The sequence below is a fragment of the Chrysemys picta genome, chromosome 13 (assembly GCF_011386835.1).
Source record: "Chrysemys picta bellii isolate R12L10 chromosome 13, ASM1138683v2, whole genome shotgun sequence".
Taxonomy (NCBI): Eukaryota; Metazoa; Chordata; order Testudines; family Emydidae; genus Chrysemys; species Chrysemys picta.
Genome location: NC_088803.1, coordinates 49,966,291 through 50,028,073, shown reverse-complemented (window position 1 = coordinate 50,028,073; position 61,783 = coordinate 49,966,291). Strand labels below are relative to the sequence as shown.

The following is a 61,783-nucleotide window of genomic DNA, read 5'->3' as shown; positions in this document are numbered from 1 at the left end:
CTCAGATGCAGTGTCTGGTTCTAAGTGTCATTTCTACTTGGGACTTGACAGAGGTCAGAGGGAGTGAGTCCAATATTCCATGTCTGTTTCAGCAAACAACAAGCTTATGCAGCCCTCGTTACATATAGCAAGGGACAAATGTGCTGATACCGACTGTCCAGTTTAAATGCCTAAAGACGCAGGGCCATGGTGGATTTTTCTCTTGATGCACATGGTTAAGGCGGGTGGGAGGGTGCAGAGCGTAATGTGAACAGCAGAGTTTTCAGAGGTGTTTTACGCATAGTCCAGTGGGCAATGAGGAACTTGCTGTCTCTTCTCCCTACAAGTTGGAACCTCTACCTCCCCCCCCCCCTTGCTTCCTGCTCTTATGCTAGAAGTAAGAAAAGCACCACTTGGTGAAACTCCCTAAGCAGAAAATCCTCTCTCCAGTGCCCGGTGCTCATGCAGATGATGCAGATCTGATGGGCAGCCATCAGTGGAGCCTCTTTGGCCAGGTAGGGCACGTTTGCTGTGCTGCTTTCTTGTAGGTGGGGAGTGGCTGGCGTATATTCATGATTACAGACCCACCAGTCCATTCTTCCCCACAACTCCTATGCAGCAGCCTGGAATGATTCTTCATGGAGCCCAGGTCCATGGTAGATGTGGAGAGGACACAAGCTGAGTGGCACTTCTGACTCTCTGAGCCTTTGGGGTGGGGCCAGATGCCCCTAAAATCTGATCGAGTTTTGGGGCAGATAGTTTGGGTATCGTCAGAATCCCGGGGAGCACACAGGGAACACTGGCACCGAGCCACGGGATTTGCACACATTGGTTTGCTACCCTGTGCCCCCTCTTCGTGTTGATTACTGGACTCCTACAGCTGCCCTCTGTGGTGGCTGTGAACCAGGAATTACCTCTCTGTCTGTACCAGTGTGGTTTACTAATGCGGCACCTTGAGACACTTTGTTCCTCACAAAAAGCAAATTTACCAGCCAAATGAACTTGCGTGTGAATTTTTGCACTCAACATCAATGGACTTACAACTTTCATAAAGGTGTGTGTGTGTGTGTGAGAGAGAGAGAGAGAGAGAGTGTGTGTGTGTGTGTTCATTCGGTGCTCACGAGCATTTATCCTGAGGAGAGCCGATAGCGCTGTACTCCAACCCCATCCCAGGTCACTCGGGAACCCGGTGGCCCCACTTTGAGCAGCCCTGTGGACTCTGGAACAACAGTCCATAGATTCCCAGGCCAGAATGCACTATTGTGATCAATGTATAAGACAGGCCAGAGACCTGCCCCAAAGCAATTCCCAGAGCAGATTTTAGAAAAACGTCCAAGCCAGCACTTGGCAGCTTTCAGTGTGTGTGTGTGTGTGTGTGCGCGCGCGTGTGTGTAAGGGTGATTGCCAAGTGTCTTTGCACCCGAACCCCCTAAATTGCACATGGCTCCAAGCACCCACTCTCAAGGGCTGGTCCCTCAGCTGCTGTAAATCCTCATAGCTCCACTGCCTGAGGGGCTAACCCTATGCTTTTGCCACTCATGTTTGCTACGACAGTGAGTGGAGGGGGGATTGACTGCATCAGGGAATGGAGGATTGGCTACCTAAGCGGTGTGAAGTTTAAGGAATGTAACTTTATAATATATCCAGGTGAGTAGACAGCTCTCGTGACCACAGGATCTAAATGGCTCCTGTGAGTTAAAAGATGCAAAACCATGACAGATGCAATTCCTAGAGCCCAACTCAAATGAAAAGAAAAATTGAGATCCAGATAAAAGAGAGGTTTTCAGGTAAATTTATAACGGTCTGAATTTTGCTACTGAAGTGGCCTTAAATTGACCACTTAAGTGATCTGGTTTTGCCACTTAATTGAAAATTGCAACTTCGGCTGTCCGGATTCACCACTTATGCACTGTGGTCCTCTTAAGTAGAACTCTTAAGTAGCTGAGACCACTTAAATGGCATAATTATTCAATAAACCTCTGTTCAAACCATTACAACATATCTCTTCCTCTCTCTCTTTTTTAAACCACTTCTTTCAAACAAACAATTTGCATCCTGAAAACAAACTAGAGTCAGCAATGGTATTCCAGACAATTATAACTAGTTTTCAATTCAATTTTTATTTTTTTTATCATTTCTATGGAGAATATCGATGTTTATTTTTAAACATTTTTTCCTGATTTTTATCAATTTAAATTTTCACAGTTGTGGGAAATTATGGCGGAGCAGACAAGAATTATTTAATTGACAGTAGACGTTGAGATTCAAAAAGTTAGTTTTATAATCGTTCAAACACAAGGTGAACATCACACGTCAAAGTATACAAAGTAAATCTCTTTAAATCAAGCTCTTAAGTTCTCAAGCAGCGTTTTTCTTACTTTGCCTAGCAGTGAATTTTGATTATCGGTGGAAATATTTGTTGGTTGGTTTGTGTGTGTACAGAGAAATTGACATCTACTAACATTGACCAGTCCAATCCTCCCACCCTAACTATGGCAGCCGAGGAAAAATAAGTGGCACAAGGGGCAGAGTTCAGGGAGAGCAGATCACCTGGTGAGAGAGATGCAAATCTCACTTACATGGAAACTCCATGCAAACTCCAGATCATTTCGGCTGGGACTTTTCATATTACGAAGCAAACCTGAGGCCACATAAACGGTAAACTCCAGACAAGAAATGCAATAAACCTCTCCCTTTTTATTCAACAGTCTGTTTTATACAGATTGCATCGACTAAAGAGCTCCAGTTTAAAAAAAAAAAACAAGGCAGTTGCAATGGAGGGGGAGTTAGTGATCCAGACAGGTAGAGCCGGATGTCAGAACCTGCCCAGGGCTGTACCTGGCAAGCAAAAAAATATTTGAGGCAAAAATCCAGACCACTCCAGCTGAAAACCTCCCCCTCTTACATTCTCTCACTTGCTGTCTCTGTAACTCGTGTTTGTTTGTTTTTACTAAAGTGCACATTTGAGGAAATAATTTATATGAAAGATCCTGCAGAAAATAGAGGGAGATTATTATTTAACTGAGATGTACCACTTGTACGTCTGAGTCCCTGCTACCTACCAGAGATTTGTTTGCCAGTAACTGGTAACTACCAGACATTTCTGCCAGCCCAAGCAAAAAAAAAAAGAAAAGAAAAATAAAAAGCCGCGATCGGCGGCGGCAGTTCAGCGGCAGGTCCTTCGCTCCTGGAGCAAGTGAGGGACCTGCCGCCCCCAAATTGCCGCAGGTGCCGCCCCTCTCCTTCGCCGCCCCAAGCACCTGCTTGTTAAGCTGGTGCCTGGAGCCGGCCCTGCTACCAGAACATGTTTTCGGTTAAGTTCTCGTTCAAAAGACTCCCTGAATTCTTAAAGTGTAAACAGAGTTGACTAATGAAGCAAACTCCAGCTGTGATTCTCAGGCCAGCTGTGTGTGCAGGTCTGAGCCTATGGCTCCAGCCCGCAACGAGTTACACCTGATCTTCTAGTTTCACTTTCAGAAGTAGGAAGTTCTCAGGTAAAGGCAGCACAGGTGCCCGTTCCAGCACTGAGCTAGCATCACACGCCCCTGAGCGTTGATGTGCAGGGCTCGGGACTGAAGACATGGGACTGAAAGTCCCCGCTCTGCTGTGGAGAAATTCTATGGCATAGCAGCCCCACGCTTGGACACAGCTTTGTTTGGAACAGGGATGGAACAACATGTCAGGAAGCGCTTGACCTTCCTGACCTCCGTCTGGAACAAACTCTGGCCAAACACCGTCTCTGCTGACAGGCCCTCGCAGGGGTATTTTGATCCTGATCCTGTCGCCCTGCGGCCAGACCTAGAGCCGGATCCTGTCCTCCCCAGTGCCTCTCTCTTTAGTGCGCTGTATGATTTCAGAGCCAGGAGTGCAGAGGAGCTGAGCGTCAGCCGAGGAGACAAACTCTGCGTCCTCAAAGAAGAGGGGGAATATGTCTTAGCCAGGAAGCTTAAGGGGGAACCAGCGCTGGGCTACATCCCTGCTAATTACGTGGCAAGGATCAACGAGGAAACCTCCCACCAGCCGTAAGTATCTGAATCCCAGCTCTTCACTGTGGCTTGTGTGGGGATAATCTTTTGTAAGTGGAGCACAAAGCGGGGGGAACTACTGCAAGCTGGATCTCACGGCACCAGTGCTATATATTGGTCTAAGGCCCTGCAGAACTGGGCACCGGGAGCTCTCCTCCCAGCTAGGGACAACGGCTGGATCTGCTGCCTCTACATTGAGGCTGTCCCCGGTCAGCTCGAATTGCAGCGTTGTCTTGTCTCTCTTTTCTTTGTAATTTGCATTTGGTATTGTCGGCAGTCAGGGCCTAAGGCACACCATTGTTATTGGGCTGGGGGGTGGAACCGGCGCATCGCACAGTTCTGGGCCAGGGCAGAGAGACGTCTGAGCTGTTTGTAGAGCAGCTACCACAACAGGGTCCTGCTCCAGGCCGGGGGCTCCGAGGTGCTCTGGTAATACAAGTAATAACGTTCCCTGGCAGGTGGCAGCCAAAGGCCTGCTCCACTCACAGGTTCTGTACTAGTGTTGCTCTGTCGGTTAGGGTGTGATTTTTTTTTTTTTTTAACTGAAATAGTGATGCTGGTAAACCCCCCTGCCTGGACACATCGATACCAGTCTGAAGGGGTCTTGTCCCAGGTAGAGCTATTCCCCTTCCTGTTTGAGAATACACTGTACCAGGATACATCACCTTTCTAGTGGTATAGCTGCCCTTTAGACCACGGGGCTTAGACCGGTTTGATAAAGCAATGCCACGGGTGTGTGTGTACACAAGGCTTTTAATCCCTCTTTGTGCTGCATCTGTCCCCAAAACCGCCGCTTGTCCTCTTCTCCCAGACGGGGGGGAACAGGCCAGGGGGGCTGAGGCTGAGCGGACAGCTGTGGCAAGGTTGGCAGAGGGAGGCAGCTGCCATGCTGAACTCCCGAGCCTCACCAGACAAAACCCCTGTTTCGGCACAGCCAGGGGCCAGTCGAGTTCTCCAGCTCAGGGGCTGGCACAAGGGGGCACTGTAGGAGTTCTGCACAAGGGGAGGATGTTGTGGAGTTCCAGCAGCACCCCGCTACCCCCACAACAACTCCCCATCGATACCTTTGCAGCAGCTGATTTTAAATTTAGAACATTCACCTCTTCCTGCCCAGTGGGCGCATGAGTTTACTATTATATAAGGCAGCGTTTCTTTCCCCACTCACAATAATCCAGTTCCAACATGCTTTGTGAAGTACACCTGAGACACTTCCGTTCTCCCAGTCTCAGGCCCGTGAGTCAGTCAGTATCATTAGCATATTACACACACGCTGGAAGCAAGCATTGTGAAAACTCCTAGTGAACTCCCAGTAAAAATTTCTCCTCCGGTCTTTCAAGTCTATTCAGGTGGTATCTGAGCTCTTACTTATCTTCCTGAATATGGAATCAAAGGGGTGGAGGATGGAATGTGGATGACAGCATCCAGTACCACACCACAGACAGTTTTCAAAGTGAAATCACTTTGCATTTTAAAATAAATAGGTTTCTGTTCCATTTCTCCATCTCATTAAGATCAAATAGACAGGACGCCGACAAAACAAATGGTTGTGTGGTACAGCCAGAATCTACGTTTTTCAGCACCGATAAAATAGTTTGACTTAATCAAGCTCCAGATAGGGCTGAGCAAGCAGTTTGGGGGCTGAACTGAAAAATACAAGGAAAAATTGATTTTTGGGGAGGGTTTTTATCAAAATGAAAAAATAATTGCAGGTTGGAAGGATCAACATTTTCTAAACAAACCACTGTGCCATTTTTGATTTTTTTCCCAAAAATCTTTTTTTTTTCCAGCCCACACTGTCCACCAGATTCAATCTGAATTCACAGGTAGGGTTGGTCACCCCAAAACTGCATTTTTTCAGTGAATTTAGTAATTGCCAAAAAATAAAAATTCCTCCAACTCTCCATACAACCCATGCAAGCCCTAGTATCAATGGCAGGGTGGGCATTGTACCAGTAGTCATCAGTATATACCGATGCCTGTCATATGCCAGGGGCACGACCCTTGTGTAGTCCTGACCCTCATCCACTGATTGGGGCTGGGTCAGTCTCTTCCCAGCACACCTGTGTTTCACACCTGTATTACAGGTGACATGGGGGGTAAAGGAACCCACCTTTTCTTACTGGTGGTATCAAACCTCACTTTCGATCCGGAGTGACAATGTTTGGTGGTAGTGCTTGTGTAGAGCATAAACCCACAGTGCAGTTTAGTTGTTATGACTGGCAACGCACCAGGACAGCAGAAGGCAAGTCCAGGCAAAGCTTCATTGACAAATTCATTCATGGGCCCCATGAATGAGAGTAGCTGATTTAGAATAATTCCAGGAGTGGAGTGAAAGTCACTAGTACTCCTATGTGGAAGAAATTGATCCTGAACCTGTGGAGTGTACTTGGCTTCATTGATGCTATACATTCCTCACTTTCATGCCTCACCAATTTATAGTTTCTTTAATAATCTGCAGCCACCAATAATCAGTGTGGCAGAAAGAAATTAGTGGGGCCTACGCAGCAGGCTCCCGATTTCTGAAAAACGGCTTCTGAGTTTGTTACCGAATAGTATCGTGAGTGCAGTTTTGCAGGAGCAAAGAATCTGATCTCACTAAGTCGTCCAACTTGCTGGCACCCACACAGCACCTGGCAGAGTGAGAATTTCAGAAGCAGTAACTTAGCTGACTGAAATCCAGGGGCGCCTCCGTGGCAGAAGCCTTGCGCCTCCGCTGAATGTTTTTTGAGACTCCCACCTATGTATCCAAGTATTCTCAAATACACCTGCAATTGTTTGCACCCCACCACCTGCCCCTGGTTACCTGGGGGTGCAAGATTGATGGCTGAGTTGAGGCCCATATATAGGGCCCTACCAAATTCACGGTCCATTTAGTCCATTTCACGGTCATAGGATTTTAAAAATAGTAAATTTCATGATCTCAGCTATTTAAATTTCAGGCACTGCTCCCCTTACTTCTGGCCTGCTGCTGGCGGTGGTGCTGCCTTCAGAGTTGGGCAGCTGGAGAGCGGCGGCTGCTGGCCGGGGGCCCAGCTCTGAAGGCAGAGCCACCACCAGCAGCAGCAGAGAAGTAAGGATGGCCTGGTATGGTATCGCCACCCTTACCTCTGCACTGCCACTGGCAGGACGCTGCCTTCAGAGCTGGGCACCTGGCCACTAGCTGCCGCTCTCCAGCCACCAGCCACTGCTTTCTGGCCTCCCAGCTCTGAAGGCAGTGCAGAAGTAAGGGAGGCAATACCACGACCCCTCTAAAATAACCTTGGGATCCCCCCTGCAACTCCCTTTTGGGTCAGGACCCCCAATTTGAGAAATGCTGGTCTCCCCCGTGAAATCTGTAAGCACCCAAAAGACTATATTTCCTGGTGGGAGACCAGATTTCATGGTCTGTGACGTGTTTTTCATGGCCATGAATTTGGTAGGGCCCTACCCATATACCAATCAAGGCCAAGGATTCTTTTCAGATTCAGTCATTTTATTTTCAGGAACTGCAGCGATGCATTGCTATTCACAGGACAGTAGCTTCTTGCCGCCCTCACCTGTGGTCAGGTCCCCCTTGTGCGAGGGGATGCCCCTGCACGCAGGCATGACGCGGTCCCTCTCTGCGGCTTGCAAGCTAACTAAAGGCGAAAGATAAATTGTGGGAGGGAAAACTGAAGGGAAGTGACTAGCTAAAGCAGTAGAACCAGGAATTGGCCCTGGGCTGGTGCCCTAGCCGTTAGCCCACATTGCCTGCTATTTTGGAAAATAAAAGTTAGAGGCTTATCCAGAGGGGTGTGACTTTGGAATGGAAACACCAACCTGGTTGTAAGGGCGACTGTAGATAAATCGGGTTCTGCCCCAGCCAGTAGGTAGCCAGGATTCCCCCAGCTGGCTAGAATGCTGAGGGCAAGACTGCGGCCCGAGGGAGATAAGAAGCCTTTCACCCAGGTGTAACACAACGGCTGGAAGGCCAGGGTCTGTGGACGAGCCTCCTGCTCACAGCAGTGCGTGCACTTTACACCCTCCTACGCAGCCCGGCAGTGGGTTGTCTTCACCTGCGGCCTGCCTGTGATGCTGTGATTCTGCTCCCATCGCAGGCAGGGGTCTTGATGGCACCGCCTGGCCCCAGGCCTGGCAACCTACATTCATTTTTCGTTGACGGGGGTGAATGGGCGCTTGCAGCTTGCCCAGAACCTTCACGCTAGGTGAAGAGACGGGAGGGGGTACGGTGCTAACAGCCTGGGAGGAAGCAGCTAGCCGGGGTTTATTGCAAGTGAGCCTGTTGCGGGGGAGACCAAGAGCCTGTCAGATCCACACCCCATCAGCGCTTGTGGCTGAGGCAAATACTCCCTTTCCTTCTCCCTTCTGTGCAGTTACACCAACCCCAGGACAGGCTCAACCTGTCTTCCCCCCTGCCCCTCCCAACAAGAACAAACAAGCGAGGTACAAACAAGAACAGAACATGCCAGCTGTGCCTTGGGCCGAGTATACGAAGCTGCTGGATGGGTCAAGTCACTGGTAAATGCAAGCTCAGGGGCACCATTCACCCGGCCCCCTGTGGGAGCCTCTCCCCGTGCATGCGTGGGAGTGTGCGGGGATACTAACAGACCCTTTCGCTGCTCATCCCTTTGTAATAAACACCAGTGCGGCTTTCTGCAGCAATGGCCTCGAGTACCCTGGCATCTGCCTTTACTCATGTATCGGCTGGGAAGCAATGACCTCGGACCCTTTCCCAGATGATTTTTAACAATAGATTTGCACAAATTATAGGACTAGAGGAGTTGGAGGGGGAGGACGGAGCCGGGATCCACTTGCATCCATCAGAATTCCTCACCGGCAGGATTTTAGGAGCAGTGCAGTTTAGGTTAGTAAGCTTCTTGGGGCAGGGACCGTCTCTTTCTGGGTTTGTACAGCGCCTAGCACAATGGAGTCCTGCTTCACAACTAGGGTCCCTAGGCACTATGATCATACAAATAAAGAATGTCATAATTAGAAGAGTGGTGAGAAGAGACATATAATAGGGTTCCTGGCCCCCTGCACCCTTACACACACACACACACACTGGCCACGTATACATTTGAGCGTACAAATTTTAGTACCCAGGCCTGTTAAGATGGGATAGTCCTGATCGGGCTCTGGGCAGGGACTGTGCAAAATGTCCCTGGTGTGGTGTTTAGTGAACCCTCCACACTTAAGGAGCTTGCAAGAGTTCTGCTTCATTCTGTGTCCAATTGCAATTGGCTGGTACCTGTAACAAAGAGCTTCCCGGAGCCATGTGTCTGTGTCTGGGAAGCTCAGCCCTTAAAGGTCCTGTCTCCAATAGCACACTTTGCACAGCTCTGCCCAGAGCACCTGTCCTGCCTTGCTCCTCCAATCTTAGACCTCCTTTGGTCAGAGACTGACGATCGTATGGCATTTTGCCAAGCACAGGGTAGTTTTGTGACAGGACAAAGAGAAGAAAGACCGCCAGCACATTTTTACTTGTGACCTAATCCATATTTGAACCCGGATTTTCTAGAAGTGAAGGGCAAATAAGTGCCTTGTTTTAAGTGCTACCATCCCCTTCTAATTCTTCCTCGTTCCTTAACTGCTGAATTAAGATCAACATGTGTCTTTGGTGGAGAAGACATGCAATTGGTTCTAAAGACCTGCTCTTATCTGGGGCAAAGCGCCGGGCTTCCCTGTACTCTCCTCTGGAGTCCAAAGAATGAAGGAAATAGTTCAATGTTAACAAGCTGTGATACCAGATAACAAAAGGCCCAGGTGAAACTGAGCTAATCAGTCAACAACAGCTTCTGAGCCCAAAGGTTAGCACTGACATCAGTCAGCCGGTGCGATTGTTTGCGGGTTCTCCTGTCTCTGCCCTGGAAATCAGCTGCTCTGCTGCTCATTAGGCAGTTGCACAAACACAAATCGTGATAACCACAGTCCTATGGGCTGGAACTCAAGAACCAACGTCCCTGCTATTCCAGCTCGGTGGGGACATGGGGGGGAACATCTGGCCTCCTGATCTTCTGTCCAGCCCTGCCACTTGGACAGAAGCAGTTTCTGACCAACTTTCAGCACTGGGACTGGGGTTTCTGCTCCCTTTGTGCCACATGAGACGTACAAAACCGCTGCAGAGGGCAGGGAATGAATGTAACATGGTTCATACCCAAGGGGAAGGACGCTGTGTGGGAGACATCAGAAAACAGCGTGTGTGTCTGATGTGACTAGTCCAGGGAGCGACATTATACATTAAGGAACAGAAATCGACATCAAAGGGCAGCGCCTTCAATCCTGGGGCACGTGCCCCCGCAGTGGGTGTGGGTGAAGCTAGCAAACTGTGCTGCTGGCTTGTACGTGTGCAGCCACAATATACATTACTGAACTGAACTCCACATCAAAGGGCAGCTCCTTGGACACTGGTGAGCACTGGAAACTAGCAAACCTTTTCTCTGGCGTTTGCTTGGGCATCCCTCGCACCAGGTGTTCGGTGGGCTAAGCAGGGCTGGGTTACAGATGACAAGGTCTTTTCAAAACAAAGGAAATGGTCGGTTGGACTCCGCATCCAGCCCCACGTCCAGGCTCACGTGAGCAAACACAGTTATGCACCAATATAACCCACTAAACGCCATTCCTAAGAAATGCCAGATCGTACAACTTCAGCAACACCCAAGCACGTGATAAATATGCAAATTAAACCTGCCGGCAGGTGGGGGATAGTCGCTTGCCCCTCTTCACACACAGGGGGCGCCGGAGCCCTTCTATTCCCTGCAGGTCTCCTAGTACCTAGGCTGACAGGTGCAAATGCTGGTCTGTGCCTGTGCGTTACCCTAACCCATGCAGGTTGTGCCCGCTGCAGCAGATAACTCTAGGAAAAGAAGGAAAAGGCACATTTCTCTCTTGTGCACCCTGGGCACTGCCCACCCCATTTTTACTTGCTAGTTATCGGGGGCTGGAGTTTTCTTCACCAAGTCTTTTATTACCTGCCTTAGGAGGTGTTACTGGTGCCCATCACTCCCGTATCACGCGACCTTCTGCATAAAACAGAGTCGCGCCCGTGAGTCCACCTGGGTCAGATCCTCAGCGGGCGTCGATCAGCATAGCTCTGTTGAAGTCAGTGCAGTGCCGCCGATTAACCCCAGCTGAGGACCTGACCCTCCTGCGCTTGTCCCCTGGCGCATGCTATGGCTAAACGTAGCCAGCTGCAGCCACGCAGTGCAGAGCCCAGCACGGTCCACGCTGCCCATTTAGGTGCATTATTGGGTTTTACTCTGACTCATCTCGTCTCAACGCCTCTCGGGGCCCGGGCGCGGCGAGGGTCTGTCCTGGGGGCTCTGCCGCTCTGATTGGCCTTTTGTCTTTCTTGCAGCTGGTACTTCAGAGGAGTCAGTCGAAACGAGGCCCAGCAGCTCCTTCTCTCACCGCCCAATCAACACGGCTCCTTCCTCATCCGCGACAGCGAGAGTAACCGGGGGGAGTATTCTCTGTCAGGTAACCCCGAGCACTCCGCGGCGTCCAGCCCTGCGGTTCATTTCTGCCTTCGCGCCATAAATGGGGCTCAGCGCTGCCCGGGAGCAGAGGGTGGCACAGCTGGTGGGAAAGGGAAGGGAAGATGGTTGTGAGCTACCTTGCCACCTACCTCCATCCTGGGGCCGGCCAGAGGCCAAACTGACCCCGGCACAATTTAGATCAGCCTCAGGATGCTTCTTGGCAGAGTCAGTTTTATGTTCTCTCTCGGTCGCCCTTCTCTGGGCTGTGCCAGGTCCTGCTATAGATTCGGTAAGATGAGGGGAAAGGGAAGCGATCAGCATGTACCACATGCAAGTGGGAGAAGCCCCTGGGCCAAGGAACTTTCTGCCTGAGGACCCGGGCTCACCAAGATGCAGGGATGTGTTTAAAGCGGTTTATAGCGTCCTGTTAAGATGGATTCACTTCAGCTCTGAAAAGGGACAGAAAGCCACGCCAATGGCCATTGAGCGCCCTGCGTATCTATGCAAATATTGATCGCTGAATCATTGTGGGAAAGGAAAGTACAATGCTCTCATTCAGGGATATGAAAGCCATAAACAATTTACAGCTTCATAAGACAGCTTCATAGTCCTTAGCGGCAGGGTTTATTTCCAGTGGTTTGTTCTATTGTTCTGTGGATTATATAAAAAAAAAGAAATTCCCACTTCAAGCGATCAGGGCCTGATTCAGATCTGATTTACAGTGATGTAAATTCATAGATTTTAACACCAGAAGAGCCCATTTTAATCACTTAGTCTGACCTTTGGCATGACGCAAGATAAAGAACCTCACCCACTAATTTCTGCATCACGCCCATAAACTCTTGTTTGCAAATTAGCACACTGTGATATTCAGTCTTGACTTAGACTTCAAGTGATTGGAGATTGCACCATGTCCCTGGGTAAATTGTTCCAATGGTTAATTACCCTCACTGTTAAAAATTTACCTCTCCAGTCTGAATTTGTCTAGCACAGGGGTCGGCAACCTTTCAGAAGTGGTGTGCCGAGTCTTCATTTATTCACTCTAATGTAAGGTTTCGTGTGCCAGTGATACATTTGAACGTTTTTAGAAGGTCTCTTTCTAGAAGTCTATAATATAGAACTAAACTATTGTTGTATGTAAAGTAAATACAGTTTTTAAAATGTTTAAGAAGCTTCATTTAAAATTAAATTAAAATGCAGAGCCCCCCCCAGACTGGTGGCCAGGACCCGGGCAGTGTGAGTGCCACTGAAAATCACCTTGTCTGCCGCCTTTGGCACATGTGCCAGAGGTTGCCTACCCCTGGTCTAGCATTAGCTCTCAACCATTGGATCCCGTTGGCCTTGGTCTGCTAGATAAAGAGCTGTCTACTATCTAATCTCTGCCATATGTTAGTATTTAGAGACCATTTATAGACCAAGTCACCTGTTAACCACCTCTTGGGCAAACTGTCGATTGAGCTTTGTTAGTGTGGAAGTCAGTGTTGTTACACTGGTATAAATGAGAGCGGAACTGAGGCCAGAACCAGCAACGCTCAAGGGAGGGGACTAGGGCTGGTTGCATGGGTGACTGAACTCTGTTTCAATCTCCTTTGTTTTTTCCCTCACAGTCCGTAATCATGCTAAAGTCAGTCATTTCCGGATCTGTAAGGGGCCTGACGGAGGTCTGTACATACAAAAGGGACAACCTTTTCCCAGCATGGAGGAGCTGCTCACCTTTTACACAGTAAATTGGAAAGTTGTACAGAGCCCCTTGTTACAACCCTGCATCCCTAAGGTCTGTGTACACAACACTAGTGTCAATTAGTTTCTTTCACTCTTACCCTCATCTTAAACCTGATGCTCACCATTTGGTTGTTGGCCTGGGCCGTTCTCTGTCTTCATTATTTCATTTTAATCTTGTAACTTGTTCTGTGGTTGTGATAGGGTAGGGAGCGGGTGATTTTGGTTTGAGCATTGGCCTGCTAAACCCAGGGTTGTGAGTTCAATCCTTGAGAGGCCATTTAGGGAACTGGGGTAAAAATCTGTCTGTGGATTGGTCCTGCTTTGAGCAGGGGGTTGGACTAGATGACCTCCTGAGGTCCCTTCCAACCCTGATATTCTGTGATTCTATGATTTGCTGGGGGACATGCTGGCCATTAGAACAGAGGCATTCTGAAGGACAACGCAGGTGGTTTCGTATAGAACTGCTTGCATTTTTGGGGGGGGGGGGGCGCCAAAACAAAAATTAATCAGAAAACTGTAAAAATACTCCAGTGGGAGAAATGGGGCCAGAATGAAAAAAAATCAGTGTTCATTCTGTCAAAAGAAAAAAAAATCAGTGAAAAAAAAATGTTGACAATGAAAAACGTTTTGTTCAGCATTTTTTCACAGAAATGTGTCCATAATTTTTTGAGCAGCTCAATTTTTGATGCTTTATTAAATGAAGAGTTTAAGTGTCCTTTTAATATAGCTGCCCTCTTATCCGTCCATCAGCCTCTTTGCTTTCAGGCTCTGCTGTTAATTATAAGGCTAAGGACTCTGTCTTGTTCTGGAGCTTTTATCTGGTTTCCCTTTCTTCAAGTTGAATTGCACAGGGCTTTCTCAAATGCTTACTCCATATTCAAGGCCAGCTCTAAGGTCATTGGTTCCAATTCGGAGTGAAAAAGAATTTGAGATGTAGGAATTTCCCCTGGAACAGAAACTCCAAGTTTCAACCAGCTCTACCGAGAAATTTAATTTTTCAGGGGACAGAGACCAGTTTCCTATATCTTCACTGAGCACCCTCTTCACATACAAATTAATATTAATGGTGCAGGTGGAATGGTCTCTCCCAGTGATCTGAGTGGCTGCTTCCCGCTGCATACCCTTTTCAGCAGTTTCTCTGCCTTCACGCTTCCTGCAAGACCTAACCGCCTCCTGAGAGAGGCCAGAGCCCTCCGTATCCCTTGAGGCTTTGTAGTTCCTGGTCCTAAAATGGTGACAGATTCCTGCAGTCTCAAAGTTCTGTTCTCATGGGCATTTCTGGCTCCCAAATGTGCCCAGTGCTCCAAAGGCAGCAGCCACTGCAAAGGATTCTGGGACACATCTGAGGGTCAAAAGTGCACATGGAGAATCAGGATGAAGAGGTGCTGTTTGGGACTGGCCTGGTTGCTGACTTCGGTTGCTTTCTCAGCCTATGCCCACGTCTGCCCTGGTTCATAATGCTGCCTCTACCTGACGGCGCAGGCCTGAAATGAAATGGTCTATGTGTCTATACGTTTAATACAGACCCCTCCGGTGAGAGATGCATGGGAACGGCCCCGTTCAGAATTCACCCTTGGGAGGAAACTGGGGGAAGGATACTTCGGAGAGGTGTGGGAAGGATTGTGGAAGAACATGGTGCCAGTTGCCATCAAAATCATAAAACAAGGTGCGTGGAGGGGAAGGCAGGGAACATTAACCATGCGCCACCTCGTCTTTCACTCACTGCCATGAAAGATCTCTCCAGTCCGTTTCATTTCCCCCTTGATCTCCGAACCTCTCATGTCAACAATCAGACTGAATAAACTAACTGTAGATAGGATCTCCTGCCTGGTGTAGTCGGGCAACCCTAGCTCATAAGGCTACTTGCCTGTAACACATCTGCACACACCCATTCGAAAATCCAGTCCGATCTACGCTGAGGTCTTTACAAAATGGCTTCCCACCCCCGCTCCCCGCAATCGCTCTGGAGGCCTCATGGTAAGACACTGCACTGTTGTGTGAAACAGGGGCTCTCAACCTTTCCAGACGACTGTCCCCCTTTCAGGAGTCTATTTGTCTTGCGTACCCTAAGTTTCACCTCACTTAACAACTCCTTGCTTACAAAATCAGCCATAAAAACACAAACGTGTCACAGTTCACTAGTACTGAACAATTGCTGACTTCTCATTTTTACCAGATAATTATCAAATAAATCAATTGGAATATAAACACTGTGCTTACATTTCAGTGTGTCGTATACAGAGCAGTATAAACAAGTCATTGTCTGTATGGAATTTTAGTTTGTACTGACTTCACCAGTGCTGTTTATGTAGCCTCTTGTAAAACTAGGCAAATATCTAGATGCATTGATGTACCCCCTGGGAGATCTCTGCATCCCCCCAGAGGTAGGCACTAGTGTGGAAGTCCCTGCTGCACTCAGTCAGCTACCTGAAAATGGCATCTCAATCCTAACGAGAACAGCCTCAATACATGTTACTGTTAACGAGCTGTGAGGGAATGGGGTGCGTGAGCGCCGAGGGGTGGGGCTGGGGCTGGAAAGCTCCCGCAGTCACGTGGAGAAAGCCAAGCTATGAATGGCAGGATGAACTTAGCGAGAAACTTACTCACCCCGGCAATGTCTCGGCTTCCTCCACAGCTGACATGAAGGCGGAAGATTTCACCAAAGAGATTCAGAATCTGAAGCGGCTGAAGCACGAGAGGTTGATCCAGCTCCATGCCGTCTGCTCTGTGGGCGAGCCCCTGTACATCGTCACCGAACTCATGAGGAAAGGCAACCTGCAGAGTTACCTCAGCAGTGAGTACCACCCTGCCCTTACTGCCTAGCGCCGCGTGGGGAGTCACCCGTGTGGCACTGCCGCTCTGGGCACTCGAGAGCACCGCGAAGGGACTGCAAGGCCCAACCGGGTGCCTCTGCCGTGCCCAAATTAAAACGGCAACAACGCACTAATGTCAAAAGAGGCAGCCCGCCAAGCTCTGCTTTCATTCACATTGGGGCGAAGGCAAGACAGCTCCATCCCAATCGATGGAGCAATTCCCGGGTACATTCTAATTCACCCTACGTCGGCCGGGGACAATTCGCCATTTTAAATTTTAAAGCTGTTATAGAAGCCCTCGCCCCTACCACCGGTAACCACGCAACAGGCCTCTTTGCAGAAAAGCCTCAGTCATCCTGAGCACCCAGATCTGAATGTAAGGCCTGGTCTTCGCGCCGTTTTTAGCACTGGTATAACTCCCTTGGCCAGGGGTGATTGTTTTACTGAAATAGATATACCAGACTACTACCTCGTGTGGGTTATAGCAGTATAATGCTGTCTTATTCCAGTACAGTTTATTCTCCTTCCTTTCGGGAGGGTGGAACTGCTCAAACTATACCAGCGTAGTGAAAGCGGTACAACTTGTGTATGTTGGCAAGGCATAGGCTTCCTCAAAGCTCCTGCCGGTTTGAACTCCTGCCCTCGCTTGCCCCCCCTCTCTAAGAAGAGCTGCTGTGGCGCGTTGAGACAGTCGCGCAATCCGAATGGCGTGCTGCTTCGTAGTTCACCGACGCCAAAGGCGGTTGTTTCACTGGGGGACTGGGAGAGGGAGTTTTCAGCTCCCCAGTCTGCTCGGCCACTCTGTTGGAAGCGAATTGCCAAAACTTGTGCATCTGAAACTGACAAAAGGGCAAGTCTCCTGTCACCATCTTGCTGAGTCAGCCGTGAAACGGCACCAAGAACATGCCTGTGGTGGTGTTCATTTCTCTCGTTCTTTTCTTTCACTCCCCCAACCAGGAAATAGTTGTTAGGGAAACAAGTCACACAGCTCCCAGCTGGGACCTGTTCTTTCCTAGGTAACGTCCTCCATTGACTAATGGGACCTCCTTTGGGGGTATGGGTCCAGCAGGGCTCATTATCCAAGGAGCAGCAACTCCCAAGTAGGATGGGTTCTGAAACACAACTCCCAGCCACGCGTTAGACTCTGTCGCTCCTACTCCTAACAGGGAACTACTTATGAGGACCATCTTCCTCACGGCAACAGAGCTCACAGGGGGCCAGCGCCTGCCAAGCTCTGAAACACGCACTTAATGTTACAGACGTGGAAGTCAAGGGGAACCTGCACGTGCTCAAAGTTAAGCGTGTGCGCTTTGCAGAGGTGGGGGCCGAATAACGAAGGCTACACACGTTCATGCTCTGGTATAGGAATGTGATATATGGAGATATACCTATCTCATAGAACTGGAAGGTCATCAAGTCCAGCCCCCTGCCTTCAGTAGCAGGACCAAGTACTGATTTTGCCCCAGATCTCTAAGTGGCCCCCTCAAGGATTGAACTCACAACGCTGGGTTTAGCAGGCCAGTGCTCAAACCACTGAGCTATCCCTCCCTCCATAACATGAGTGTTTATTTTGTCCGTTCCTAGCGGCGGGTCTCTTTCCCAACAAGGATGTACTGATTCCATAACATGCTCTATGAGGGTTTTAATGGATCAGCCTAAAACAGAAAGTGATTTTGGTCCTTCGATCCCTGGTTTAACAGGTCTGGAAGGGAGGGCTCTGAGCACGCTCCACCTGATCAGCATTGCTTGCCAGGTGGCCGACGGGATGACGTACCTTGAAGAACAGCACATCGTTCACAGGGACTTGGCCGCTAGGAACATCCTTGTGGGAGACAACCTCACCTGCAAAATCGCTGATTTTGGACTCGCCAGGCTCCTCAAGGTTGGTCTGCTGGAAACTGTTGGTCCTTTTGCCCTGCTTATTTCCACATTCCCTTCCCTGTCCCCAAGGGGCTCCCAGTTCACACTGGAACCTGCTAGGGTTCCCCCACCCTTGAGGCTTTTACAAGGTGGCACCATCCTACCAACTGGTTAAACCTAGAGTCAGCTGATTAACGGGCTGGGGGGGGGGGTTGCCTTTGAATGCCACAGAACAGACAACTCCACCTCTCCCCAAACACTGACTCTCCTACCTCTGCTCAGTCTCTGCCTGCCTAGAGGATGAGAAACTAGCGCCAGGGATCCAATCTTGGCTGTCCCGGGTTAACAATGCCCAGAGCTACAACTAGACCGAGGAACTGAAACATGGTCTCCATTTACATCGTGTGTGGCAGGACACAATTTGATATGTGCTCTGCTCGGCTGTCCCGGGTCTCTGCCAAATCCATGTCGCACTGTTGGGGGGAGAGAGCTGTAGGGCTAGTAAGGGTTACTTGAGATGGCAGTTTAGGCCTCTCCTGCCCCCGTGCCTTTGAGAGGGGGGATATTGTGTTTGTTTCCCCTGTGCTCATAGCCCATCTCCTGCTGCTTTTTAGGACGATATTTATTCCACCAGCGGCAGCACCAAAATCCCAGTGAAGTGGACAGCCCCAGAAGTAGCAAACTACCACACCTACTCGCTGAAGTCCGATGTTTGGTCCTATGGGATCCTGCTCTATGAAGTCTTCACGTACGGGCAGACCCCATATGAAGGTATGGAGCCCACCCTTCCCCCTCCTCTTTGTCCGGCCGTGCTGCCTTTCGGGGGTTACTGTGCCCCACTCTTTCCGGGAACGCCCTTCACGGGGCGTCTACGCAAGAAAAGCGCCTGTGGTCGCAACGCTCGGAGCCCAGGTCGACTGACTCGGGCTCGCACTGCGGGGCTAAGCGTAGATATTCGGGCTCGGGCTGGAGCCCGGGCTCTGAAACCTGGCGAAGGGGGAGAGTCTCGCAGCTCCGACCTGAGCCCTAATATCTCCCCAGCTATTTTCAGCCCCATGGCACAAGCCCTGCCAGTCCGAGTCAATTGCCCCAGACTGAGACTCGGTGCCACAGATTGGCTTGGTTTTTTGCAGTGTAGATGTACCCTCATTGTGCTCCCCTTACACAAGGCTGCTGTCCTCTGGCTCCCCACCTCACCGACACACAGCAGACCTCCCTGATGAAATGTGCTCCCCTCCCCTACCCCGCCATCCAGCCTTGCTGCAGGGAAAGGAGACTTTCACACAGTGCATGGAGTAGCTACTGCATGGCCAGGAGGCAGCCTTGAGAGTTGCTTGACCCAGGTTTCACTACACATGGGAGGTGCACTTGATGAGGAATCGAATGGTGATGGAGAAGCCGTTCCATACAGGCTGGCTAGACTCTTCACAGCCACCCTGAGCCATTTTGGGGGATAAACTCCACAACGTGATGGTGAATAGGGTCATTGGAGTTTCTTGTTTCCTTACAGGAATGACGAACCAAGAAACCATACAGCAAATCAGCATGGGCTACCGCCTTCCCCGGCCAAGCACTTGCCCTCCTGAGATCTATAGCGTCATGCTGGAGTGTTGGAAGGGTAACGCTGAGGAACGGCCCACCTTTCTCGCTCTGAGAGAGAAACTCTGCTCAATTTACAGACGGGTGCACAATTCGCTCTCCTGATGGAAATGGCCCTACACCCCACCCCCATGATTATTTGGGGTTCCATTCCCATGCCCAGCAAGTGTAGCAGCACTGCTGGGAGTATCCATTGTCTACCCGTGCACGACTTGCGTCCAGCGGGCATTCTTGTGTTGCACGTTTCAGATGAAGATAACACAAGGCCTTCTCCTTGGGAGGGACAGAAAACCGTGCTCCATTTTGGAGAAGTTTAGCCTCCTTGCTATGGTCTGGCTGCTACCTCCACAAGAGGACTATTCATTGTAGATGTGGTACAGCAAAGATGTCACCCTGGGTATAAGAAGTTCTTAATCTAAACAGCACAGCAGGATTTCACAAGCTACCTGCTGCATTGAAAGTGAAGTTTCCCGTTTACTTTGTGTGTGTAAACTATTGATGGCTATGAAGTTATTCACGACGTGTGTCTGATTTATTTATTGATCAATGCATGTAAACCCACCCAGTTTTCACAGCGCATGGGGACAATGTAACTCTTCAGTGTACTTGCTAATATCAGTGGCAGGATCAGACCTGGCCGGGTTGTAATTCACGGCAAGAAAAAGCCGTGTAAAGCCCTGCTTCCTCCTGGGGGTTTGGAGACATCCAGGCATCCCATATAAGGGCAGGATTTGAGTCTCAGATCTGCCTGGACTTTTTCCTCTATACCTGGAACTGCCAATTACTACTCCCCCCGTTCCCCACAATTTGGACCCACTCAGATATCATTGTATTCCTCTAACCATCATCCTCCCTGCCCCGTCCTGGTGTATATTATTAAGCTCTCATTTGTCTGTCACGTTCCTCATTTAGACTGTAAGCCCTGCAGCAGAGGAACCTGGCTTCTCGGTGTTCCCCAACTGTGAAACCATAAATCATCATCATCATTAATTCATACTCCAGGGAGAGCTGAGCCTAATCACCTTGTCTTTTAGCACCACTTAGTGGCTGCCTGAAGTATGACATTCTTTTTATTTGTTAATTGCAAATATTAACTGTACATTTTCTGCCTCTTTAAATACAAGTATTTTAACCAACTTTCTCTGTTTTTCTCATCAAAGTATTGGAGGAGGATCTGTGAAGCTATTGGAAGGTTCTCAAGAGAATCTAGGAAGGGCCCTCTTAAAAAATAAAAACACATCAACTGTGTGTATATCCATCTCTTACCATACTTCCTATCTTTCTTATGCATTGGGATAGTTTGCACTTGTGCCTTTAATAATGATGCTAAAACTGCCAAACATCTTGAACTCTTTTTTCCTTGACTTGCTTCCCATGGGATCGTACCTACCAATTCCCTGGGTTTGCTACACTCTGCCTTCTTGAAGTCCATTGTCATTGTCATTATTCTGCTGTTTTCCCTCTTAACATTCCTTTAGAATCAAAAACTCTATCAACTTCATGATCACTTTCATCCAAGCCTCAAATTCTCAACCATTTCCCCCCTATTTGTTAGGATCCAGTGTAGAACAGCCTCTCCCCTGGTTGCTTCCTCCACCTTCTGTAATAAAAAGTTGTCTACAATGCACTCGAAGAACTTGTTGGATAATCTGTGGCCCTGCTGTATTATTTTCCCAAAAGATGTCTGGGTAGCTGAAGTTTCCCATCACCACCAAGTGTTCTGCTTTGGATGATTTTGTTAGTTGTTTTAAAAAAGCCACATTCACTACTTCTTCCTGGTTAGGTGGTCTACAATAGACATCTCCCATGACATCAACCATGTTCTAACTCCATTTACCCATCCATAGCCTTGCAACAGGTCTGCCTCCCATTTCTATCTTGATCTCAGTAGGAAAGTTTATAGTAAGTATGGTAAGAGCCCACCATGGCTTAACTAGGCGATCGTCAACGACCTGAAACTCATACAAAAAGTGGAAACCAGGTCAAATTACTCAAGACGAATATAAAAAGACAACACCACCAGCATGTAGGGACAAAAATGAAAAGGCCAAGGCACACAATAAGCTAGGGATATAAAGGGTAACAAGAAAACATTTTACAAATACATTAGAAGCAAGAGGAAGACTAAGGCAGAATAGGGCCATTACTCAATGAGGAGGAAAAGACAATAACAGAAAATATAGCAATGACCAAAGCGTTAAATGCCTTTTTTGTTTCAGTTTTCACCAAAAAAAACCCTATCAGTGATTGGACCACTAACATAGTGAATATCAGTGTAAATGGGGTAGGATCTAAGGTTAAAATAGGGAAAGAACGTATTAAGAATTACTTAGACACGTTAGATGTCTTCAAGTGGGCAGGGCCAGACAAAATACATCCTACGAGACTTACAGTACTGGCTGAAGAATCTCTGATCCATTAGTGATTATCTCTGAGAACTCATGAAGAGCGAGAGAGGACTGAAAAAGGGCAAATATAGCCCCTATCTATAAAAAGGGGAATAAGGACAACCTGGGGAATTACAAATCAGTCAGTTTAACTTTGGTACCCAGAAAGATAATGGGAGCAAATCACCAAACACTTTGTAAGCACCTAGAAGATAATAAGGTGATTGTAACAGTCAACATGGATTTGTCAAGAACACATCATGTCAAAACGACTTAATATCCTTCTTTGGCAGGATAACAAGCCTTGTGAATGGAGGAAGCAGTAGCTGTGATATACCTCAACTTTAGAAAGGCTGTGGACACTGTCTCACATGACCATCTCATAAGCAAACCAAGGAAATATAGCCTAGACGAACCTCCTGTAAGATGGGTGCACAACTGGCTGGAAAACCGTACTCAAAGAGGAATTCTCAATGGTTCACAGTCCAGCTGGAAGGCCAAATCGATGGGGGTCCCGCAGGGACTTGTCTGGAGCCTGGTTCTCTTCAATATCTTCATATATGATTTGGCTAATGGGATAGAGAATACACGTATAACGTTTGTGGAGGATACCACCCTGGGAGGAGTTGCAAGCACTTTGCTTTGGAGGCCAGGATTAGAATTTTAAAATGACTTCCTTTTGCCTCCATTTCCCCTAATGCTAGACTGTGATCCATTGATATCTCCTCTCTGAGTATGATTTTCCAGCTAGTTGTGCACCCACATTATAGTAGGTTTGTCTAGGCTACATGTTGTGAGATCTACAGGTGAAAAGCCTTGTATGGACCCCGTCCAGCACAGGCAACAGGAAGTGTTCCATTGACTTCAATGAGAATTGGATCAGGCTCCATAAAAGGCACAGGGGAGTGGGATCCCTGAAAGTGGGACTGCACATACAGTTGAGTGGCTTTTATGGAGCCGTTATTACATACGGCACATAACGATGTAAGGCAATATGCTCCTGGCTTCTGTTTTGGGGCACACGAGAGACATTGACCATAGCTCCTTGCCCCAAAACAGAGGCTAGGATATTGCCTTTACACCCTTTTTAACATGCCTTTTTAACATGCCTGAAATACTCAGGCTGACGCAAGAATCGCCACTAACCCTCTAAAATTCCATTTCATTCCCTATTCCCCTCCCCTTTGCCTCTTTCCCCGTTTTCTCTCTCTTCCCTTCCTCCCTTTTTAACCTCCTTGACCCTCGTCTTTCTCTATAAATTCCTCTCCCTCTCTTCTCTCCTAGCATCTCTGTTTTCCCCCTTTCTCTCCCTTTCTCCTCTCCCATGTAGCAGTCTACAGCTGGGTGAAATTCACCCAGGGGACGGCTACACTCCAATCAGGGGGTGTGCTTGCAATCTAGCTAGCTTGGGGACCACTAGCAATGAAGCCATGACAACACGGCTAACCACCCAAATGATACCTCGGGTCCCAGGTGGGCTTGCAGAGCCCAGGATGAAGTCTGTCCTGCCACAGCGTCACTGCTATTCGTATGTGAGCTAGTTAAAGGTAGGCCTCGTATGTCTGCACATGCGTCAATCACCCCTCCCGATCGCAGTGCAGATTGTAGGTACCCTAAAGTGAAACCTCATCGTGTCACACATGCCCCTCCACCTCTGGCCTTTAGGTAGGCAGCCCTGCTTGCTTCACGGGGTTGGTGCCTTGCACCCACCTGAGACCGGGCAGCAATTCACTTGGCTTCCTTCTGGCCTTTTGTTGCCAAGAGAGGCGTGGCTTAAGGGCAGGGCAGCAATTTAGCTATAAAGAAGATGATGTGCAGAGGGCGTTATTGCAAAGTCTGCTCCTGACAGGTACCCTCTGACCTGCCTGCTATGAGATAAGTTGGCAGAATTACACAGACGCCTTTGGAAGGCAGCCGGAGACAAGCATTGCAGGGCTGCTCAACACAGCTCTTTAAAGAGCTCATGGCTGGAAAACGAGGAGAACCTTGTTGACTTTGGCTTTGCTGCGGGGAGACCGAACTCCTGCCATAATTCAGCTCCTCTACCCGGCAGCATGAATTCCAGGCTTGGAGCCAGTCCTCTGTACACCAGCCTCTGGGACTTTGAGGCCAGGACACTGACAGAAATCAGCTTCCGGGCAGGAGACCTCTTCCAGGTCATCAGGCAAGAAGGAGAATGGTGGTGGGCCAAGAAAGTCGATGGCTCGAACAGGATCCTAGCAGAAGGTTATGTTCCTTACAATTACTTAGCAGAGCAGGAGACAATGGAGGCAGAATCGTAAGTAAAACCCTGCTGGGGTCAGGAATCTTAACCACTGTTTAATGCTGGAAGATAAGAGGGCTTTGCATTTGGTAGCCAAATGGCAGTTTAGCCAAGCCAAGCAGTTTTGGGTGTCAGTCTCTGAGCTGATCCATAGATAGTGGCTTGTTTCTGTATAGGAAACTACAGCCCTTTTACAAAGGTTTGTGTTACAATGAAACACTGGGGCAGCATCCCACAAGGCAAGGCCAAAGAGAACCTGTGTCTGACACCCATATGCCCAGCGCTGGATGGCAAGGACAGCCTCTGGAAAGGGAAATAGGGAGGGCCAGATATCTAGGGCCTGAATATCGGCATGCTCTGGCTGCCTTCTTTGTGCCTTGCCAGTGACCCAGACCAGCCATAACCTCAGGTCAACAAGCTTCATTTATGGCTGTTTTGCCTCGCCAAGATGGTCCTGGGAAGCCTGGTCCCCTACTCTTTGGCTGTGAATCCCAGAGACAGTGAAGGTGTGTATGAAAAGCAGGTGGGAACGCCACTCCCACCAGTGACTGGCTGATGCTCTTTGTTAACCAGCTTCTGTAACTTAACTAACTTGTAAAGCGAACTCATCCATAGGGTTAATGGGGCCAATTAACCAGTGGCTAGTGCAGCCTGGACCCCTGTGATGAACTAGTGGGGTCCTGTGGAATATGATTAGCCAGCAAGTAAGCCAGCATGAGGAAGCTCTCCACCAGCAGCCACCCTGGTGCTAAACCTCATGGCATGAATTTATGTCCAGGGAGTTGGGATCTGGGTGCACCACAAAGACAATGCAGCAACCCCAAAAGAAGTCATAGATGCAGAAAGAGACTGAACCTTCCTTAGCTTGAGGGATGTGTTGATGGAGCAGGGGGCAGAGTCCTATCCTCTGAAGCAGGTTCTTTGTGGCTGGGGGATGCAGAACAGCGACACACTGACGTCTCTAGCTGGCCATGGAGTTGTTACAGTAGCACTAGCTAGGTTGATGCAGAGATCCCCGGGTGTGCTGACACTCTAGGGAGACTCCATCTCAGCACAGGTTTATTTTCTCTCCTCCTCCAGCTGGTTTTTTGGGCAGATCTCACGTTCCGAGACCTTACAGAGGCTGCTGTCGGAAAAGAACAAGACCGGGGCCTTTCTAATCCGAATCAGTGAGAAAAAAGATACTGACTACGTGCTTTCAGGTAAGTCGAACTATTTCTCTCCCTCCTTCTGACCCAACCTCTGTAACAAAGCACCAGCCCTTTTGCTTAGACCTCTGAATATGGAATTTCCTTTTCTGGACTATTTAGCAACTTCACAGGAGCCAGCCGTACTAAAGACACTATCCATTTTTTTGAATTGGCTATCTGAAAGGAGAAGGTTCTTCCAATTTAGAGTGCCCTGGCATTCAATGGTATGTCTTGATTTCTTTTTTTAATTTCTTTGTAAGAAGTAAAGGTATTTTTTTCTGCTCCGCCTGCTGCTATTAATAAGGCATTTTCCTGTGAAATTGTTGAGCTTGTTACGCCAGGGAATCGGTGAAACTGATCATAAACAAAGCTGTGTTAGATGCTGAAGATACCCCAATACCCCTTCCACCCACTTCTTTCATAGACAGTGATCTGGGTAGGTACAAACATTTTGGAAAGTTATGTGCTCAGCAGGCTGGCATGTCTCTTTAAGAAACCATCTGTGATCACTCTCCATTCCATAGTACAGAAATCACATACTACTTCCCCTCCTCCATCCCAGATCAAACGCATTGAAAGTTGTTCCTTTGAGCCAACTGCTCAGACAGCTGCTAGAAATGGGGATTCCGAGCCTCTCTGTTCCAGGAAGACAGCAGTAAAGTTTGCAGTCTGGCAGTTCCAGGGGTTAATCTCCTGCGGCTGCATCAAGTCTCAGGACAATACCTACCAGGAAACAGAGCAAAAATAACTCAGAGGTTTGCCAGTAATGAGTGATTTAAGTTAGTCAGGGCCTTAAATGTAAACATGTATTTAAACCTTAAAAAAAAAAACACATAGTTCCAGCTGAAACCAGGGCTTGTGAGTTCCAGGAAGACTTGTTGGAGGGCATGTGTCTAACAGAGGTGTGCACGGAGTCCATGTGCAGCAGGGAACAAGGATCAGAAACACAAGAGCAGAGGACACTGGATTCTTCTCTGCAAGCATTGGCAGTGTTTGAAGGGAACGGACTAAAATTCCTGACAGCATTGCTAGTCATCCCGGATACCCATTCTAGCTGGTTCCATATTTGGTTTATTTCAGTACTCAGAGTGAGCAAGGTGCTTTATAGACACTGTCTCCAGGGATTACAATCACCATTACACCTGTGCTGAGCACCCACAACTCTGCAGTCAATGAAAGCAACAGATTGTCCAGCACCTCTGACAGCCAGGTCTTAAGTTAAAGCAAATTGGTGATTTTAGTGAGAGATCACCACGTTCGATTCTGAAACCCAGGTGCAGGAGGTAGGCAGACCCTGTACAGATCCAAACCTTTCCCCCACCTGTGACAGGTGTGTGAGGAATGACTTCTTGCCTCCTGGCATGTTGTCAGTTACTGGAATGGGAAGGTAGCAGCACATTTAATGACTGCTTTGCATTGTGTGCTCCTCCCGCCTCTCCTCCTTGATTTCACAGTTCGGGATGACTCAATTGTGAGGCACTACAAGATCTGGCGGAACTCCCAGGGGAACCTCTACATGAACGCTGCGCTCTCCTTCCCAGATCTGCGCAGCCTGGTGGAGCATTACAAAGCGAAGAACCTCTCCCACGGCCTGAGACTGACAATTCCCTGCTGGAAGGTAAATCTGAACCAGCCAAGAACTGCCAGAATGATGCTTGTGGTGGGAGCGTTAGTTGGTGAGTGAGTCAGGATATGGAAGGACAAGTTTGATGTCTTCTTGCATGCAGGCCTGGAAGTCAGATGGGCTCAGTACAGGGGTGACTGGGTGAAATTTTATGGCCTGTGTTATATAGGAGGTCAGATGGGCTCGATCACAGGGTGAAATTCTCTGGTTTGTGTTCTACAGGAGATCTTAAAATCTATTAGTTAGACCAGGGGACTTGAAATCAGAAGACTTAAATGCTATTCCTGACTCTGTCACCGACTCTCTGACTTTGGGCACATCCTGAAACCTACCTGTGCCTCCGTTTCCCAATCTGTAACATGAGGAGAATAATACCCACTTTTGTAAAATCATTAGGAGGTAGATGTCTCATAAGCACCAAGGGCCAGATTTCAAAGGTATTTAAGTGCCTGGAGATGCAGATAAGTACATAGTAGCATTTTCACGAGATGTTAAACAGGTTAAGCCCCTAACTCCCATTGAAATCAATAAAAGTTAGATGCCTAATCTGTTTAGGCATTTTTGAAAATCCCTCTAGGCACTTACCTGCATCTTCAAGTGAGTAAATATCTTTGCAAATCTGGCCCTGCATATTCGTATTGTTAGGTGATACATGAGTTGGCACACTTATAGCATGAGAGAGATACCATGGTCTAGATCGGGGCGTGCACACTTTTTGGCCTGAGGGCCACATCGGGTTTCGTAAATTGTATGGAGGGCCGGTTAGGAGAGGGGGTCGTGGGCCCTCCGCCCCCGGGACCCCTGCTCCATCCACACACCCCCGCTTCCTGTCTCCTGACCACCCCCGGACTCCCGCCGCCCCATCCAACCCCTCCTCTCATTCCTGATGGCCCCCCACAGGACCCCTGCCCCATCCAACCACCCCTTCCTCCTGTCCCCTGCCTGCCCCCGGAACCCCTGCCTGCTCCCTGCCACCCCATCCAACCCCCCCTCCTTCCTGACTGCGCCCTGGGACCCCTGCTCCCATTCAACCCCTTGTTCCCCCTCCCCGATCACCATCCACACCCCCACCCCGACCACCACCCCGAACTCCCCTGCCTCTATCCAACCCCCCCTCCCCGCCCCCTTACCATGCTGCCTGGAGCACCGGTGGCTGGCGGCGCTACAGCCGCACTGCCCAGCTGGATCCAGGTCACGCCACTGCCACCACGCAGCACAGAGCACCAGGTCAGGCCGGGCTCTGCAGCTGCTCATAGCCCCGTCGCCCAGAGCATTGCGCCGGCGGCGGAGTGAGCTGTGGCTGCAGGGGAAGGGGAACAGCAGGGGAGGTGCCAGGGCTAGCCTCCTGGGCCAGGAGCTCGGGGCTGGGCAGGATGGTCCCGCAGGCCATCGTTTGCCCACCCTTGGTCTAGATAATACTTAGTCCTGCCATGAGTGCAGGGGACTGGACTAGATGACCTCTCAAGGCCCTTCCAGTGGTATGATTCTATGACGTCAGGAACTCAGCCAGAGGTTATGGGTCTATTATAGGAATTGAGTGGGTGAGGTTCTGTGGTCTGCAAAGTGCAGGAGGTTAGACCAGATGATCACAATGGTCCCGTCTGGCCTTAAAGTCTATGAGTCTATAAGAGTCATGAGAATGATTAAAGAATTGGATAACATGCCTTATAGTGATAGACTCTAGACTCAATCTGTTTAGCTTAACAGAGAGAAGGCTAAGGGGTGGCTTGATCACACTCTGTACGTACCTGCATGAGGAACAAAACTTTGATAATGGGCTCTTCAGTCTAGCAGACAAAGGTATAACAAGAGCTAATGGCTGGACATTGACGTTAGACAAATTCAGACTAAATAAAGCACCATTTTTTTTTTTAACAGTGGAACACCTTACCAAGGGCTGTGGTGGAGTCCCCATCACTGACAATTTTAAAATCCAGATTTGATGTTTTTCTAAAAAATATGCTCTCGTTCAAACAGAAATTAATTCAGGGAAGACCCACGGCCTGTCTTATCCAGGAGATCACGCTTGTTAATCACAATGGTCCTTTCTGGCCTTATAAAGCTGCGAATGAGTAAATAAATCCGCCCCTGACACAGAAATGCACACTTAGGCTACATCTACACTACAGGGGGGAGTCGATTTAAGATACGCAAATTCAGCTACGCGAATAGCGTAGCTGAATTCGACGTATCGCAGCCGACTTACCCCGCTGTGAGGACGGTGGCAAAATCGACCTCTGCGGCTTCCTGTCGATGGCGCTTACTCCCACCTCCGCTGGTGGAGTAAGAGCTTCGATTCGGGGATCGATTGTTGCGTCCCGATGGGACGCGATAAATCGATCCCCGAGAGGTCGATTTCTACCCGCCGATTCAGGCGGGTAGTGTAGACCTAGCCTTAGTGTCAACCGAACACTGCCATCCAGTGACTGCACGTATATTATATACTCCTGGGGGAATTCTGCCCCACTGAACGCATACAGAATTCATATCCTCTGCAGATTTCTTTGCTCCCCACAGAAAAATGGGGAAGCAAACAAATCTGCGGGGGACACACGCCGCTTCCCAGGGAGCCCGGACATCTCTCTTCGAGCACCTGGAGCAGCCAGTGGAGATGTAAATCACTGCGGGGGGTGCAGGGCTGGGCACGTGTGGGGAAACATCAATCACTGCCAGGCGGACGGGGCTGGACATGCATGTGACTGAATGAGCGAGAGAGGCTATTGCAACACACCCGGCATGGAGGGATAGAGCTTCAGGTTGTTTGGAGGTAGGCTCAAGGCAGGCTTTATCCCCTCAAGAAGGCTAACGGCATTTTGGGCTGTATAAGTAGGGGCATTGCCAGCAGATCGAGGGACGTGATCATTCCCCTCTATTCGGCATTGGTGAGACCTCATCTGGAGTACTGTGTCCAGTTTTGGGCCCCACGCTACAAGAAGGATGTGGAAAAACTGGAAAGAGTCCAGCAGAGGGCAACCAAAATGATTAGGGGTCTGGAGCACATGATTTATGAGGAGAGGCTGAAGGAACTGGGATTGTTTAGTCTGCAGAAGAGAAGAATGAGGGGGGATTTGGTAACTGCTTTCAACTACCTGAAAGGGGGTTCCAAAGAGGATGGATCTAGACTGTTCTCAGTGGTACCAGATGTCAGAACAAGGAGTAATGGTCTCAAGTTGCAGTGGGGGAGGTTTAGGCTGGATATTAGGAAAAACTTTTTCATTAGGAGGGTGGTGGAATCTCCTTCCTTAGAGGTTTTTAAGGTCAGGCTTGACAAAGCCCTGGCTGGGATGATTTAGTTGGGGGTTGGTCCTGCTTTGAGCAGGGGTTGGACTAGATCACCTCCTGAGGTCCCTTCCAACCCTGATATTCTATTCTATGATTCTATTCTATTCTAAGAAGAGCAGAAAATGTAGCAACCTTCCTGCTTAGTTGTTACTGTTCCTACTGTTATTGAATTGTTCCCATTCTTAATCAATTCCCCCAGCAGCATAAAACAGGTGTAAAAGTTTTAAGGCTCCTTTACATTGCCAGAGTGGTATAAAGGCGCCTTATTGTAAATGACAGGAAGGGAATCCTCAGCTAGGAAGATCTATGTGGTTTCTTGCTTTTTTTCCTCTGCCCGAGTGGCACAATGGAGATAGATTACAGTTCAGGATCTATTTTACTTACCCATTTAAAAAAAAAAAGACTTTGAGGGCAAATAAAACATTTATCAAGCAGTCAATAAAATGTCAGGACAGTCAGAACCGAGCACTTCCCGAAGTAGCCAGGCAGGTCCAGATGAAGTTACCAAAGGGATATTCATTCTTGTGCATGACGTGAATGGCTTTAACATCCTGCACCGAAAACAGCTACACCAGCTTCTCATGCAAAACTGCACGCGAAGGGGGACAAATTATTTTGCGCATCCTGCAATGTTGTTCTCAATCATGACCAACAGTCTGTAATTTGTTGATCATTTTGCCTTAAAAAAAAAAAAAACGCAAACTGAAGGAAGATATGGCTCAAGAGGAAGGCAGAAACATGTACACTGAAAAACAAAACACAGGTGGAGAAAGAACGTGTGGAGGTGAGTGGAAATATCAGAAAATGTTATAATATAGAAAAATAAGATAAGTAGCTTAGAAGAGCTATAGCGATGGGGTCTCCGCTTGCTTGGAGATCTTGAATAGACAGCTCTGTTTTTAAACTTTTTTTAAGTGATGACTATGGTCAGTTTTCTGTTGATAATAATACACTCTACACTGTCACTTTTGCATTTTCATGTGATGTTCTACAGTCGACTGTAATTTAATAATGCACTTTTGTTATTGAGTGTGAGTCTCCTGAATAGAGGCATAAGCCAAATAACTAAATATTACAATATATATATAATCATGTGATCATTTACTATACTATAAATCTAAATTAAAATCTAGACATTCGGAACTAAATGCAGGGGGAGGGATAGCTCAGTGGTTTGAGCATTGGCCTGCTAAACCTAGGGTTATGAGTTCAATCCTTGAGGGGGCCATTTTGGGATCTGGGGCAAAAATCTGTCAGGGGATTGGTCGTGCTTTGAGCAGGGGGTTGGACTAGATGACCTCCTGAGGTCCCTTCCAACCCTGATATTCTATGATTCTATAATGTGAATAAATGTATTAATCTAAGATTAAAGATGTCACATGGATAGTAAACATTGGTGCTCACTCAAGACTTATCTAACTTCTCTACTTTCAGATTTTTACAGCATGAGTGAAGACACTAGTGGGTGCCAACATTCCTATGTCAAAGACTGACCACCCACTTGTGCAAGATTTTCTTGACAGCAGGGTCTGGAACGGTGGTGCAATTCCTGATAGGACACAATTGACTGAGGCACTCACCCAAAGTGTACCTCAAAGAAAAGGAAAACTTAAAACTGAAGCTTAAAGACAAGAAAATCGCTGTTATCTTTGATGACTGTACTGTTTGCACCATTAGAACCTGCTTGCCATGGGCATGCTAACTCTTTTTTGGTGGATAAAGTGTTTTTGATGCTGTTAATCAGTCAGCTGTTTCACAGGCTGTAGTCAAAGCAGGAAATGAGTACCAGCTTGATTATGAAAATGTTTTAGTAATTGATACTGACAATGTTAGTTGCATGTAAAAGGCATTTAATTCTGTGTTTTTGACACTGTTTCCAAATTCTGTCCATATCACCTGTTTAGCACGTATTGTTAATTTAATTAGTGGATCATTTCGAAAGCCTTTTCAGCTGGTTGATACACATGTAAAGTGCTTCAAAAACATCTTCTATAACTCTGGTAGTAGGAAAGTGTGGTACCTCCATTTCATTAACCAGAAACTACAACAGGAGTCTCCAGATGCAAAAGCATCCAGACCTTCTAGCCCGGGTAGAACATGCTGGAACATCTGGTTCCATGATATTCAGTATCACGCTAAGAACTTTCAGTTCTACAAAGAGTTCTTCAGTGAAGAGAGCAACAGCAACTCCTCAGTTTCTGTGCTAACTGTTCAGAAAATGCTGAATGACCCAACTAAATATGTGTTATTGAAAGTACAGGTCGCTTTTGTACAGATGGCTTTTCTAGCACAGAAAGGTGAACAAATTGTCAGTTTAAATCTGGCATTTGCAAGCAGGAAGCCTTGCACTGTGAAAGCATTTGACCTTCTGGAAGAAGAGCAGATATATTGCAGTTCACATCTAGAGCTCCCTTCAGAAAGCACCTCAGAGTTTTTCAAATGTAGGGAAAATGTATCTCCTGTTGAAAGACTTGTCTTTCTAGATCTCTTTAAAGAGGCATTCCATGAAGCTTCTCAAAAGCTTGACAAATATTTGTCCTTTGGACAACCAGGTCTGAATTTACTGAAGGCTTGTAGGTTATTTGATCCTCATTGTGTTTATATCTTGCCAATACACTGTGTGAGTGTTTTCAAGCAATACCTGGTTTTTCTGAGGTACCTGAACAGGAGCTAAAACTGTACAGGGAAAAGATTGTGCTTGAAGCTATTCAAAGTAAACCTATTTTTGTAGACCTCCAAGTCTTTTGGCTTTTGGTGAAAGAGAAGATTCCAAATATCGCCAAATTGGCTTTGAATTGCATAAATGTTGTCTCAAACCCTGCAGATGGAAAGAGGAAGTTTTTCACTGTACAGTTTTATCCTTTCCGCAGGAAGGAAATCACTAAGGCTTGGTCTACACTACCCCCCTAATTCGAACTAAGGTACGCAACTTCAGCTACGTGAATAACGTAGCTGAAGTCGAAGTACCTTAGTTCGAACTTACCTTGGTCCACACTCGGCAGGCAGGCTCCCCCGTCGACTCCGCGGTACTCCTCTCGCCGAGCTGGAGTACCGCAGTCGACGGCGAGCACTTCCGGGTTCGACTTATCGCGTCCAGACTAGACGCGATAAGTCGAACCCAGAAGTTCGATTTCCAGCCGTCGAACTAGCGGGTAAGTGTAGCCAAGGCCTAAATGAGAAAAACTTGAAGGCTCTTTGTTTTCTGTACTATAATTTAAATAAAAATACTGGATTGCATTGAAATGCAAGACAATGATTAGCAAAAATGAATGACTTTCATATGTGAAAGTCTGAGCAATTTAAAGTGACATTTTCTACTTTATTTTTATTCTGCAGTTTGGTGTTCTGTAATGTAATTTCAATGAAAATCCAGATTATAACTGGAATGCGGGTATTGGTTACCAAGTATTTGCAATGTAACTTTCATGTGTTTAGGAAATGCTGGATTGTTGTTGTGACTTTTTTCTGTATTGCAGTTTAAATAAATTACTAAAATAATTGAAATGGGCATGATTATATTGCGTTATTTTGACAAATAAAATATGGAGAATTTTGCAGAATTTTTGGTGCAGAATTCCCCAGGAGTAAAATTATACAAGTTCTTCCAATGTTGTATATACATCCTATTAGTCACTGCCCATTCTGTAAGATCAGCAACTATAGAAATCAAATTTGCTTGGCAAAAATCAATCCCTGGTGTAAATATTGAAGTCAGGGGAGTTACCCTCAGGATGATGGCAAATTAATGCATAAGCATATCAAGAAATGGCAAGGGAGACTGAAGGAGCAAGGTATCAGGATAGCATCTCAGATTGGCAGATGGTTTGGGTGTATATTGGAACTTTGTGTGGGTAGAAGATTGAGTGTTATCTAGGGGGTATGCATCTATGTCATTTGACTAAGGAAGCATGTAGCATCTCTTATGCTCACCCAGTGACATGGAAATAGCAGCTGATACATAGACCATTCCTTAACCCCTTCACTGCTGCCTGTACACACATGCCTCACTGCAGCAGAAGAAGGATGCAATGAAGAAGCCTTGTCTCGCAAATAGGACACCTGTAGAGAAGTCAGACAGGCCACCAGCTTTTGCTTCATGGATATTCATGTTGGAAACCTGAGATTTGGCAACAAAAAATCATAGACTTCACCCTAGGGGAAAAATCATTTCCAGTTGTGACTATTTCACCCAGGCTGCAGTTAGGAACTTGGCCTGGGGTGCAACTTTGCTCTCTAGATAGTGAAGTCTCATTTGTTTTTGGAAGAAAAAAAAAACACTTTTTCCTTGGTGAAGTGGCATGGGGTTTATGCTTGTGGATGTTGCCTTTCATGTTGCAAAAGAGAAAGTGAAGAAAGAAAAGGGGGCATTTTTGCAAGTGGAAAAACATGTGTTGCCCTGCCCCAAAATGGTCTAATTGTCTAGGTGCTTACATGGCTTCCTTCAATGTGGTCTGCAAACATCTCCATGGTATCTGAGTACTTCCATGGTAATGACACATTGTAGGAGCATATCCTGGAACATCTGGTTGTCACCGAGTGGTGTAGAGCGAATATAACACCCTTTCTCTGGATGTATAATCACATCAATCACCCTGATCGATTGGTCCATCACCCCTTGCAGAGAGCACTGATCACAACACATCATTCATGTTGTTCTAGCCAGGCCTTCAGCCACCTGCTGGCCCAGCTGCCAGTGGTGGACCTATATCTCCATTATTTCTCCTGATGGACTTTCTCAGGCTGAAACATTATAAAGTTGTTTTGTTGTTGTTTAATCTAGCAAGAACAAGAGCCTCTTCCTCACTGGGATGACTGGGAAAGACCCAGAGAAGAATTCAGTCTGGTCAAGAAGCTGGGAGCTGGATACTTTGGAGAAGTCTATGAAGGATACTGGAAAAACAAGGTCAAAGTTGCAATTAAAACAATCCCCAAAGGTGAGAACTTTTATTCTGGAGGAATGTTTGTGCGCTTTATCTAGAGAGTGTAGCGGTGGCTTGTCGTCTTTTTGCTACTTCAGCTTCCCCCACTGTCTGGCTACTCTCAACCGCTGGCCAAACCGAAACTCTGCCCTTTTCAGGATAACGAGAGTCCATTGACAACAAACAACTGTTCCAACCCAAGTTTAAGCCTTTACCCCTGAGTCCAGTGCTTCTCACACAGGCAGCTCCCGAACAAAGAACTTACCCTTCCCACAGTTCCGGACTCCTGTCTGCTTCTTTGCCCTTTTCCCTGGATCTTTCTCAGACTGCTTCCCACAGCCCCTTCTAACCTCCTTCCCTGATTTCCTCTCAGCAAAGACCCCAGTCCCTGTGGCAGCAGCATCTCTTATGTAGTCACTGTAGACCTGCCTTCCACTCTGTGGTAGAGGGTCGTCAGTCGTTGTTGTGGGTGGTTTTTTTGTTTGTTTGTTTGTTTGTTTTTTAAAGGGTCGTGAAGAAATGCAAAGTATTTGTAACCACAGTGGTTATGGTGCAAACTCACCCCCCACCCCTGAGGCTTGCCTTTATCCTTGACTTATATAATAACAAAGCCCTGGGGCAGGCCTGTACCTACAACATGAACGGTAGCCCCAACTCCGAGCAGGCTGTTCCTAGGGTTTCTCTCTGAAAGACCTTCCTCCGGCTCCAGAAAGGCTACCCTAGGTTAAAACCCAGCCAGTTCTATGGATTTAAGTGTGTTAGCCTGCATCTTAATGAGTATTGAGAGACCTTCTCGCTTGTGTGACGCTAATTGAGCCAACATGATTGAAAAACACGTCCTTTGTGCCCATCAGGACATGGCTTTGTAGTCCTGAAATGGAGATAATAAGTTCCACTTGGTCCAGCTGCCAAAATGAGTCACTAAAGTCCCGTGACTCCATGCAGGGTCCTAAAGCTGATACCCAGTGTGGCAAAATGGCCAATGTTGGTATGGTGGGTCCCACGCTTTTCTTGGTGAGGGGTGCTAGGACACCATCCCTTGCCCCGCTAGTGGCCCGGGAAGGTGGTAGAGGAGAGAAGCGGGGAAGGAGTCTGGGTTTGCGCCTCACCCTGAGCCCCAGCCCCTCTAAACCCCAGCAGGTTTCTTACCCTCTTCCCCCTTGGGTAGGGTTACCCTCAGTCCTTGACACTGGGGAAGGGAGTCTCCCTTCCCTCCAAACTCCAGTCCTCTCTCCTTCCTCCCACCACCCTGTCTGCCTGAAGCAGGGTTTTTTATTAGGTTCCTGACAGGGCCTTAATTGAAGGTGCTCCAATTAACCTGTAGTAACCTTCCCTACTCTACAGGGAACCGCGCCTTAGTAGGCCTAGGGCTTATACCCGCCCACTTCCCAGCACCCAATAAGATCACTCTCCCACTGCTCCCTGGCCCTGCTGTGTCTCACCCATCACAGTATTGGTATGCTGAGAGGTACGGGTGACTGAATGGGTCACAAACCTCTTTGAGATGGGGTGTGACTACACCCTTCAATTAACACAACTCTCAGGATAAGTTAAGCACAAGTGCCTCCCTTAAGACAACAGGGGTTGTGAACCCACCCAGAAGTTTTACTGGGTGGGCAGAGCAGAGGAGCTTTTGGCTGAGGTGAGTACAATGTGACCCTGGAAAAGCTAGAGAGTCTGGTGTTGGCTAAAAAGGCTTGGGGCCATAAGCTAAGACACTGCTTCTTTTGTTCTCGACGACTCCTGCATTGAGAGAAGCAGGCCTTTGGACTATTTCCTTGTAGGTTAGGGGTCGGCAACCTTTCAGAAGTGGTGTGCTGAGTCTTCATTTATTCACTCTAATTTAAGGTTTCGTGTGCCAGTGATACATTTTAACATTTTTAGAAGGTCTCTTTCTATAAGTCTATAAGATAGAACTAAACTATTGTTGATTGTAAAGTAAATAAGGGTTTTAAAATGTTTAAGAAGCTTCATTTAAAATGAAATTAAAATGCAGAGCCTCCAGGACCGGTGGCCAAGACCCGGGCAGTGTGAGTGCCACTGAAAATCAGCACGCGTGCCATAGGTTGCCTACTCCTGTTGTAAATAAACAAGATTGCATCAAAGAAAATGCCAGACTCCATCAATTTCTGCTTCCAACTGGAACATCCTCCCGGCCCCGAAATTTGACTAGCTGCATAGGTCGAAAAGGGGCAACAGTATTAATATTGTCATCTCAAGAGTAACACCAGAGACTAGCTCTGTGAAATGCCCCATTTTAGGATTCTGCATCTCTTATCTACGAAGGGGTGTTAGTGGGACAATTTCTTTGTCCAGATATTCTTAGTTGCTTTATGATGGACATGAATGCCCGTGTCTCCATCTCTCTTAGGTTTCTGCCAATAGCCTCTTGGACTTGGAAGAGGTAATTCAATGTAAAGATCTCTATTAAAGCACCTCATTCCTTTCCATTCTCTTTTCTTACGTGGCTCCTTTGCAGCTGACCTGACGTACCAGGCCACTTTCAAGAACGAAACCGAGGTCATGAAGAATCTGAGGCACAAGCACATCCTCTCCCTCTATGCCATCTCTTCTGTTGGAGATCCTGTCTACATCATCACCGAGCTCATGCTCAAAGGAAACCTGCTAGATTTTCTCCGAGGTAAGGCAGATTAGTGGTGCTCCCTGGTGACTTCAAGCCATGGTGAGTTGAGAAAGAGGTTTGATCTTCAAGCTGCCCCCTCCCTTCTTCCTTAACTTACAGCGATGATACAAGCTTAGGTTAAAAACAGGGCACTGGAGGATGTATCATAAAAACTAGAGGATGATCTCCAGGAAGGAGCTGTCTCTGGAACAAGGATGACTGATCTAGTAGTAGGTGAAGCCAGTGGCAGCTGTGGTAGTTCAGGCAGTAGCTGTCTCATGTAGGGCACCCAACAACTGAGGCCTCCAAAATAATTGGTGGACATTTTTGAAAATGGTGGTCTAGTCTCTTAGGAACCACAGGTACTTCACAGTTCTGGGATTAAGCAGGTGGAAAGTGACCCAGGGTTCACTTTTTGAAACCATCTTAAGAAGCTAAGTCTCTCATTGGACTCCTAAGGCGCAGATTTTCAAAGGTATTTTAGGTCCCTACACTCTTGGGAGTTAAGCATCTAAATACCTTTGAGGCTCAGGGCCTAAGTCACTTTTTAAAAAGAAATTTAGGGTCCTAAGTGACTTAGTTGCTTTTGAAAATTTTAGCCCAAGACCATTGTGGCGGGTAGATACTAAACCCATGCCAGTGGTTACCTTATACTTTTCAATGGCAGAGATAATTTAATTGTGGGGAAAAGTCAGAGGCACAATTTCATCCTTGCTGTCCATCCATCATTGGTTTTAACAACAGCAGGGATGGAATTCACTAAGTTCAGTGATGTCATGCAAGGAAGTGCAATGCAGAGATCTATTGTGTTGGGGGTATGCTCTTACCCTTGTTTGATTTCTACACAGGCTTCCATGACCAGCTAAGATCTTGCTTTGCCTTTTCACCACAGTGTGCCTTCCACCACCCAGAGCTATTTTCCTGTCTTTGATCCACATGGCCGTTGGAGCTAGATAATAATAGAAGGATCTTTTGTTCACTTTTTATCAGCGTCAGAAGGGGAGCATCTGGAAATGACCGACCTGGTTGACATGGCATCCCAAGTGGCTGATGGGATGTGCTACTTAGAGTCTCAGAATTTTATTCACCGAGATTTAGCTGCGAGAAATATTCTTGTTGGAGAAAACAACATCTGCAAAGTGGGTGACTTTGGCCTGGCCAGGCTTATCAAGGTATTGTAAATCAATTCAGGGCTGACAGTGGTTGGTTTGGAAGGGGGAAGTAAGGAAATGTGATTCCTGAACCCTGATGAATCCCTCAGTGAGCTTATGATAACATAAGCCCACTGATGGTTAATAACCATGAGCCATAATCTGCTCCGAGTTACCCCCATGCAACCATGGATTTCCTCCATGGCGCTCTGAATACATTCCCCTCTGAGTAATGTTAAAATGTGGCTAACTTTGGACACACAAATTAATGGAGCAACAGGCGCGTTTGCAAAGGAATTGTCTCAGGGCCTGATTCTGCAACCCATTCTCATGCAGGATAGAGTTTACTCATGTGAGTAATTCCATTCAACTCAGCGGGCGACAAGAGGTGAGGAAGGATTGTAGAATAAGGCGGGTTGGAATGGATCCAATGATCAGTAGATGGGAGAAGCTTTCCACAGCAGGTGCTTCTCAACCCCGAAACAACATCAACGCCGAATACACTAATGATCTCTTACGGCCAAATCCCTCCTAGTTTTCTGTGATTGCAGAAGGCCTGGGAGCTGCGGAACCAGTGTGGTTGCATTGGCCAAGAGTTGCGGGGCAGGATATAGAGCCAATATGGGATGTGAAGCCGTCCATCGAGGCTCCCTGCCCAGTAGCATGTAGGGAGAAGGCCAGGGATGGGATCTCTGTGGGGATTGCGGGAGCATGGGAGAGTCATGGAATATTGTGCTGGGCTGATGTGGACTGCACGGAGGAGCTCCACAGCTAGTGTGGGAGGGTGAGTCCTCTCTTTCTGCTTTGCCCAGTTTTTCAGACTGGTCTCATGCCTGGTCCTTGGAGAGCAATTACCCAGTCTCACCTGCTGCAAAAATCCCAGTTTTGTTTCCTTCAGTCCAAACCGAATGGCACCAATTTTTGACATCTGGAGGGAGCAGAGCGCTGCTTCCAGGAACTGTATCTACCTCTCCTTTTAATCACAGATCCTTTGTGTTTGCAGGATGATGTGTACTTGTCTTACTCCCACAATATCCCCTATAAATGGACAGCCCCTGAGGCCATTTCCCACGGACGCTATTCCATCAAGTCCGATGTTTGGTCTTTTGGGATCCTTCTGTATGAAATTATCACCTATGGGCAGATTCCATACCCAGGTATTGTGCCTGAATGGCGAGGAGTTGCACACAGCATAAGTTTTAATTTCACGAGGAATCGTGGAAAGCACCTGCTTTGTGTTTGGTTTGGAGTCCAAGGTAGAGGCATTGGCAAGAAGCCGTGATGACTAGAGCTGTGCAAATAATGGATTTTTCAGGTCACTGGCTATTCTGAAAAAGGAAAGAAAATTGTTTTGATTTTGAGCATTTTGGAAAAGTTTTTTAATTTTTTTTAAAATAAGATAAAGGAAATTTTGAAACAAAAAGTCACTTCAAATGGGAAGATGAATACATTTCATTTGGGATTTTCTAAATGAAACATTTTGGTTCTTTTGGCATTTTTTAAAAGTTGTTTTTGAACAGAAACTATTTGATGAAACTGACATGTTTCGATGTTACCAAATCTGCATTCTTCATTGAAAATAAATGTCAAACATTTTCACCCAGCTCTTGTGCTGACAAGATGCACACGTTACGGGCATCAAAGCTTGGGAAAACACTCTTCTTCTGATTGCATCACAGTATAAAGCAAGATTAAAGTCTCCTTTCTGCCCTCAGTTAACCAGCATCTTTCCCACTGACTTCCACGAGTGTAACTCAGGGCAGAATTGAGCATGGCAATTTATATTCCAGCCACTTTCCCAAGTGCGTACAAGAATGCTTCAAGAAGGAATAATGGCACTTACCCCCAAAGATACTGGATTCCAGTTGTTATTCTGGCTGTACTTGGGTTATGCAGTTATGCTTCTAATATACTTTTTCTTCCTTATTTGTAGGTATGAGTAACAGCGAGGTTTGCAAAAAAGTCCAAACAGGTTTCCAAATGTTCCGCCCGCCAAAGTGCCCACCCATGCTCTATGAAATCATGCGCAAGTGCTGGCACCTGAGTCCAGATCAGAGGCCTGACTTCCAGTACCTCAAAGGGAAACTCCACAGTTTCACGCTCTACGAGAACCCAGGGCGATAGCTGCACCAGGAGCCCTTCTCTTTCTGTTTCCTTTCATCTCTTTTGAAGCCTGACATTTCTGTTATAAAGACCTCGGGGATATGAAACCAATAGCTCTCTGGCCTCTGAAACAAGTACACAATGTAGCCTTGGATATCTGCAGGCTTTTCCTAGGTCATTTTCTGATATACTAAGGATACATGCTTAAAGAACCGCTGTTTCCAGAGAAGATTAATCTATTTCAGGAGCAAGGACTCATGTCACTTATCAATCATTTCACACACAAATCTGAAGCAACACAAGCAAAACCATTTGGGGTTGATTCTCTCCCAATAAAAGACAATATATTCCTTCTGTCCACCTTGCAAATTCATTTCAAGACTTCCTGCTGACCGGACCATTGTATATTTACGCCTGCTCCACAGACGCGATGGTGTTCTGTAAGACTTAATTTTTGCAGTAATGTTAGAATGTGTAAATGATTAGCAAAATCTATGACAATAATCGACATGTCCCGGGGGGAACTTTTATTGGACTCCACTGTGAGGAATAACAGAATGATCAGCTGTGCAAGACTCCAGGGTCTTGGAAAGGGAGCAATGGGAATCTATTGGGAAAGGTGGGTGGATCAGTAGAAAGAGAGAACACCTGATTCCATTCAAAATGTGCTGTAGGGAGCCCGTGCCTTGAACTGCAAGTGTGGATTCTGTTGCTTTGCTTCAATACAAATTGTTATACACTGACTGCTGCGCTAGGTGGGGTCACTGGATGCTCCCCCTGTTCAAAAAGTGCATCATCGTGGTCATTAATGTATAATTCTGCACCACACAGTGGGTGCAATCCAGGATATATTTTTAGAATGATGAGTGTTGGCCCCAAATCCATTATGTTCCCTTTCAATCCATCTTTTTTTTTTATTTGCTCCACTCCCCATTATACAACATAACTGTCCCTGTATTTTAACTATCTCAAATCACCAGCTGGGCGGGAGGGGGGAACGCCATAGTCCTAGACCGAAGTCTAGGTCAATGCTTGCCCGAAAAGCTGCCAAGCATCAACCTCAGACTGTGTTGAACCCGCAGAAGAAAAATTCTGCCTCCAGAAATCTTCCACCAGGAGTGCCCAGCCCTGCTTTCAGTTCTCCAGCTTCTGAATGGAAGGATTGTCACCCTGAGCATCTGAGCTGGCCTGTGCAGGATTCCAAGTGCAGACGAAGGAGAGGAGAATGAACCGTCGAGGTGGAAGATGTTGGGGTGTAACACTACACCCTGAATAGTGAAGCGTCAGGGCTAGACTTTCTAGGGCTAGCTAAAACAATGACATTCAGGTTGATTAGGAAGGAGCAGTTATAAGGCATTGGAAGGGATATAAACCCTCATGCCCTAGGGCATAATCCCACCTCTAATTAGTGGTAGTGAGGAGGAAATACTTTCCTTGTAGACAGGTTATCCCAAGCCTGATATTGCAGGGTACCTTACACACTGAGACAGCTGGTGCTGGCTGCTGTCAGACACAGGATACTGGACTCGATGGCTCTTGGACCTGGTCTAGTCTGGCAGTTCCTATGTTCCCATGGAAGGCTAATGGGGAAAATACCATCCCCTGCTTAACATATAAAGTAATCGGGGTGACCTCTGTGAGGAGCACTAAGCATGAAGGGAAAATCACCACACAGTGAGCGCCCGTAGGGAGGGAAGGAGCGGAATTAGGTTGATAAGACGTTGGAAGGGGAGTCCAAAGAGCCAGTTCCAGGCCTTGGTCACTGATGGGAATTAGAATTGGCTGGAGTCAGAGTTTATTCATGGCCTAGCAGGGCTGCCCCTCCCCAGCAGGAATAAGTGATGTCGAGGAGGTTTGAGTATCACAGCCACTGCCATGACTGGAGAGGCAATCATTAGAGGACTGCGCACATCATTGCTTCTGTAAGCCAAGCTGATGGCATCCACCCAGGGCTCCTTGCAACCCTCATTCCCCTGCCCCTCCCCCCAAGGTTTGTGCGTGCCACCCTCCCATCCCCCTTTATTTCAGGGAATAACTGTAACCCTCCCCCCAGTCCTCCCTCATTCCAGGGGCTCTGTGTCCTCCCAGTCCCCCTGCCCCCCCATATCAGGATCCCCTGCTATCCCCACTTTCACCCATTCCTTCCTCTCTCCCACACCAGGGGTTCTGTGTCCTGCCTAGTCCCTTCTTCCCCCTGCCAGAGGCTCTGGGGGGGGGGGTTCCATGACACCCTTTGAGTCCTGGGGTTCTATGTCCCAACTAGGGGGGGGGGGGGTTCCAGGTGTTCTGCATGCCCCACCCATCCCTGGGGTTCTGTGTCCCTCCATTCCCTGCCTCTCCCACATTCCAGGGCCTCTGTGTGCTCCCCTTCCTCCCAGAGGCTCTCTGGGGCCCCCATTCCACCCTTCCACCCCATTCCTGGGGTTGTCTCCCCCCCATTCTGGGGGCTTTTCATGGGGTCCCCCCATTCCCTGCATGCCTTCAGCTGTATGTCCCCCCCCTTGCCCTGTATGCTAGCGGCACACTGTGCCCTCCTTTGCCTGTGGCTCTGTGCACCCCCATTTCCTCCTCCTTTCCCCCCATGTTAGTGGCTCTGTGTGTCTCTCCCGTACCCGTCATGGACCAGGCTTTGGGGAGGCAGCTGGGAGGAGGGAGGAAGGAGCTCCTCCTCGCCCTCTGGCTGAGCATCTGACCCACACTCTGAGGCAGCTCGGCCTAGCAAGCAAAGAGCAAACCGCTTTTCTGGCTTTGCGATTCTCACCAACATTCCAGCCCAGTCAGCCCACCGACGGCTAGAATGTTCCCGGACATTTTGAAATTCATCAGCTGTGGTGTTCAAACGTGACTGTGTCCCATCTGGCCAAACCTAGAAATGCTGTCATGTTACATAAAAAGCCTCTCTGATCTCGGGCAAGAAGCAGAGCCGATTGGCAAATAGTAACTTTTTCACCATCCAGCATGTCACAGTACAGTTTAGGCAACAGCAATGGCTGTAAATTGTGGGACTCATTGGTTTCCGCTGGTTCCCCCGTCCATCCCAGTTGTCTGGAACATTATCTGCAAGTTCAAGTTCCAGGTCTGAGTCCTTACCTTCAATGATCTGGGCCCCAAAGAGCCTAAAACACCGGGATGAGGACTGTGCTCAAAAACCCTGCTCCTCACTCACAAAGGATTTCTATCACAAGGTTACAGCTTGTCTGGTCAGAAGATGGAGCTTTCTTGAGGGCTCAGATCTCACCACCTTCCATGCCACATGCAAGGCGTGCTTCTTTGCCCTCCCTTCTCTAACATACACATAGAGCAGCATGTACAGGTACACAAACAAGCCACCCTACTGAACCACTCCTCAGCACACACCGTTCTCCCCAGGGCGAGATGACGAGATACCACCCAGGTACAGATGCGTAGCCATGTTGCTTAATGCCCAACTAGCAAGTGCTCAGCTAGTCTGGTGATAAGTGCAGGATAAGACGCGACACAGAAAAAGAAGAGAAATCAGTGGACAGAAAACTCAATTCTTTCTGCCGCCAGATGGTGGTAAAAACCTAGAGGGCTGCAGACTGCATTGTACAAAGATTGTCTGGGCGTGACGAGCTTTGTCTGTCTGGCTCAGGAACAAAGAAATATGTCTGCACAGTCGCTACTATGAAAAAAGGCAACCTTAGCCATTTGTAATTTGAGCCACCGGGATCCTGGTGACCAGGGGGCGGTTCTGGCCGGCTGGCTGGCTCGCTCGTTGGCAGGAGCATTTGTGCTATTCCTGTTTAATGTAAATGATATGTAGGTTGCCAGGCCGGTTTCCCTTGTTTTCTCAGTTGCTGTGCACCCAGGCAAACAGTTCTAATGCCTCACATGACACGCCCTTGTTAGCAAAAAGGAAGACAAGCACTGGAGAGGTGAAGTGGAAAAGCAATGTCATGAAAGATCTCTCTGAGCATAGCATGGGCTGCAGAGAGTTCAGCTGAGGTCTTTGCACACCAGCTGACCTAGAGAACAGTGGGTCAGTTCACAGGGGAATGTCTATACGAAGTATGAAAGCTTGCACTGTGCTAACAGCTGTGGGCCTGTCGGTCTGGACCTCGTTTTCCATTAATTTGTATTGCCAACAGTAAGCATTCAAAAACCATGAGCCAGGCCCCCCCCCAAAATCATGTGATCTTAAAGCAAGGGTGCCAGAATGGAGTGGGGGGGGGGGGAGAAGCAAGGCGCTATGGCCCTCCTGCTTTTGAAAGTGGACAGCCCTGACCCATCCACTTTTCACCACGGGCCAGGCTCTCTGCCCATCCTCTTCCCTCGAGCCTCCCCACCCCCACCCCCACGCCCACGCCCACGCCCACGCCCCAACCAGGCCGGAAGCTGGAGCCTGGCCCGGGAAAGAGCAGGTTGGGGAGCTCGGGCAGCTGTGGAGAGCCCCGAACCCTCCACCTGCCCTGGGCAGGAGGTCTGGGGGGCGGGGATACAGGTCGGGGGCCGCTCTTGCCCCCCCCACAACCCTGGCAGGTGGAGGGACCCCGGTTAGGGTTGCCAACTTTCTAATTGTACAATACCGAACCCCGTTGACCCGCCCCCTGCCTCACCCCTTCCCTGAGGCCCCGCCCCCACGCACACCATACCCTCTTGCTCCATTGCTCGCTCTCCCCCACCCTCACTTACTTTCACCCGGCTGGGGCAGAGGGTTGGGGTGCGGGAGGAGGTGAGGACTCCGGCTAGGGCCAGGGATGAGGGGTTTGAGGTGCAGGAGGGGGCTCAGGGCTTTGGGAGGGGGGTAGGATGCAGGCTCCAGGAGGGCATTTGGGTGTGGGAGGGGGTTCAGGGCTGGGGCAGGGGTGCAGGAGGGGGGTATGGGGTGCGGGCTGAGGCCTGGCTCTGTCGACAGTAAAGCAGCCAAACGATGCAGGCTGGGCATATCAGGGCGTTTCTGTGATGAACAGTGGGAACGGAAATACAGTCACCCTAAATGAGCTTTTGTGTATTTTTCTTTTAAGGTTTGCTTGTATTTAGTAGTGTTGGCGTGCTGCGGGTCAGCCAGGCCCCTACCACGTCATCTCGTCTGACCTATGCCTCACAGGCCACCAACAGCACCCGCACACCAAGCCCAACAGTGGAGGGGCAGCCCCCTGGAAGGGAAAAGCAAATAAAAGGCATCAATGCACTTTCCTAGCAAATGCGAAGCGAGCGAGAGACTAAGGCAGAGAACCAGAGCGTGAGATTCAGCGAGAGCCCTGCAGAATTCTCCTGCCTTCTCCTTGGGCATTGTTGACACACAGTTTTCATAATCATTGCTATGACAGCCCTCGTTCCCTTAGCAACCATTCCCCAGCAAGCGCGGTATCAGAGTGCAAGTTTAGAGCCACAGGAACGACCGCGTCCAAGTTGTCCTGAAGGGACCTTTAGTTAGAGGGTTTTTGGTTTTTTGTTTTTGTAAACTGTGGTTTGCAGAAGGAGGGTTGAGTTGCAGCAGCTGAAACGCAGCAGGTGTGAAATGCAGCCTTGCTTCATGGGGGGGGGGGGGTGTTATTCTGTGATGATCTGTGGGTTTGGAAAGGAAAGGATCACTGCCTCTCTCCCAGCACGGTGACCAGACAGCAACTGTGAAAAATCAGGACAGGGGGAGGGGGTAATAGGCACCTATATAAGACACAGCCCCAAATATTGGGACTGTCCCTATAAAATCGGAACATCTGGTCACCCGATCCCCCAGGCCCTTCCACCTGTGCATTTTGAGTGCTGAGAAGTGACACTAAATGAGTTTGGCAGCTTGGCCGCATCCTCTGCCAGCCAATCTCCTGCCTCCCTTTATGCTAACTGCATATAGGGTACGTCTTCACTACCCGCCGATACGGCGGGTAGCAATCGATTTATCCGGGATCGATATATCGCGTCTCGTTAAGAAGCGATATATCGATCCCCGAACGCGCTCACCGTCGACTCCGGAACTCCACCAGAGCGAGCGGTGGTAGCGCAGTCGACGGGGGAGCCGCGGCCGTCGAGCCCGCGCCGTGTGGACCCCAGGTAATTCAATCTAAGATACTTCGACTTCAGCTACGCTATTCACGTAGCTGAAGTTGCGTATCTTAGAACAACACCACCCCCCCCCCCCCCCCCGTGTAGACCAGCCCTTAGTAGCGACAGCTGAAGTGCAGAGTCAGCATCTATTGGCAGACAACCGTAGGTGCCGGGGCATGAGCGGGGGGTAGGGTTTTGAATGGAATGTGTTTTAATATGGCTAAATGGAAATGCCTACATCTAGGAACAAATGCAGGCCATGCTTACAGGATGGGGGACTCTAGCCTGGGAAGCAGTGATGCTGAGAAAGATTGGGGGGGGGAGGGGGCAGGTAATCCCAATGTGGCCAAAAGCGCTAATGCACTCCTGGGATGCACAAACAGGGGGATCCTGAGTAGGAGTCGAGAGGTTATTAGGAATTATTTGGGGGCAGGTCTCTGGCCTGTGTTATACAGGAGGTCAGAGAAGAGGCTCGCAGTGGTCCCTGCTGGCCTTGCAATCCATGAAGCCTGGACTCATTAACCCAAAGCCTCCACTGCATGGGGCCACGTTAGCTGGCCCAGACACCAAACAGAAAGGGGCTGCATGTGTGTTGAGACCTGGCCCGCGGTTCAGCTTTCAAACCCAAACTGACCCAGTAGGACCGTTCCTTGCAGTAGATTGTGCCCCATACATGCAGCAAGAGCAAGGTGTTTCCATCACGCTTCCTGCCCCTCTGGCGTCTGGGACCCTTTATGGGGTGTGTGTGGCGGGGGGGGGGGGGGGGGAGGCAGCAAGGCCCTACCGTCTTGCACGCCCATTCTGCAAACCACACAAGAGAGGAAGGCATACAAAGCCCAGTCCCTGGCCCCCCGATATCAGGAGAAACACTCATGGTGCAATTCTCTCTGGGAGCAGGACCAGAGCAGAAGACGTCTGGCATGATCTCCCCTTGCTGCAACTGATATGGGGAAAAGGAGTGCAGCTCCGGAGGGTAAGATCGATGGGCGAGATCAGACTGGATGCTCAGAACTGCCCTTTAAAATCTACGATTCTATGCACGCCTGGCTCAGGGTTGTTATGCATCCATCCTTGAAGCTGCCAGACATGCTAGCTGCCTTCCATTCCGGCTATATACCCTTGTTTGTGATAGCTGAAACGATTGAAGCCAGTGCCCAAATCACAGGTCGGCATGGCAAGGCTGGAATAGAAGCTGTGCCATGCAGTCTGAGTTTCCCTGGGGTCAGATTGCAAACTCAGGGGGGCTGGTTATTTTTTGGTGGAGCTGTGTGTGTGTCTGTGTGAGTCAGAAGCAACCAGAAGGAGAAAACAAGTGAAGTAGTGCATAGCGTGGCCCTGAGAGAAAGCCTTGAGAAGGTTCTTTGGGCAGAGTGCTGGCTGAAAAGAGCCTTGGAGTTGCGAGCAAAGACACTGCTACCTTTTGCCTAATGCCTACTGTGTTCAGGGAAACAAGACTTTCTGAACAATCTTTGTACATAAACAGGATTGCATCAGTGAAATATCTGGCTCTAGCATCAGTTTCTCCTCCTAACAGCAACAACCCTTTGAATATCCACTCGGGCTAAAAAGGGTCTATTCCCCACCAGGGCCAGCTCCAGCGTTTTTGCCGCCCCAAACAGCGAGAAAAAAAAAAAAAGCCACGATCGGCGGCACTTCAGTGGCAGGTCCTTGCCTCCGAGGGGGAGAGAGGGACCCACCGCTGAATTGCTGCAGAAGAGCTGGACGTGCCACCCCTCTCCGTTGGCCGCCCCAAGCACCTGCTTGGTGCACTGGTGCCAGGAGCCAGCCCTGTTCCCCTTTCAGACGTGGGACTGGCAGCAGGTAGGCGAGGCGTGAAACGCATGGCCTATCTCGCCATCAACATAGGAGGGACAGTCAACCTCACTGACCCATCCCCTCCACATCAGCTTCCAGCCCTGAATATTATATGGTCAACCCGCAGCCGTGTGCTTAAGCTTTAAGACCTCTTCCTTCCTTTTGCTTTTGGTTTCCTGGTGGTAGTGTAGAGCAGGAGAGACACTGCCGGGTCATTGTGGTTCTAGAGGAGAGTGGGCACCAAAGACCCGTCTCTGTCTCTCACCCACTTGGACACTGTATATTAGAATGAAAGGCTCCCCATGGTGAAGGGGGTCAAAGGGCAGGTGGGTCAAATTCATCCCATCCAGCACACCCTTCCCTAAAGGCCTGCACCCCTTAGGCGTCTAAGCAGGGCCTATGTGGTGTGATGGGAGCTTAGCACCGGGGTGGATTTCACCCAGGGACAGCAGATAGCTTGGATTAGTGGGGAGAGCCGTGGGATTGAGGCAAAGCTGCGGACCCAGGCCAAATCCCCGTTTTATAGCTCTCCAAGGTATATGGCTTGGCACAGTCTGTCATGGGCTATGCCTTGAGGGGCTGGCTGGAAGCAGCACAGAAAAGAGGGGCCTTGTTACTCTCTGACCCCAGGAAGAGAAACTCCCTCAGCCAATGTGCCCATGGAGGGTTCAGTGGTTTCCAGCCTGCAGTTCCCTACCGGCTGGCAGTGTATGCAGGTGCTTGGGAAAATCAGTTTGTATATAAGTTTCTAAAACAATCAGCCAGGACCCTTTCCCTCCAGTGTACAGGCCAGCAACTACTCAACCCATGAGTGCTTCCGCCACAGACCCAGGGACTCACCTCAGTTATAGGAACCAGCAGCGGCCATTCCAGCTTTACAGAGGGATGCTTGGAGTAAAAAACTGCCTGTGATGTTTTGGGGATCCCCCAGAGCAGTGTGGGGTTTGGTCACCACATCCCCGGTGACCTTGGGGTGCCTGAATGCGGCAGATCGCTCACACCAATGGCCAGCCCACTAGCACAAGGTCTCCTGGCTTCCACCAGCCTAGTTACTCCTCACAGAGTGATATCAACCATCCTTTGAGTCCTGAGTCTCTCCAAATTCGTCCTTCCCGAGTGCTTAACTACCAGACACAGAAACTTTTCCCCTCCGGTTTGTCACCCCACAAGGTGTGAAATCAGCTCACTTTGGCCCCCACACGCCACACCGTTTGCACAATAGAGCCGTGCTTATTTAGTAGACAACCCACAGATTCAGAGAGTCAATAATAAGGGAGATCAAACAGGTACTAGTTACATAGTGAGTAAACATCAAGATGCTACTTCAGGCTTGACACTGCTCTGTTAGGGCACGTCTTCACTACCCGCCGAAATCGGCGGGTAGCAATCGATCTATTGGGGATCGACTTATCGCGTCTAGTGAAGACGCGATAAAATTGATCCCCGATGGCTCTTCCGTCGACTCCGGAAATCCACCGCGGCAAGAGGCGGAAGCAGAGTCGACGGCGGCATGGCAGCGGTCAACTCGCTGCTGTCCTCACAGCCAGGTAAGTCGACCTAAAATACGGCACTTCAGCTACGCTATTCATGTAGCTGAAGTTGCGTATCTTAGGTCGACCCCCCCTGTAGTGTAGACCTAGCCTTAGATAAAATCCCTCCTCTAATACAAGTGACCTGCTGCCTTTGAACAGCTTCCCAGCATATGCCCGAGCCAACGGGGGTGGGGGAATCCAGCATCCCCAGACAACCTCCCGCCTTCAAGACTGTCCCTCAAGTTTTGGCTGGATTTCACTTCAAACCTCTTCCATTTTAGAAGAGCAAGGCATGTTCCAGTCACCCCATGGCCTGCTCTCCATATGTCCCAATCTGAGAGGTCCAGGAGAGGTGCCAGCTATAGTCCCCTATGTAAAGGGAATCCCCAGATGGCTGCCTATGGCCTGAGGCACTGAAATTCCTCGGCTGACAGTGCATCACAGCCCTGTTAAGGGGTGCCCCATTGCTTTATTGGTTTCCCCTGAATCTAGGACAGATGCTGGCGAAAATAATATCAAATGGTTATAAAAATTGAATCCAAAACCTTGGACTAGCTTTGACTCTCACCCACCCTGGCTAGTTCAATCAAGTGCCCAACAAGGAACTGATGGGGGGGGGGGGAGAGGAATCATGTTAATGAGCAGAGACCACTGTCTGAAATCCACTTGGGCGGGGAGGGGGAGGCAGATGAAAGAACAAATACACGAAGCCTCACTTCAGATCTACCATGTGTCACTATCCGCCTGCAGTTAGTGGGTTACTATGGGATCTGGTCCCAGCCGTCCTAGGTGTCCTGGTCCCAGGTGGCATCGTCCGAATCAGGTTCTTAGGACTCTGCAACTGCCAATGTGTGATCATTAACGGGCATCTTTGCTCTGCTGTTCATTACCATCAATTTGTTTTTCATTTTTCAATGGCCAAGTAGTGTAAAAACTGAAGCAAAAATAGAATAAGACCTAGGCTGACAGAACTGGTGTTCCCCTCTCTGCATCTACCCCTCTGCCCCCCGGTTCAAAACCAGAATAGCACATGGCAAATGCTAATTGTTCATAGTTACTAACCTATGAGAAACCCAAAGCTTTGGTTACACAACCATGCTGCCAGGAAGCGGGGCGGTGGTGGAAAAAAAGGAAATGAATCCAGGCTTACCAGCACTCTAGCAGCTCCCAGCTTGTTTAATTTTCCATTCAGCAGACAGGATCACCCACAGACACCACACAATTGTTACTAAAGCCTTGGCTGCATGCAGAGCCAGGAATTGTACCAACTTGAGATCCCTGAATCAGCCCCTGGCTTTACTCAGCGACTTAAACAAATATAGTCACCTGCTTTCTGCCTTTAGAAAGGATCATGCATGAGGTGGGGCTAAATCCTAAAGCCTTTGCTCAGTATTTATTTAGTCCTTCCTCAGCCAAAACTTCAAAGGGCTTTCAGAATTGGGGCCTAGTGACGATCCAGGCACTTTCCAACTGCAAAGTTCCACACACACATGAATTAATTACTTAGGTAAAAACAGCAACAACCGATAGACAAGCAGGAAGTGAAACAAAGTTTCAGACATAAGCTACTCCCTTGGGTGATTTATGTGCAACATTTGCAAGAATCTCTTATTTAATGTGTTAGGATCTGTGCCTGCCTCTACTTGAAGGTCAACAGCAGCAAGATCTAACCCAGGGGTTGGCAACCTTTCAGAAGTGGGGTGCCGAGTCTTCATTTATTCACTCTAATGTAAGGTCTCGCGTGCCAGTCATACATTTTAACGTTTTTAGAAGGTCTCTTTCTATAAGTCTATAATATATAATTAAACTATTGTTGTATGTAAAGTAAATAAGATTTTTAAAATGTTTAAGAAGCTTCATTTAAAATGAAATTAAAATGCAGAGCCCCCCGGACCGGTGGCCAGGACCCAGGCAGTGTAAGTGCCATTAAAAGTCAGCTTGCGTGCCGCCTTCGGCTTGCCTACCCCTGATCTAACCCCTTGTAATCCAGAGGGCCCCAAGTGCTCCAGGGTGTTGATTAGCGTGAAAAGCTGGCTCTATATTTGCTCCCAGAGGTGAGGTGAACCAGCCTGTGAAATTCAAAGACGACAGAGCACGGCGAGGTCCCCAAAACTGCAGGGGCCCAAGTCCCGCACTTGCTGCACTTGTTCCTAAGGGTGGCCCTGGCTGCCCTCTTTGAAAATGAAGGGCAGCTGCTGCCTCCAGTGGAGAGCTGCAAAGGGGACACTTGTCTCTCATGCCACATGCAGGTGAGGGGCACACCTGGGGGGTCTCCAGATGTGGATGGGTGTGACAGGACGGACCAGCCCCACACTGGGACTGAGAGTGTGAACCCCCACCCCTGAAGCTCTGTTGGGCATGCTCAGGTATAAAAGCTGGCAGAGCTGCTCAGTCAGGACTGACCGCCGTGGAGGAAGGATGCCCTGCAAAGGCGCCAGCCCAGGAGCCGTTGCAGCCGTTACCTGCGAGAACTGAAGAGCCCAAAACCAGACCCAGAGGCCAGCTGCTGTCGGAACCCCAAGAAGTGCATGGAGCTGAGGAGCCTGGAGACCCTGATATTACATGGACTGCTGCAGCAGGAGCGCCCGTAGGAAGTGACCTGGGGGGGGGGGGTGAGGGAGTGGTACCTCCCACCCCCATGAGAGCAGCGTGTTTTGGTGGGGTTCCCCGCTGACCCGGGGTGGGCTGTGCTTCCCGCTGTTAGGATCCTGGGTTGGGGCCTGGTGGAGTCGGGTGGGCCCGGGCCCCCCTACTGGAGGCTGCCACCCTCGTGGGACGACCCCCCCCAGGCTCAGACCTCCAGGCCACTCTACCCTACTGACAAAGGTGGCTGAAGTGACTCTGGCCGCTAGTCCATGCTATCCCACTAGGGGAAGAAAGTTAGGGGGACTCTAGCCATTAGGCCATACTGCCCTAGGGGCACACTGAATTGACTCTGGCTGTTAGGCCGTGCTACCCCACGTGGGAAGCGACAGTGGAAAGGCCCTGGTCAGTGGGCCACACCGTGCGGTCTACCGGAGGGAGCATAGAAAACAGACCGAGGCATAGATAGGCGGGGTACCTCCTACCCCCACCCCGACTCAGGGGGTTGAGGGGGTACAAACCCCGCCACAATGGGACTCAAGTGTTTCCTGTTGTTAGAGCATCATTAGAATCAACCTCAGAGGACACCGTGCCACCTGCAGGCTGTGAGGAGTGCTGCATGTGGGGTGGGGATGGTAGAGAACAGAAAGGGTTATTTGGAAATAGGGTGACCAGACAGCAAGTGTGAAAAATCGGGACGGGGGTTGGGGGTAATAGGAGCCTATATAAGAAAAAGACCCAAAAATCGGGACTGTCCCTATAAAATCGGGACATCTGGTCACCCTATTTGGAAACAACATGGGATCTGCCTGTAAAGACTGCTGTGGAACAAGCTAGACAAGCATTTCCTGTTGCCTAAGACGTGTATTCCACCACCCAAAGCTGAAAGAAGAACACAGCAGGACAGTTTTCAGGGATTTCACTGTCACAGTGCAGATCAGAAGAGCAGAGCACATGCTCAAAGGTAGATCTTTGCTTCCTGTTTAGGTTGTCCTGGAGAGGTCTCATCTACACTGACAGACACAATCAATCTGGCAACGACAAGCAGAAGTGCATCTAAGAGCAATATTCCGTGTTTAGTCAGAAATGTATTCAGAGCCGCAGAGTTCAAAATTGCTTTAGAAAGGTGGGCAAGCTTTATCATCCAGATTCTACTGATGGGGAAACTGAGGCACAGAGCTGTAACGTGAGTGTCCCAGTTATATGCAATGGGATTGAGAACACTGCCTTAAAGACTGGTTTTTATTAGTGTTCTCCTAGGACACTAGAACTTATATTCAGCATCCCATTTTCCATATAGCTGGATACCATTTTCTAATTAGGTGCAAAGTGGTACAGTAAATCAGTGGCTTTTCCAGAAATAGGACCCAGAAATCTTCTGGTTCCTTGGAGAAAAGTTCTAGAGAATATAACTTTTCTTGAGAATTTTTAAGCCATCCAATAGAATACTATAATTCTCTGAGATTTTTAAGGCTTTCAGAATAATTATTATCAAATTCTATTAGTTTCATACCCATTAAACTCAAAGGATCTTTTCCATAAGGGTTTGCTCTAACCATTAGACTACAGAGCCTCATAGGGTACATCTACACTGCAAGAAACCCTCCCCCCCACCTCCCCAGGGGCAGTAAACCCAGATCAACTGACTCAGGCTTATGCTATGGGGCTAAAAGCAGCAATGTAGATACACTGCCTTAGCCACAAGGCCAGCCTTCCCCTCTGCTGAGCGAAAGAGGTTTGGAGTTTTCCTTCCTGACAAATGATATCACCGGTTATTTCATCTGGTTAGAATGCTTTCGACGAAATGGATTTTGGCTGAAATACGCTGTTGTGTCATAACTGAAACATGCCCTGGAGATGGATCAATTTCAGCAACGGTTTTGATGGGAAGATTTCTGAGGTTCAGGGTGGACTCTGGGGTCACGTCTGAGCAGAGAGAGCAAGAACCCGAATTGAACACCTGACCCTTTCTGATCCCCCAAATGGACATTTTGACAAAAATCTGTTTCACAGAAACAGTCGAGAGGTTGGGTTTTTTTCATTCCAGGGAGGAACAAACCCAAATTTTGAAACCTTGAAAGTCCTTGCAAAATGGATTGTTGTCTTCAGGCCAGCTCTACGGGTTATTTTGGCCTCCTTTCCAGGAAAACTCCTTATTTATTCAGTAACAGTTTGGGTTACTGGTCAATGAAGAGAAACAACCAAGAGGGGAAAGATTGCAGGCAGATTGCATCAGGGATTTGCTGTGTATAAGCAAAGTCTCCCTGCACAGTCTTGGAAGCACTCCCCGTCCCTTCCAGAAGTGGGTCTGCTCCACAGCCCCCTTATTAAAATAAACACCCCAGCGCTGACAAACTCTGTACCCGCAGTGTAACCGGATCCCTGCAAGTCATTCCCCGTTCCCCACAGCAGCCTGACATCCCAATGCTTAATCCCCGTGCAGAGGATCCCAGCAGTCCTTGCCTGTCTCTCTCCCCCCACCCCACCCCACCCCACCCCGCCTCTCTGCCTGCCTTGCTGGAGAGCTGAGGTAGTGGAGAGACGCATGCGCCCCAAGGAAGCCATCTGCTCGTCCACATGGAAAAGTGGGATAAAGGTCAGCCAAGCAAGCAGGGAAGCCCGCGGGGTCAGACCAGATTTCATTTTGTTTGCATTTCTCTCTGCATTAGGAGTCTGGATTGTCACTTCCAGGGGTGAGGGAGAGGGGGGGTGTCTTTTATCCTCTATTGCTAGGAACCTGATATAAACACCCCCAGGAATATCAACATCTGGAGGCTTTCTTATGGCCACGTCCGTGACAAACAAGAAACCTCAGCAGACCTGCTCACCCCTCTGGGGCCTGCTCCAAAGCTGTTGAAGTCAATGGGAGCCCGGCACAGAGGGAGAGAGGAAAGCTGGGTTTGACGGTCCAGCCCCTCCTTGGGAGAGGGAAGGATTTTGGTGCGTGTGTTTCAACAAGAGGCCTATGGCCTCGCTCCTCATTGCCACAAATTTCCCTCACTCCCTTTGCCACCGCGCGGGAGAGCCTCAGCCTTAGTCGCAGTTTGCCCGGCAGCCGGGGAGGCTGGAAGAGTGCTGTAGAGCTAGGGAGTGTGATGAGGATGCAGAAAGCTGGCAGCTCGACTAGATTTTAAATAAGGGAAAAATCTTCAGGCCTAACCCTGGTCCTTTTCTGCTTTGCGTTGTTCTCGTTAAAGCTGACCTTAGGTTGCTCCCCATTCCTTCCTGCTCCCACCCCCATGAGACAGCACCAAACTGCCCGGAGGGACAAATCCGGACCCCGGTGTCAATCCAGAGTCACTCCGGGGAGAGTGGCCCCAATCTGTGACTGAGACCCAGGAGCATCTGATGCACCCCAGAGGGAGTGAGGTGCAAAACTGGTTTTGAGCAAGCTATGCTTTGGGCCGACCGGGAGCTGCTCTAGCTTGCACCAGCCGCCGACGGCTATTACAGTAGCACAGGGCAGCGCTAGGCCTGTCCTCCGGCCCAGCTGCCGACTGCTGCCACAGGGAGGTGGGTGGTTTAGGAGCTAGCACCTGGCCTGCTCCCTGCACTGGAAGAGAGACTCAGGCCCGCTTTGCGCCAGAGGGGAGGCTTGAAGTGACCAGAAGAAAATCTCCAGGCCCTCTGTGCAAGCCGCAGGGAAAGAACACGCAGGGTTTCTGGTTTAAAAGCTCGGTAATCGCGTCTGGGACTCGCTTCATTGAGCCCTTTCCTGAGGGCAGCAAAAGCAACGTGTACCAAGGTTACAATGGTGAAGGCAGCTGTAGAAACTCAGACCTCACTCCATTGCCTTGGCACGGGGCTCTGGGGAAATAAACACAGGGAACACATATAACCATAGTTACCCAGGTTGAGATTACGAGCCACCGCCCATCGGGGTGCTGTCAGTATTGGCATTGGTTCTCAAAGCGGAGAACCACAAATACAATGTTCTGAACTGCCCTTAATTCAGGTTACCTGTGCCCTGGGCGTATAATTTTCACACAAGACGGGGGCTCAGTCTTTGTAAACCGGGAACCCTTCATGGAAAGTGGGTTTTTTTTGTTTTGTTTTTTTTAAGAGCACATTTCTCTGTCTGCCAGCCAGCCACTCCAAGAGGGCTTAGACAGTCAGCAGAGTCCCTCCTCCATGGTTTGAGCCAAGTGATCAGCTTCGGCAAGGTTCTCAGCACCTTTAGCTCCTTTTATTTCTGATCCCAGGAGATGCTGAGCACCTGCTGCTCCTACTGGCCCCAATGGGAGCTGCAAGGGGTTAGCTCCACACAGGATCAGGCCCGTAGTGGCTGGACTTGTGCAGCAGGAGGCATAAAATCGTGGGGGTCTATATCCGCTGTTTCCTGGGGCTAAAGGGAAACTTTCTTGTATAGGACATGGTATAATCACTGCCACGTCCTCCACCCACCCTGAACATGGATAACGCTTTTGCTAGGCTTTGTTTCAACCCAAACTGGAAATCGATTAAACTCTGCATGACGTTTCATACATTAGGCACAGCCATCTCACAGGTAAAACTCCTGTCTTCCTTCCAAAGTGCTCCACTTAGGAAGGAAAAATCAATTTCACACATACAGAATGGGAAAAGACTGTCTAGGAAGGAGTACGGCAGAAAGCGATCTAGGGGTTATAGTGGACCACAAGCTAAATATGAGTCAACAGTGTGATGCTGTTGCAAAAAAAGCAAACATGATTCTGGGATGCATTAACAGGTGTGTTGTGAGCAAGACACGAGAAGTCATTCTTCCGCTCTACTCTGCTCTGGTTAGGCCTCAGCTGGAGTATTGTGTCCAGTTCTGGGTGCCGCATTTTAAAAAAGATGTGGAGAAATTGGAAAGGGTCCAAAGAAGAGCAACAAGAATGATTAAAGGTCTTGAGAACATGACCTATGAAGGAAGACTGAAAGAACTGGGTTTGTTTAGTTTGGAGAAGAGAAGACTGAGAGGGGACATGATAGCAGTTTTCAGGTATCTAAAAGGGTGTCATGAGGAGGAGGGAGAGAACTTGTTCACCTTAGCCTCTAAGGATAGAACCAGAAACAATGGGTTTAAACTGCAGCAAGGGAGGTCTAGGTTGGACATTAGGAAAAAGTTCCTAACTGTCAGGGTGGTTAAACACTGGAACAAATTGCCTAGGGAGGTTGTGGAATCTCCGTCTCTGGAGATATTTAAGAGTAGGTTAGATAAATGTCTATCAGGGATGGTCTAGACAGTATTTGGTCCTGCCATGTGGGCAGGGGACTGGACTCGATGACCTCTCGAGGTCCCTTCCAGTCCTATAATCTATGATTCTATGATTCTATGATAGCCGGATCAGTCTCTGCAAGGAAGTTAGGGCACCAAACTCCTCCTACATGACTGGTGGGGGGAGAGAGAGAAAAGAGTTAATTTGAATGGCTAGTTTGTCAGCAGCTGCAGACACGCCACTTACATTTGGACATAATGAAGGCTACGTCCGTGTAATACTGTAAACTGATCTAGTCTGAGCAGGGATAGCCTGCTGTTCGCCCCCATAACAACGAAGCCAGCACTCAATACCATACAGTCAAGAGGGAAAAGCGGCTGACACTCAATGGCTTTTTCAATTTGCTTTGCAGGTCAGGCACAGCAAATGTATGAACTGGCTGATATGATGGGTTGGACTCAATGACTCAGGAGGTTCCTTCCAGTCCTGTGTTCCTACAGGCTGAATGTGCAGGGCTGGCAATTACTAAGTTACAACCCCTCCCTCAGCTTATTTGGAAATGGAGAAACACTGATGGGAAATTATTAACGCACAGTACATAAGGAACCCCCACAACTTCACTACTCAGAACAGAACTCCACTTTGGCCCAGATCCCCAGCTGTGCACAATATTTGCTGGCAACAGCTGGGGGTAGGAGGAAAAGAGGAGCAGGGGAGAGGGCTGCAAAGGAGCCAGCTGTGGCTCCTTGATCCTCCTCCTGAATTTATACTGGCCCTGGTCATAAGCTTGCTCAGTGCAGCCTCAGGTGACGTGAAAGTCTGTGGTGGAGGGTGACCAGACAGAAAGTGTGAAAAATCGGGACGGGGGTGGGGGGGTAAGAGGAGCCTCTATAAGAAAAAGGACTGTCCCTATAAAAATCAGGACTGTCCCTATAAAATCGGGACATCTGGTCACCCTACTGTGGCGAGAATGGTCGGGTGTTGCTCTGGCCACCGTTTTCCACCGATTCCAGACTGATTGAGGAAGTGATTTTATTTTTCCCTCAAATGCTTTAAGAACATCTGGAGCCCATTAAATGCAGAGTGAATCGGCCAAGGCAGCAGTTACACACGTCACTGTCATACACACTCTTGTGAAACACACACCTGATTGCCTTCCACTTCACAAAGCACAGGAACTGGCCTGAATTGTCACTCCCTCCTCTCCCGACAGAGTATTGATTTATTGGGTTAAGTCACTAGCACTCACATCACATCACATCATATCACTACTAGCACTATTCACATCAGCAGAGGCTCTGACTCTCAGTGTGCACGTCCACTTAAACATCTTCTCCTTTCCTTTTTAATAAAGGCGAAGAGCTTCATGTCCTTCCACAAAGAGTAGTATTCCCGCCATGAAGAATAAGCCTGAATAGTCAGCTATGAGAATAAACCCTGTTGAATATACCATCTTCCAATTTTATACATCTCTTTCCAGCCCCTCAGCCTTTCTGTAACTAAGCACCTGTGGGATTGTCTAGGATTAGCCACATTAAAAGGTCTTTTTTTTTTTCTTCTCTTATTGAAAATGCAAAATCAGGACGAGTCAGACCAGATTTAGTTACAAGACACAAGAGAAAAGTGTCAGCCCTTTATGTTTGGACTAGGTCTAGATAATGAGTATGTAATTTTTAAGGAAAGATTTGCGTGTTCCAAAACAGAGATAAAAAACCACCACAATTGTTGGTAACTGTTCTAGGAGTACTCTGGGTTACACAGTGGTTCTAGTGCAAAACAAGCCCTTTTGGACACCTTATCACATGTGTTAGTGAACCAGTAATCAGCTGTTTTCATACACAAGTGAGGCAAAGATCCGACTGCTGGTTTCTCTTCTTTTCTCTGTTTGCTTACAGTAGTTGAGATTTTGGCTTTTACTCTCCCCCATTTTGCACTAGCCCCAAGAGACTGTTGCTCACACAGACTAAGGCATCACAGAACTGTTCTGAAGTCATTTACAGCAAAGACATTTCCCCATAAACTTTGAGCGCCACGACCCTGGCATTAGGCATAGATTAAAGATTTGTTTATAACCTACATTTTGCTTTGACTGAAGACCAGTTAATCCTGTCTCAGCAGGAGGGGTGCACTAGCCCTGCCTTCCTTGAGGTTGCTTACAGCCCTAACTGTCTGTGATTCTAAGAAACTGAGAAATGTTTATTTGGGGTAGGGCAGTTGAGCAAGACGTTTTCCACAGCTTGTGTTTTTCCAAAAAAGTCATTGAGCTGTAACTTTTTGGCCCATCAACAAGATGATTGCTTTCACTTAGAACTCTATGAGCTGGTTTGGCTCAGAATTGTGGGAGAGGTTGCCAAATTAATTTAAAAATCTGCCAGTAAGCCTTTATAGTTCAGAATGTCTTCCTGTTCTAACTTGGGATAAAAATAACTGCTTGCAGAGAAAATTGGTGCCATTAGAACTTGATTATTCTGTAGGATTACCATATTTAAAAAATAAAAAAAGAGGACACTCCATGGAGCCCTGGCCCCACCCATTTCCCACCCCCGCCCCTTCCCCGCCCATTCCCCCAAAGTCCCTGCCCTAACTCCCCCTCCTCCCTCCCAGCCACGCGAAAAGGGCTGCCCAAGCGCTACTGGCTTCACGGTTTGCCGGGCAGCCTCCAGACCCTGCGCCCCTGGCCGGCGCTTCCCCAGCACAGCTGGAGCCCGGGAGGGGAAGTGCCCGGCCAGGGACGCAGGGTCTGGAAGCTGCCCGGCAAACCATGAAGCCGGTAGCGCTCGGGCTTCGGGCAGCCCCTATGCCTCCGGACCCTGCGCCCCCGGCCGGGCACTTCTCCTCCCGGGCTCCAGCTGCTGTGCTCCTCCCCTGACTCTTCGGCTCTGTTTAAGAGCCAAGCTGCCCGAGCCAGCGCTACGGGCTTCGGGCAGTCCCCTTGCCGCTGGACCCTGCGCCGCCGGAGCAGAGCAGCTGGAGCCGGGGAGGAGAAGTGCCCGGCCGGCGGCTGGGGTCCGGAGGCAAGGGGGCTGCCCGAAGCCCGTAGCGCTGGCTCGGGCAGCTTGGCTCTTAAACAGAGCCAAAGTCTGAGTCAGGGGAGAAGCAGAGCAGCCGCGGGAGAGGAAGTGCCCGGCCGTATTTTTCCTGGACATGTTCGGCTTTTTGGCAATTCCCCCCGGACGGGGGTTTGATTGCCAAAAAGCCGGACATGTCTGGGAAAAACCGGACGTATGGTTACCCTATATTCTGTCACAAAGGGGCCTGCACGAACCTGTTTTTCAAAGCTGTGCACCTAATCTGCATGCAGACTTGACTGACGCATATAGATGCAGACAAATGTTTGGCTATGTTGCACAGGAATAGTGACATTAGCTGTCTAACAAGAGCAGACAGAAGTATTTGAATCAGGGCACTTTTAAAAGTTGGGTCTTAAGTTTTTTTTTTTTTAATCTATCTTGGTTTAGATTTTACAGAAAAATAAATTAACGGATTGTTTCCAACCATGGAGTTGGATAAAATTGGTCTGTGCAATACCACCTTAAGATTTGTGCTTGAGAGAGTAAGGCCATGCAATGCATGGGCCACACTGCCTTTGCTCTGAAAACAATGCACTAGACAATTAGGGAATGCTGCAGTCAGATCAACTTTCATGCTCCTTGCCAGCTAGAACCCTTATGAT

General features: G+C 48.6%; 2 protein-coding genes across 2 annotated transcripts; both read left to right on the top strand.

The window, feature by feature from the left end:
• The first annotated feature begins 3,454 nt into the window (after positions 1-3,454).
• Positions 3,455-20,588, top strand: SRMS (src-related kinase lacking C-terminal regulatory tyrosine and N-terminal myristylation sites). The gene is made up of 8 exons (XM_005309592.4): positions 3,455-4,001; positions 11,338-11,459; positions 13,066-13,232; positions 14,705-14,846; positions 15,816-15,974; positions 17,694-17,875; positions 18,468-18,624; positions 19,364-20,588. Exons 1-8 carry the CDS (start codon positions 3,646-3,648, stop codon positions 19,555-19,557), a joined length of 1,479 nt encoding a protein of 492 aa, XP_005309649.1. The 5' UTR covers positions 3,455-3,645; the 3' UTR covers positions 19,558-20,588.
• A 3,019-nt stretch (positions 20,589-23,607) lies between these two features.
• On the top strand, positions 23,608-41,737 carry PTK6 (protein tyrosine kinase 6). The gene is made up of 8 exons (XM_005309591.4): positions 23,608-24,117; positions 25,183-25,304; positions 26,747-26,910; positions 34,979-35,132; positions 37,597-37,758; positions 38,731-38,912; positions 39,895-40,048; positions 40,825-41,737. Exons 1-8 carry the CDS (start codon positions 23,894-23,896, stop codon positions 41,013-41,015), a joined length of 1,353 nt encoding a protein of 450 aa, XP_005309648.3. The 5' UTR covers positions 23,608-23,893; the 3' UTR covers positions 41,016-41,737.
• Positions 41,738-61,783: the final 20,046 nt, after the last annotated feature.

Coding starts and splice junctions, on each gene's coding strand:
- PTK6 (XM_005309591.4), top strand. CDS start 23,894: ATGAATTCCAGGCTTGGAGCCAGTCCTCTGTACACCAGCCTCTGGGAC. Junction 38,913..39,894: donor GCCTGGCCAGGCTTATCAAG/GTATTGTAAATC, acceptor TTGTGTTTGCAG/GATGATGTGTACTTGTCTTA. Junction 40,049..40,824: donor TGGGCAGATTCCATACCCAG/GTATTGTGCCTG, acceptor CCTTATTTGTAG/GTATGAGTAACAGCGAGGTT.
- SRMS (XM_005309592.4), top strand. CDS start 3,646: ATGGAACAACATGTCAGGAAGCGCTTGACCTTCCTGACCTCCGTCTGG. Junction 13,233..14,704: donor TACAACCCTGCATCCCTAAG/GTCTGTGTACAC, acceptor CGTTTAATACAG/ACCCCTCCGGTGAGAGATGC. Junction 17,876..18,467: donor GACTCGCCAGGCTCCTCAAG/GTTGGTCTGCTG, acceptor GCTGCTTTTTAG/GACGATATTTATTCCACCAG.